At 34.2% G+C, this 72,089-nt stretch overlaps 1 long non-coding RNA gene across 2 annotated transcripts; it reads right to left on the bottom strand.

The window, feature by feature from the left end:
* Nucleotides 1-17,908: 17,908 nt before the first annotated feature.
* On the bottom strand, nucleotides 17,909-58,294 carry LOC112824057 (uncharacterized). 2 transcript variants are annotated; one of them, XR_003208209.1, is made up of 3 exons: nucleotides 58,173-58,294; nucleotides 54,190-54,309; nucleotides 17,909-18,065 (listed from the first exon to the last, which is right to left on the bottom strand). It is a non-coding gene; the product is annotated as an uncharacterized lncRNA (long non-coding RNA). The 2 variants fall into 2 exon arrangements; XR_003208210.1 differs by lacking the exon at nucleotides 17,909-18,065 and adding an exon at nucleotides 51,696-51,881.
* Nucleotides 58,295-72,089: the final 13,795 nt, after the last annotated feature.

The following is a 72,089-nucleotide window of genomic DNA, read 5'->3' as shown; positions in this document are numbered from 1 at the left end:
ACTGATCTATGCACTAGCCTGATCATATTTGATCATATTCTGTTTTTTTTTATTGTTCTGTTTTTGTTTTTACCTTTTTGTTTTTTTTCTTTCTTTTCTTTTTCTTTTATCTTTCTTTCCCTTTCTTTTCCCCTGGTTTCAGGTCTTTTCCAATTTTTATACAGTATATTTGCTGGGGACATTGTTAACCTGTTAGCATTTTGTCTCTCATTCATCTATTCTCTTCTGGACAAAATGACAAGATGAAAAAAATCACCTCAGCAAAAAGAACAAGAGATAGTACCATCAGCCAGGGACCTACTCAATATGGACATTAGTACGCTGTCGGACCTAGAGTTCAGAATCATGACTTTAAAGATTCTAGCTGGGCTTGAAAAAAGCGTGGAAGTTATAAGAGAAACGCTTTCTGGAGAAATAAAAGAACTAAAATCTAAACAAGTCGAAATCAAAAAGGCTATTAATGAGGTGCAATCAAAAATAGGGGCCTTAACTGCTAGGATAAGTGAGGCAGAAGACAGAATCAGCGATATAGAAGACCAAATGATGGAAAATAAAGAGGCTGAGAAAAAGAGAGATAATCAACTACAGGATCACGAGGGCAGAATTCGAGAGATAAGCGATACGATAAGACGAAACAACATTAGAATAATTGGGATCCCAGAAGAAGAAGAAAGAGAGAGGGGGGAAGAAGGTATTTTGGAGCGAATAATAGCAGAGAATTTCCCTAATGTGAGGAAGGAAACAGGCATCAAAATCCAGGAGGCACAGAGAACCCCTCTCAAAATCAATAAAATAGGTCAACACCCCGACATCTAATAGTAAAACTTACGAGTCTCAGAGACAAAGAGAAAATCCTGAAAGCAGCTCGGGAGAAGAGATATGTAACCTACAATTGTAGAAATATTAGATTGGCAACAGACCTATCCATAGAGACCTGGAATGCCAGAAAGGACTGGCATGATATCTTCAGAAGACTAAACAAGAAAAATACGCAGCCAAGACCAAGATATCCAGCTAGGCTGTCATTGAAAATTGAAGGAGAGATAAAAGTTTCCAGGACAAACAAAAACTAAAGGAATTTGCAAACACAAAACCAGCCCTACAAGAAATATTGAAAGGGGTCCTCTAAGCAAAGAGAGAGCCTAAAAGCAGCATAGATCAGAAAGGAACACAGACAATATACAGTCACAGTCACCTTACAGGCAATACAATGGCAATAAATACATATCTTTCAATAGTTACCCTGAAATTAAATGGGCTAAATGACCCAATCAAAAGACAAAGGCTATCAGATTGGATTAAAATACAAGACCCATCAATATGCTGTCTGCAAGAGACTCATTTTAGACCCAAAGACACCCCCAGATTGAAAGTGGGGGGTGGAAAACCATTTGCTATGCTAATGGACACCAAAAGAAAGCTGGGGTGGCAATCCTTATATTAGACAAATTAGATTTTAAAACAAAGACTGTAATAAGAGATGAGGAAGGACACTATATCCTACTTAAAGGGTATATCCAACAAGAAGATCTAACAATTGTAAATATCTATGCCCCGAACATGGGAGCAGCCAATTATAAAAGGCAATTAATAACAAAAGCAAAGAAACACATTGACAACAATACAATAATAGTGGAGGACTTTAACACCCCCCTGACTAAAATGGACAGATCATCTAAGCAAAAGATCAACAAGGAAATAAAGACTTTAAATGACACACTGGACCAAATGGACTTCACAGATATATTCAGAACATTCCATCCCAAAGCAACGGAATACACATTCTTCTCTAGTGCCCATGGAACATTCTCCAGAACTGATCACATCATAGGTACAAATCAGGTCCCAACCGGTACCAAAAGACTGGGATCATTCCCTGCATATTTTCAGACCACAATGCTTTGAAACTAGAACTCAATCACAAGAGGAAAGTCAGAAAGAACTCAAATACATGGAGGCTAAAGAGCATCTTACTAAAGAATAAATGGGTCAACTGGGAAATTAAAGAAGAATTAAAAAAATTCATGGAAACCAATGAAAATGAAAACACAACTGTTCAAATTCTTTGGGATACAGCAAAGGCAGTCCTGAGAGGAAGGTATATAGCAATACAAGCCTTTGTCAAGAAACAAGAAAGGTCTCAAATACACAACCTAACCCTACACCTAAAGGAGCCGGAGAAAGAACAGCAAATAAAGCCTAAACCCAGCAGAAGAAGAGAAATAGTAAAGATCAGAGCAGAAATCAATGAAATAGAAACCAAAGAACAGTAGAACAGATCAAAGAAACTAGGAGCTGGTTCTTTGAAAGAATTAACAAGATTGATAAACCCCTGGCCAGAGTTTTGAACAAGAAAAGAGAAATGACCCAAATCAACAAAATCATGAATGAAAGAGGAGAGATCACAACCAACACCAAAGATATGCAAACAATTATAAGAATATATTATGAGCAAATCTATGCCAGCAAATTAGATACCCTGGAAGAAATGGATGCATTCCTAGAGTTGTATCAACCACCAAAATTGAACCAGGAGGAAACAGAAAACCTGAACAGACCTATAACCACTAAGGAAATTGAAGCAGTCATCAAAAAACTCCCAACAAACAAAAGCCCAGGGCCAGATGGCTTCCCAGGGGAATTCTATCAGACATTTAAAGAAGAATTAATACCTATTTTCCTGAAAATGTTCCAATAAACAGAAATGGAAGGAAAACTTCCAAACTCATTTTATGAGGCCAGCATTACCTGATCCCCAAACCAGACAAAGACCTCATCAAAAAGGAGAACTACAGACCAATATCCTTGATGAACATGGATGCAAAAATTCTCACCAAAATACTAGCCAATAGGATCCAACAGTACATTAAAAGGATTATTCACCATGACCAAGGGGATTTATCCCTGGGCTGCAAGGCTGGTTCAATATCCTCAAATCAATCAACGTGATACAATACATCAACAAAAGAAAACAAGAATCATATGATCCTCTCAATAGATGCAGAAAAAGCATTTGACAAAGTACAGCATCCTTTCTTGATCAAAACTCTTCAGAGTATAGGGATAGAGGGTACATACCTCAATATCATAAAAACCATCTATGAAAAACCTACAGCGAATATCATTCTCAATGGGGAAAAGCTGAGAGCTTTTCCCCTAAGGTCAGGAACACGGCAGGGATGTCCACTCTCACCACTGCTATTCAACATAATATTAGAAGTCCTAGCCACAGCAATCAGACAACAAAAAGAAATCAAAGCATCCAAATCGGCAAAAAGGAAGTCAAACTCTCACTCTTTGCAGATGATATGATACTGTATGTGGAAAACCCAAAAGATTCCACCCCAAAACTGATAGAACTCATACAGGAATTCAGTAAAGTAGCAGGATATAAAATCAGTGAACAGAAATCAGTGGTATTCCTATACACCACAAACAAGACAGAAGAGAGACAAATCGAGTCGATCCCATTTACAATTTCACCCAAAACCATAAGATACCTAGGAATAAATTTAACCAAAGAGGCAAAGGATCTGTACTCAGAAAACTATAAAATACTCATGAAAGAAATTGAAGAAGACACAAAGAAATGGAAAAACGTTCCATGCTCATGGATTGGAAGAACAAACATTGTGAAGATGTCAATGCTACCTAGAGCAATCTACACATTCAATGCAATCCCCATCAAAATACCATCCATTATTTTCAAAGAAATGGAACAAATAATCCTAAAATTTGTATGGAACCAGAAGAGACCCCGAATAGCCAGAGGAATGTTGAAAAAGAAAAGCAAAGCTGGCGGCATCACAATTCCGGACTTCCAGCTCTATTACAAAGCTGTCATCATCAAGACAGTATGGTACTGGCACAAAAACAGACACATAGATCAATGGAACAGAATAGAGAGCCCAGAAATGGACCCTCAACTCTATGGTCAACTAATCTTTGACAAAGCAGGAAAGAATGTCCAATGGAAAAAAGACAGTCTCTTCAACAAATGGTGTTGGGAAAATTGGACAGCCACATGCAGAAGAATGAAACTGGACCATTTACTTATACCACACACAAAAATAGACTCCAAATGGTTGAAAGACCTAAGCATGAGACAGGAGTCCATCAAAATCCAAAAGGAGAACACAGGCAGCAACCTCTTCGACCTCAGCCAGAGCAACTTCTTCCTAGAAACATCGCCAAAGGCAAGGGAAGCAAGGGCAAAAATGAACTCTTGTGATTTCATCAAGATAAAAAGCTTTTGCCCAGCAAAAGAAACAGTCCACAAAACCAAAAGACAACCGACAGAATGGGAGAAAATATTTGCAAATGACATATCAGATAAAGGGCTAGTATCCAAAATCTATAAAGAAATTATCAAACTTAACACCTAAAAACAAATAATCCAATCAAGAAATGGGCAGAAGGCATAAACAGACATTTTTCCAAAGAAGACATCCAAATGGCCAACAGACACATGAAAAAGTGCTCAACATCGCTCGGCATCAGGGAAAGCCAAATCAAAACCTCAATGAGATACCATCTCACACCAGTCAGAATGGCTAAAATTAACAAGTCAGGAAATGACAGATGTTGGTGGGGATGCGGAGAAAGGGGAACCCTCCTACACTGTTGGTGGGAATGCAAACTGGTGCAACCCCTCTGGAAAACAGTATGGAGGTTCCTCAAACAGTTGAAAATAAAGCTGCCATACGATTCAGCAATTGCACTACCTGATATTTACCACAAAGATACAAATATAAGAATCCGAATGGGTATGTGCACCCCAATGTTTATAGCAGCAATATCCACAATAGCCAAACTGTGGAAAGAGCCAAGATGTCCACTGACAGATGAATGGATAAAGGTGTGGTATATATACACAATGGAATATTATGCAGCCATCAAAAGGAATGAGATCTTGCCATTTGCAACGACGTGGATGGAAGTGGAGGGTGTTATGCTGAGTGAAATAAGTCAATCAGAGAAAGACATGTATCATATGACCTCACTGATATGAGGAATTCTTAATCTCAGGAAACAAACTGAGGGTTGCTGGAGTGGTGGGGGGTGGAAGGGACGGGGTGGCTGGGTGATAGACATTGGGGAGGGTATGTGCTATGGTGAGCGCTGTGAATTGTGCAAGACTGTTGAATCACAGACCTGTACTTCTGAAACAAATAATGCAACATATGTTAAGAAAAAAGGAAAAGAAGAAGATAGCAGGAGAGGAAGAATGAAGGGGAGTAATTCGGAGAGGGAGACGAACCGTGAGAGATGATGGACTCTGAAAGACAAACTGAGGGTTCTATAGGGGAGGAGGCGGTGGATGGGTTAGCCTGGTGATGGGTATTAAAGAGGGCACATTCTGCGTGGAGTAATGGGTGTTATGCACAAACAATGAATCATGGAACACTAAAAAGTAAATAAAATAAATAAATAAATAAATAAATAAGAACAAGATATGTAGACAGGTCAAGAGTAAAGATGTGTTATGAACTTCAAGAGTATAATAAAATCAATTTTCTCCTAAATTAAAAATAGTAAGAAATATGAATAACAGAGTAATTAAATAGGTGAAAATAGAAATTATCTTTTAACAGTTGAAGATGATATTGGAAAGTATGTTTTAAGATTATAAATTGGGCTGCCTAATACTTCATACCCAAATAAGAGATTAATTTATTCACAGTCATTGGCAGTGCTGAGCCTGAGAATATAGGCCTATTCCTTGGGGATCTGTCCTTGTATGGGATGAAAGTGCAGCATAGAATATGTGTTCTCTGTAGGTAAGTATGTATCAAAAAGGGAAAAGAACTAGCTGATCCAAGCAGGTTATGCACCTTTGCTCAAACTCCGTCCTTAGAAATAACACTCATTCCTGTGGGAAATGTAACTGACATGGTAGAAAGAGGGCAGGTGTGATTTGCCTACAGATGCCCCTCCACAAGGAGGGAGAATTTGTCCCTCCCAGACAACTATAAATATCACCCTTACTGTCCTTCAGATCTTTTCTCTGAAAAGTGAAGCAACCATAACTCAAAATAGCTCCTGATAGTGGCCATTAGTATTCTACCAGCCTATGTTATTAAATGTTACTTCTGAATAGACTTCTCTCTATCCAAATATGAGCAAAAAAGGAAAACAAATTTACTGAAACATTGGTCCATAAAAATCTTGTGACATAAAGAAAAGGGAACTTTGTCTTGAAGACACACCTGGAAACCATCAATTTGAAAATAATTTACATAACAAACAAGACAATTTAGAGGAGAAATACTCAGAGTCATTACAATAAATTCTATTGTAAGAAATAGATATGAACAAGCTAAGATTAAAACAGAGATAAAAATAGACTGAAATAATTATAAACAATGACAACACAAAATAAACTGTCCATTTTAGGCAGCTAACTGCAAAAGATAGTAATAAAGAAAAGTAAGTGAATAATGAAAAATTCTACCAGAAGTTTATGAAAAAATTGGAAAAAAAAGGTGACACATGACAAAATATTACTATCTTTAAACATATAAAAATGCCAATCATTCATTAGAAATATTAGTTGAAAAATTAAAAAAAAAATATATAGAGGGGTGCCTGGATGGCTCAGGACATCAGTTGAATGTCCATCTCTTGGTTTTGGTTCAGGTCATGATCTCCTGGGTCTTGGGATTGAACCTGACCTTAGACTCCATGCTCAGTGGGGGTCTGCTTGAAGATTCTCTCCCTCTTCTCCTCCCCCCACCCTCATGTGTGCTTATGTGCTCTCTCTCTCTCTCAAATAAATAAATAAATCTTAAAAAAATTTTAAAAATTAACAATGAAAAATAAATAGAAGTCTCAAAATTAAAAATATTGTAAATTATGATAAAAGTGATAAAATTAATACAAAATATTTACCTTCACCAGTAAACAAAGTAAATGAAATTAATATGAAGTATAAAATTTGCCTATAAAATAAAAAAGTCTTAAAAATGATAATAAAGGAAAGTGAGAATTTGGTCCACTTGTGAGTGTCATTTTATATTAATACAATTCTTCTGAATTACAACTTGATACACTATTCTTTAAAAATTTCCATACATTGATCAGTTTATTTGTAGGGAGCCTATGATAAAATTACAATCAGTGAAAACTATATGTGTAAAAGATGTTTGCTACAGCATAATATATAACGAAGGAAATTGCAGAGCCTGGGTGGCTCAGTCAGTAAGTGTCTGCCTTCTGCTGCCTTTGATCTCAGGGTCCTGGGATCAAGCCCCACATCAGGCTCCCTGCTGAATGGGGAATCTGCTTCTCCTTCTCCCTCTACCCTACCACCCACACTTGTTTTCTCTCTCTCAAATAAATAAATCTTAAAAAATAATCTCTAGAAGTACCAATTATTCAGCAATAGCTTATCCATATGATAAATTTTTATGCACTCATTAAAAAATTATTTTCAAAGACTATAAAATAGTATGGAATTTTTCTTGATATAATGAAAATAAGGCAAAATGTATATATTCTTTTTTCAAAGGATTTTATTTATTTATTTGAGGGAGAAAGGAGAGAGAGAGAGAGAGCAAGATGGAGCAGGTGGGGAGGGACAGAGGGAGAAGCAGACTTCCCACTGAGGAGGGAGTCTGATGAGGGACTTGATCCCAGAATCCGGGATCATGACCTGAGCCGAAGGCAGAGGCTTAATTGACTGAGCCACCTAGGTGCCCCAACATGTATATGTTCTTATCTCAATCTCTTGTAGTAATTTTATAAGACATTGTAACATTATGACATTAATAGATTCATGTGCATTAAAAAAAGGGATGGATAGAAAAGTGATTCCTGCTAAGTGATGAAATCAAAGGTGATTTATATTTCATCATTATAGTTTTGCTATTCTCATATTATCTACATTGAGTTTACATTGTTTCTATTAATGAGAAAATGTTAATTGAATATAAAGACAGATTATAGAATACAGATTAGAAGAGATAATTTATTTGAACATGTTGATTTTGAGTTGCCTAAAGAAATCCAGAAAATATATTTAATTGAAGTTTAGAAATATTAGTGTGATTTATGATATCTAGAGGTATCCATTTATCAGAATCCACATCAGGGGTAGTTGAAACAGTTAAGTGTGTGTGATAATTTTGAGAGAGTTTATAGGCAACAATGGAAGTTGAATATTATGCATATTGGGGAATCCCAACAGATAATGAAAACTAAATTAGCAAATATCATTAGATTTCACTATCAAAATTTTTCTGCTTTTGTTTTTTTTCACACTGTTGCATTATACTCTTCCTCAAAATAAAGCAAAATCTGATATATCTAAATTTCTAAAGCAAGGAAATATGAAGGAAACAGATTCTCTGTATAAGAAATGGAAATGCACTAAGAAGTTGTAAAGATTTTGACAATTATGCACAGGTTTTCAGCAGCATGTAAAACTTCAACTTCTCATGCTCTGAGTTGCAGATTATATCCATTATTTCTATTGAAAACATAAACCAGAAGAATTCAAATAAAAATGTTTAATATTACCTTTTAGAATGAGCTAAAAAATAGCATTTTATGAATGCACAGTAGTGGGAGAAGAAGTTAACAATAAATATTTACCTCTATTGAAAGACACAAGGACCAGTAATACCTTTTATTCAGTTCCATTCAACAATAATTGCATTGACTACAAAAATCATCCATCCATATGGCACTTATATTTGTGTCAGCTGATTTTAGTCTCAAGCACCCAAACTTTACTACAGACATATACAAAAGTTGTTAATGAAACTCAGTGAGATTCAAGAACTTAGATTTGTACCTAAATTTATCTTTATATGAGTTTCAAACAGGTAAAATCCAATAACTGTCAATGCACAGGAACCTAAGCTGTTTATGTTTTGGGGAAAGGAAAAATCACAGTGAAGAGAAGTGACATTTATAGAATGTCTAATATGTTACAGACAAACTGAGAGGTTATTTATCATCATTATCTCATCAATTCAGAAAAGTCCTTTTTGAATTTGTTGAAGTTAGAAGACTTAAACTACCTGATTTCAGGGCTTAGTGTAAAACTACAACAATCAAGAGAGTAGGATGTTGGCATAAAAATAGACATAAGGATCAATGAAATAGAATATAAAGTTCAGAAACGGACCCACAGCCAATTGATTTTCAAAAAGGAGCAAAGTAGTTTAATCATTAAATTGGGAAATCTTTAAAATGAATATTGCTACAATCATTAGATTGCTTGCTGGAAAAACTGAACCTCAAATATTAAGTCATACCATAAGTGAAAATTACTTTGAAATGAATAATAGACTTAAACCCAAGAGGTAAAACTATAAAAGTTCTAGGGAAAAAAAAGGAAATTCTTGTGTTCTTATATTAGGCAAAAATGTCTTAAGACAGAAGTCTGAATCTCTAACAATTGTATATATATAAATTGAAATTCATCTAAATTTAAAATCTTTGTTCATCAGATGACATTATTAAAAAAATGAAAAGGCAAGTTACAGACTGGGAGAAAGCATTTTCAAAACTTGTATTTCATAGAAGATGCCTAGAATGTTAAAATGAACTCCTACTACTCTGGAGTGCCTGAGTGGCTTATTCATTTGAGCATCTGACTCTTGGTTTGGGCTCAGGTCATTATTTCATGGGTCCTGAGATCGAGTCCCGCCCTGGCTCTGCACTCATCAGGGATTCTGCTTGAAGATTTTCTCCCTCTGTCCCTTCCCCAACTTGCTTGCTCTCGCTCTCTCTCAAATAAATTAATCTAAAAAAAAAAATGAACTCTTACCACTCAAACGTAAGAATATAATCAACCATATTAAAAACTGAGCAAAAAATTTGAAGAGCTACTTCACCAAAGAATGGCAAATAAGGATACAAAAGGATGCTTGACATCGTTTGTTATAGGAAAATGAAAATAAAAACATCAATGAGATACAACTACACTAGATTGTAAAAGCTACAATTTAAAAAGATTGACAATATATGTGTTGGCAAGAAAGTGGAGCAAAGGCAAATTTTTTATATTGTTGGTTAAAATGCAAAATGGTACACCCCCTTTGGACAATGGTTTGGTGGTCCCACAAAAAAAATAAACATATTTGCTGTACCACCCCCTAAATCTCACTCCTAGGTTTATACCTAGAAAATGAAAATATATGTCCACATAAAGAATTAGACACAAATTTTTATTAACACCTTAATTCATAATAGCTAAAACTGGGAACAAATAAATTCTTATGAATTCTGAATCAATAAACAATATAGACTATATCCAGAGAATTGAATATACCACTGTTAGTGCTAAAAAAGAACAAACTAGTTATTCGTGCAAAAATGGTTGAATCTCAAAAGCATTTTGCTAAGAGAAGGAAGTCAGACATAAAGAAACATATACTTAATATATTTCCACTTATATAAAATTTTAGAAAGGCAAAAAAATTGAGACAAATCAAACCTGGATTCCTGGGACCAGGGGTGGCAGGAGGGGATTAATTGCAAGGTGGCATGCGTGGACTGTTACAAAATGTTCTATATCTCAATTAGTAAGGTTGTTACATATATATGTTGTTAAAACTCATTGACTTGTGAACTTAAAATCAATGAATTAGATTGCACATCAATTTACCACAATAATTTTGGCTTTATAAAAAATCAGATTTGGCTAACTCTGAAATCCATACTCTTTGTATGCTAATAATCTTACCATAGTTATATCATTAGTCATGTCCTAAAGTGGGCAAAAATATTTTATGTTTAATTTAGCATCCAGAGGCTTGTCTGTTGACATACTACCTATGTATTTAAGTAGAAGATGAATGGTTTTGTGTGTTTTTGCAAACAAAAATATTTCACAACTCTGGTCTACCTGGCCTATCTTTCAAATAATGCTAATACTGTGGGTTAGAACTTTTACTGATCAGCCACAGGTAATCTTTGAAGTAAGATGAGTCTTTGGATATCATAGTGAAATTTTTCCAATCTCAATTTTGTTCATGTCATATGTCTAATTATAAATTAAACTTTATGGAAAATATTATAATTGCTGGACCATGGTTTATTGCTTTGGTTGATAATTGTCATTGCTTTTGGCTACTTGACCTAAGAACTGCATCTGTTGCGACTGATGAGTGATAATCTGGATAAACATCAAATAATACATTAGTTTAAGGTTTTTACTTTTATCAATTCCTATAAGGATATTAAAGAAGAAAAGATTTTATTTATTTATTTGAGAAAGACAAAGAGATAGCAACGGAGATAGAGGGAGACATAGTGAGGAGGAGAGCATAAGCAGGGAGGAGAGGGGGAAGCAGCCTCCCCGTTGAGCAAGAAGCCCAATGTGAGGTTCAATCCCAGGACCCTGGGATCATAACCTCAGCTGAAGGCAGACACTTAACCAACTGGGCTACCCAGGCACCCCGAAAATGATGAATTTCTAAGAATATTTACAATTTAGCATTCAGTTAACAGAGCACCTAAATTTAATTAAACAGAATTCATACTTTAATAAATAGATGTGCAATATAATATCTGTAGTATTCAGAAAAAAAAAGATAGCTATGCGGTGTTTTAAATGCATATAGAAACTGACTTTGCTAGAAATAGGAAGTATAAAAAGGAATGAATATTTATTTAGTAACTACCATGTGCCAGTTGCTTTTGGTTCTGGTCATTATTTATCCATTCAGCAAGCAAATATATTTTGAGCCCATACTAATTGCTAGAGACTGTGATAGATGCTGGGGCTTACAGTGATCACCAAGATAGACATTATGCTTTCTGGTCCAAGATAGTAACTGAGCATATGCTTAATTTGTGGAAGGACTGCTGCATTAGAGCAAAATGTATGACCTCAAAATAGCAAAGTACAAGTAGGAATGTGTGTGACAGAGACTGCTAGATATCACTTAATATGATCCCTCTAAATTTTAGTGTAGACACTGTTGCACAGAATTAAGACCACATTTATCAGTTCTCTTTGTAGTCAGTGTGATTACTTGGCAAAGTTTTGTGAATGGGTCTATAAGCCAACTTCGTGGAAGTGTCTTCATAGTGTCCTCCTTTTTTTTTTTTTTTTTTTCATGGCCAGAGTAATAGAAGGGGCTCAAAGCCAGCTCCTTCATGAAGCATGGGTGTGAGAAGCTCAACCTAGATCCTGCACTGTTTTCTCCTCTGGGCATGATGTTCTCCATTGTTTCCTCAGCTCCTGTTCCTGATTATATACCCAATATCCTGTTACTGCAAAAGTTCTTGGACCCTTGCTGGCAACAGATGAGGTTCAGCACATGCTACCCGAAAATATTTCATTTTGGCATATTGAAGACTGTAAACTGAAGGAGAAAGCTCTTTGAGAAAACAGCAGAAGCAGGGTGGTCTCTCTCTGACTTTCCCCTTCTCCTTTTCCCCTGAAGCATGTCATAAAATCTTCATGTATGAGTTGCCCTCTCTATACTAGGAGGAAAGAAACATCATGATCTCCCAAGACAAAGGGACACTGAGAAGAATCCAAATGAACAGACCTTGATGTTTCCCTCAGTTTACAATACTTAGCTCATATTCTTTCCCCTATCATCTATTTCCACAACTTTTCACTCTTCATCAAACCTAGCATATAAACACAGGTTAAACCATTTTGCAGGGTCTTCATTTCCTTATAAAGATTCCTATGTCATGTAAAACTTAAATTTGTATGCTTTTCTCCTGTTAATCTGTCTTTGTCAGTTTAGTTTTCAGACCTGGCCAAGGACTCTTAAGAGGGTCAAGGAAACCTTTTCCCTCCTCCACAGTTTCCCCCTATATAACCTTCTTGTTCAGGTTCTGTCAAGGCAAACTGAAACTTCTCTGTATCTACTTGGAACTGAGGAAACATAACCAATACAGATTTAAAAAAAAAAATTGCAGACTGTGTCAATCCTGCCCATTCTCCTTGCCCTGAATTTATGACTGGAATGATTCAGGCAGACAGCAGTCTCTACGTTCATGTGTAACTCTGATTAATAAGGATACATGTCAAATTCTTTTAAGAATACTTCCACATGATTTTACTCTTCTTCTAATGATACATGAAATATCCAGGTGGAAAGTGAGAGACCAGCATCCCTTCTTTTCAGTCTTTTCAAATTCCTGTACGTTTTTCTTTTTTCCTTTTCCATCTATTCAATGGTTCCCTAGAGCCAGCTTGTATTGACTACAAAGAGCAGATTCAGCATATCTCTTCCCAACAACACATTCTGTGATATTAAATTGGTAGCCCAAAAATCTGCCACATTGTAAGTATTTATACCACATAAATTTGCAAATACTCAAAAAGGCTTTTATTTATTTATTTATTTGTTTGTTTGTTTGTTTATTTATCATATTGGGAAACAGTTTTATTGATACACCACTGAGTCCACATATTCAGGAAATAGACCCTAGATCTCCACAATAGTATGATTAAACTTCTATACATTTCTTTATTTCTGTAAATACTAGTATTCTGATTATAAAGACTAGTTGGAAAAGATGATAAGTTAACGGTGTCAGGAAAAAAAATGTAGTCAACTTTTAGATGCCCTGTACATCTGTCAGCTCTTTTAGTATAAAAGGAAAAGGCCCATTTTATACATTGCTATAAATTTTAGACTTAATTATGAATATGAGAGTATATAGGTTATCCATTTTTAAAATTTAAAAGAAGAGTTATCAGAATATTGGAGGTAGAATGGAGGAGAATAAGAGAAAGGCGTGGTCATGTAACAAATTGAGGAGTCAAATATTGGTCTATTGATCCTGGACCACAAAAGTAAGAAAACAAATCATGAAGTAAATACCTACATATATTATTACAGGTTGCAAAACTAGGGGCTCCTGGGTGGCTCAGTTAAACATCTGACTCTTGATTTCGGCTCAGGTCATGATCTCAGGGTCTTGAGATCAAGCCCTGTTTTGGGCTCTGTGCTCAGCAGGGAGTCTGCTTGAGATTCTTTGTCTCCATCTCCATCTGCCCCTCTCCCTACTCGCATGCTCTCTCTCTCTCTCATCTGTCTCTCAAATAAATAAATCTAAAAAATTACAAAGATATTATAAATGTAATTTTAAAATATTGGTGTAAATTAAGAGAGGAGAAGTTGGGTTAGGTCAAGTCAAATTTTGATCTGTTATAATTGCTTCTTGGCCTGTTGGCTAAGATCAAGTGCAAATTTTGATCTGTTATTGTAAAAAGACAACTGTTAATGTCTTAATAGAAATCACAAGAAACAATGACATAAGCATATTATATGCGGTTGTGAGATCATCTCCTAGAAAATACTAACAGTGGAAATAGTTCAATGTAATTTACTTTGAGAAGTAAGATTGGATATTGGTTATTTTGGGGCAGAACCATATCATAAGCACCTTTGCATCCTTAGGTATTTTAAGCATTTTCATAAATTACTTTGGAAAAAAATTGTTTTTATTTTAAGAGAGATATTTATTCCTCCTATGTTGTTATCAATATATTGAGAAATAAGTGTAATTAAATCAGAAATTGAAACACTGCAAGAAAAGAGATATAATGAGCAAAGAATAACATGGAGGGAATACTAACCTGAATAAAGAATGACTACATAAAGGAAGTGATGTTTAAGTTCAACCTCAAGAATAAATATAACTTAGTTAAGTAAAATAGAGCAAGAGAGAAGGAAAATATTAAAGTCATTTTGAAGATTATGAGAAAAATTTATGCTTTGATTGGAATGGACAAGTCATGGAGGCTGAAGAGTCAAAGTTTAGCCAATCTGTAGAATAAGAGAGGGAGAACTATGGATGAACACAATAACTGGCAAACAAGGGGAGAAACATTACTTTATAGTTGCAGAATTTGGAGTAACTCTGAGATTTTCTCTAGTGGTGCTAAACTGGCACAAAATTATGACAAGAGTCCTGAGAATACTGTTAATGGAGCATTGGCTATAATGAATCATGGTGACCTGCAGAGGAAAGGGAGTAAAAGTTTGTGGAAAGAAGTGAAGATGTACAGGAGAAAAGGGCCTGTAAATCTCTGGATAATCAAGGAAACATATTGATGAATAGGAAGGGGAGATTAAGGAATAAGAGTTTCAGGTTATTATGTTAAAGGAAAAAACAGTTTCGGGTATTGATAAGAACCAAGTAGATGAACTTACAGAAAAGATGATGATCTCAGAAGGTGAAGAGGCCAAGCATTTGAAATGTGAAGACATTGAATGGATACTAAAGATACGTAGGAGTGGTGAGATTAGGGATGGAGAAGAAAGAAACAAATTGAGAGAATGCAATCAAAAGTGGTCCTAAGGACAATAGATACTAGAAATGAGAAGAGATGGAGAATGATAAAGGCAGATGACAGGAACACAGGTTTTATGGAGAGGTAAGGATCAATGAATGAAAGCATTCCTGGAAGTAAGGAAGATAATTAGCCTGCCTACCAACACTTTTCAATTAATTTATCCATTTTTGTTGACTTTTTAGTTCTTCACCCATTCATTCATTCATCCATTTTTACATTTATTTTGTCCATTAAGAAATAAATGTTCATTCATCACTTACTATGTACCATTTCTGAGAAAATCCTTAAATAGTCTCTGCTCTTGAGTTCACTCAATATTCTCTGCTCTTGACTTCACTCAATCTAGTTGAATAGAAATACGTTTAAAAAGAGAATGACACATCAGCATAATGCTATGACAAAAGTCTTTGTAAGTGCTCTAGGGAAACAGGGAAATTATATAGGTATCAAAAGGGCTCAATCAGTCATAAGAAGTCTGTGGAGGATATGGAGGAGTTGCATTTTAATTGAATATTTACTTTTTTTTAAAGATTTTATTTATTTATTTGACAGAGAGAGAGAGCACACAAGCAGGCAGAATGGCAGGCAGAGGGAAAGGAAGAAGCAGGCTCCCTGCTGAGCAGAGAGACTGACATGGGGCTTGATCCCAGGACCCTGGGACCATGACCCGAGCCAAAGGCAGACATTTAACTGACTGAGCCACCCAGACATGCTGAATATTTACTTCTGAGTAAGATTTCACCAGGTGAAGTAGAAAAGGATATAAGGACACAGAAGGACAAATGGAGAATTCATTTAGAAAGGCCTTCAGTAAATTTGGAAAGAGCAGTGGCCATGAGGCAGTATCCACAGCATAAAATATTATATTATTTTCTTGAGTAAGTAGTCCTTGATTTCAGTAGAATACCATTACTAGCAATTACTGAAGTATAATAAAGTAGTGCCTCTTGCCAGGTGCCTTGAATTTAGCACCTATATTAATGCTTATGTGGAGCCAAGAGATCTGCAGATTATTTACCTAACAAGATTTTTTTTTAACTTTCTGTGTACTTAAGTGTCTAATTTATCTTTGAGCCAAGATGGATATTAACACATTCTGATCTAATCATCCTTGTGCTTGATGTTCTTTCTCCTTAATGTCTAATTAAATTCATTCCTCTTCTTCCATTGTTAAAGTTTTCCAAGGAACATTGCTTTGATAAGGTATCTACCTGTATACTGATGCTGCATTAAGTCATTTCTTTTTGCTGTATATGAGAAGAGTTTTACATTTTGTGAAACATTTTCATTCATCCACAAGAGAAAATGTACTGGGCACTTTGTTACTTGACAGAATTAGTTGTTCTAAGTCTAATGTGCCAGTTAAACTATGAATGCATATTTCCCACAGTCTATTTTTTCAAGTCTAGGATTAGCAATTTTAATTTGAACTGTTACATTCATAGACCTTCAACTGGCAGAAGACAAGCTGTAGAATAGATGACAGAAGTTAGTACATCTTTGAAGATATATTTTAAAGACATTTAACAACTGAATAAAATATTTTTATGAATAAGGAGAATATGTTTCTTGTAGCTATTTTTTCTGAATTAAAGATCAGTTTACTCTTTATGAATTTCTAAAATAAAATAATAAAAAGAGTAAAGAAATTTCTCTCTTTTGTCCTTATACTCTCAGTTGTTAGAGCTGTGATATAACCCAGACAAAACCATTGTACTTTCAGGGCATAAATTATCATCGTCATTCAATTATGTATTTAACAAATAATGTCTTGGTGCTGGAGCTACTGTGCTCAGTTAATTAAGACTGATTGGATAACATACCTTTATTACATCTTTAACATTTTTAAAATTTTTTTCTGGTAAATATGGAGAACTTTGCGCTTCCTAAGTCTTAATGTATGAGAAAAACAATTATACCTGTTCATTTTTCATCTCCATTGATTTACTTTAATCTAAAACTATTTATAAACTACAATCCTGAGCCAGGAAAACTGTTTTCAGAAATGAAACCAACGTAACTATTATCTGTCTTGTTGAAGCTACTGTTTCAAGTTTTCCTTTGAGCCACCACATATGACCACTCACTAGGTGCTTCATTCTTATCATGTTCCTCAAATTTTGCATGAAATATGTTTCTACCTCATTACCTTGACTTGTTTTCTTTTTTTCCTGCAAAACACAATACTCTCTTCTCTTCCACTCATTAGATACCTTTCTCCACCTGGAAAATACCTAATTATTCTTTCTTCAGTGTCACTTCCTTTGTAAAGCTTTTCTTGATCCCCACTCACCACCCTCACTATTAGGCAATGTTTCCTTAGCCATCATTTATATACGTAAAATAGACTCTATAACATATACATATAACTTTAAATAGAGAGTCATTTTCTACCCTTAAATTTATGCAGTTATGACTTAAAGCTGACACATAGAAATTATTAAAACACAAAATAATTAATATAATTATTAATAGTCTATTAATAGACTTAACACATTTAATTTTACTATATTCATGATGACTTGATGGATTATTAACTGGGAGAACTTGAAAAATTTAGCCAGTCTCTCTGGGCTGTAATTCTCTCTTCTGTTGGAAAGGAAATTAAGGTTATTAGTAGTTCTTAACAAGTTGCTGTACTCATCAAAAAACTCACAGTAGTGTTCTTATAATAAAGAGTCCAGATGTTTTTGTTGTTGCTCTTGTGGTAGTGTTGTTCTTATTGTTGTCACCCCTAGTGGTAGCTGTAGTAGTCGTTGTACTTAAAGTAGTAGTTTTACATCTGTGGTGGAGAGAACAGAGTCTGATTCAGTGTTATTTTTTTCTTAAAGATTTTATTTTTTACAATAATCTCTACACACAACGTGGGGCTCAAATTTACAATCCCTGAGATCAAGAGTCTTAGGCTTTACCGACTGAGGCAGCCAGGTGCCCCCAGGTTGTTTTTTTGTTTTGTTTTGTTTTAATAATTTAAGTCTAATTAGCATACAGTATTTATACAGTATTATATTAGTTTCAGGTGATTCAACAATTCTATACATTACTCAGTGCTCTCATGATTTGTTTACTTTTAGTCCCCTTCACTTATTTCACCCATTTCCCCTCACCCCCATCTGCCTCCTCCCTGGTAATCAGCAGTTTGTTCTCTCTAGTTAAGAGTCTGTTTCTTGGTTTGTCTATTTTTTCTTTGTTCTTTCTTTGTTTCTTAAATTCCACATATGAGTGAAATCATATGGTATTTGTCTTTCTCTGACTGATGTATTTCTTTTTTTTTAAGATTTTATTTATTTATTTGAGAGAGAGAATGAGATAGAGAGAGAGCATGAGAGGGGGGAGGGTCAGAGGGAGAAGCAGACTCCCTGCTGAGCAGGGAGCCTGATGCAGGACTCGATCCCTGGACTCTAGGATCATGACCTGAGCTGAAGGCAGTCATTTATAACCAACTGAGCCACCCAGGCGCCCTCTGACTGACGTATTTCACTTAGCATACTTTCTAGATCCATCCATGTTGTTGCAAATGACAAGATTTCATTCCCTTTTATGGCTGAGTTATATCCTATTATGTATATATCCATTATATATATATATATATTTGACACACACACACACACACACACACACACACACACACATAAAAATATATCTCACATCTTCTTTATCCATTCATCTGTTGATGGGCATTCAGGCAACTTCTATAATTTAGCTATTGTAAATAATGCTGCAATAAACATAGGGGTGCATATATATTTTTGAATTAGTGTTTTGGTGTTCTTTGAGTAAGTACCCAGTAGTGGAATTACCAGATCATATGGTAATTTTACTTTTTTAAAAGATTTACTTATTTATTTATTTGAGAGACAGGGAGAGAGAGAGAGTTGGGGGCAGGGCAGATGGAGAGACTCCTCAAGCAGACTCCCCACTCAGCACAGCCCAACATGGGGCTCAATCCCACGACCCATGAGATCATGACCTGAGATGAAACTGAGTTGGAACTTAAATGACTGAGCCACCTAGGTGCCCCAGTAATTCTATTTTTAACTTTTTCCAGTACCTAGTTCAATTCCTAGAACATGGTAGATAATTATTTTTCTCTTTAATGAACCAGGGAATTCATGATTAAACTTCAAAAGCTTATGTTGGGTGACTTTCTCAAGGTTATGTTCTACCTCAAGTTTATACAGTTATGACTGAAAACTGACACATATAGACAAATTATTAAAACACAAAATAATAAAAACAATAGAGTTAGTACAAAGTTCAACGTGAGTACCAGCAGGAAATGCCCCAAAATTTTGCCTTGGGAGGAAGGGGAAGAGTTGAAGAAGTGACATTACTTTTTAATCTCACTAAGAAGTGACATTACTTTTTAATCTCACTGAATCAACATCACTAGGAATGAAGTGTAAGGATGATATCCATTTCTTCTTTATTGGGGTTTAATTGACATATAACATATTAGCTTCAGATGTACAACATGATCATCACAATAAATCTAGTTACCATTTGCTACCATACAGTTATAAAAATGTTTTTCTTTCTTTTTTCTGGTTATGAGAACTCTTAAGATTTACTCTCTTAATGACTTTCGAATATACAATAGAGTATTATTAATATAGTGAATATGTTGTACATTATCTTCTCATGAATTATCTACTTTATAACTTGAAGTTTGTATCTTTTGGCCTCCTTCACCCATTTTGTTCACTCCTCACAACATTTCCCCTTTGGCAACCACCAATCTGTTCTCTGTATCTATGAGCTTGTTTTCAATTGTTTTGTTTTTTCGATTGTCTTTCTCTGTCTGATTTATTTCACTTAGCATAAGCCCATAGGTTCATCCATGTTGTCACAAATGACAAGATTTTATTCTTTCTTATGACTGAACAGTTTCCATTGTGTGTATATATGGTGTGTGTGCGTGTGTGTGTGTGTGCATGTGTGTGTGTATAATCTTTATCCATTCATCCATCGATGCACACTTAGATTGTTTCCATATCTTGGTTATTATAAATAATGCTGCAATGAGTACAGCAGTGCTGGTTATCTACATTTTTAAGCAAACTATCCAGTAAATCTTATGCAACTAACATTTGGGAACCATGACTATAGAGGCCATGGGAACTTATTTAAAACTTGGAGTGGAAGAAATTTTATTGAGGTAAATGTTAAAAATTATTAGAGTATAAGACAAAAAGTTATGAATATCTACTGTATTGGAATCAAATGAGCACCTTAAAAAGCACGTCACGATTCTCACAATTTTGTGTGAAATTGAGATTCCTTAATAGTAGATCATGTAATATTAATTGTTGTTTTCACATATTTTAAGCATGGTTTCAATTCATTTATGTTTTTAATATCTCAATTACAAAAATCAGGAAAAATAGCTGACCTATTGAAAAATAATTTATAAAATACAAGACTGCTAAATCCCTAATGAATACAGAGAATATAAAAAAGATGATTCATTAGTAATTTCTCTGTTATTTTCAAAATTAGTGAGGTACAGTTGAGATAGGGGTGGGAAGTTTCTATAGGCTTTAGGGGCTATCTTGATAAAACATTTTGAATAGGATTAATGTCATAGATGTCATATAGAGAGGCCCATAATTAACTGGAAACAGACATGGGTTTAAGATCAATGGTGGTAGACTTTGAAATACTTAAATATTAATGTTAGGGAGAAAACAGACATGTCATGCTTATATCAGAAAATAGATAAGTCTATTCTAAAAAATACAAAATAAATATTTGTTCAACACAATTACATCTGTTTCCTAAATGATCATGTATCTGTTACCTTAAGAGTTAATTCAGTTGTCCTTATTACCATGTTTTAGCCCTATGTCCTTAACCTGACAGCCAGCCGTGGGAACCCCTGTGGTGACAATGGTCTTGGTGTCTTATAGCCATGGATTGAAAAATCCACATCTACCACTAAATTGTTATTTTTCTTTGAACATGTTAATTGACATCATTAAGATATTTCATCTTGCTTCTCTCACTATATTTTGATTATTTCTTCGCCTTTGTACCCTAGACTGTAAGTATATAAGGGTAGTTAAATGTTTGGTTACTTTTGTCTGACCATGGATTAGCTCTGTGTATGGCACAAAGTGGGATGATATGCTTATAGAATAGAAATGAGATATGGTGAACAGGAAATGGAAAGGGAATAAATGAAAGAAATAAGGAGGACATTTTTTCTTTGTATGAAAAATACTATTACAAGTCATGTTCTCCTAATAGAATAAATATCTTTAAAACATGGATTTTCTTCCCCAAAAACTTTGATGCACATGTCTTTCTTAAAGTAATTTTTATGTATTTAAGTTTCAGTACGTTATTTTAAAAACTAGATTTTTTGATATTTTATCATTCTTGCCAAATTATTAGGTAATAATTATTAGTCAAACAAATCAGCTTTCACATTCAAACTTTATTGCAAAAATTATGAAAAGGAATTTCTTAAGGAAGCATTTTTTTGTTTCACTGTTTCTTCTACCGATGATCAACTGAAAAATATAAATGCAATTCTTTTAATATTTTATATAATACAAGAAGTGACATGGTTTCAGTAGTTGTCAGATGCATGTCTTGTGTTCATTTTTATTGTAATATTTTTATTCATTTCAACGGGTTGGGCTATTTGGGGGAGTTTGGAGAAATCATATTACTATATTCTCCATGTAGACATTATGGTTAAAGTTTATTAGAGAAAATAATAATTTACATTTAAGTATGCAATTTATTTAAGGTTATTTTCTGTAACTAATGCTTTGAAAGGCTGTTGTCTGAGCCATAGATCAAAAATCTTTATCTGGGTTTTTAAATAATTTTACGGAGTCATTTTAATATGTTACGTTACTTTGTTCATCTGACCCCTTATTTCTCTTAACTCTCATTCATCATGAATTTCAGTGAATACAAAGAGACTTCTTGATCTGTCCCAGCTCCACATCTAAGCAATGTGCTTATCACTTAAATTGTCTGAGGAGATTTCATACTTTCAGTCAGCACAGCAGATTTACCTGATTCAGGACTTCTTCAGAAAATGTCCCAAACAGAAAAATAATTCCAATAATCATTCCCATATATTTGGTAGTTTTATTAAAATAATTAAAGATCATACCAATTGGAGGATGAGAAGCAGTGAATAGGATAAAGATAGCAGACCAAACTTTTGCAACCTACCTTTCCTCCCTCAAGTCACTAAAAATGATAAAGAAGTTCAGTGTGTGCAGTGTATGCACACACACACACACACACGCGTGTGCGTGCACACACACACATCTTTTCTTGTCTTAGAAGCTGAACTGAAATGTCAAACCTAAGGAGAGTGGATGATAAATGCCATAACTAAAGTAATTCTAAAGTAAGGTGACTAATTGGGTCCTTTGAAAATCCTTTCTGGTCTCTTATTTGAAGCCTATATACATACAGTAGAAGGACCTGTGCTATGGGACCAACATGACGTGGTGACAATGATTTTGGGAGAGCTTGTACATTTCCTCTCAGGAGTTTTGAGAAATATAAAAGCTATAAGTTGAGAGGAAAAACCCATAAAGTTCACAGAGAGAATGCCCTGCAGATCCAGAGTGTAGTACATTAGAGTTGAGTATGTTTTCCTGAAGGCCATGTTGATAACACAGGGAAAAAAATGTAGTATAAACTGTCTTGATATATTCCAGACCCAAGGAAGGTACCAAGCGGAATAAAAGGACATCATCTCCAAAGCAGGCATTAAAGATATGTCACAAAAAGACCCTAGCCTTGTCAAAGAATATGCAGTCCCTATAGCCAATGGAGGACAGTATATCAAGAATTTACAGGAGTGTTCCTTAGGAGAAAGCAAACATTTGGATATTTTTTATTACAAAAGATGTTCAGCAAAAAAATGAATCACTAGCTATGTAAAGAAACCCTTGCTCTGTTGTCATTTTGCCTCTCATCCTTCCTCTACCCACAACCATTATCCCCAGGACATGGAGGAGTGAGAAGTATAACATAATAAAGGGAAGTGAAGAAACAGAATACATTCCCATTATCTCCAATCCTGGACAGTGAGCATCTTTAGACTGAGGGTTCCGGCATGGGGGAACAATAAATGGAAGATACCATAAATGGAATGATAAATTGTCTGTTTTAAAATAAATGCATAAATTTATAGCTCATATACAATAAACTGGGCATACTTAAACAATTTGGTGAGTACATGCACAAGAAATTATCACCATAATCAAGATATTAAACTTTCCATCATCTCTGAGTGCTTTTGTTTTCTGTAATACTTCCATCCTTCTGTTTATCATTCACAGGCAACTGATTTGCTTTCTGTCAAAAATTGGTTTATGTTTTCTAGAATTTTATATAAATAGAATTGCAGTTTGCACTTCTTTGGCTGGCTTCTTCCACTCAGCATAATTTTGAAATGCATTCATATGATTGCATGGATAAATAGTTTTTTCATTTTCCCTGACTTATTGAGGCATAATTGATATATAACATTATTTAGGTTTCAGGTATATAATGTGATGATTTGATACATGTATATATGGCAAAATGATTACTACAGTGGGTTAGTTAACATATCTATCAACTCATATAATTATCATTTGTATATGTGTCTATATGTGTGTGGGGTAAGAACATTTAATATCAACTCTCTTATCACCTTTTAAGTATCTAATATAGTATTGTTAACTAAAATACCATGCTATATATCAGAGCCCTAGAACTTATTTTTCTTATAACTAAAAGTTTATACTCACTGACAAAAATCTTCTCATTTCCCCTACTCCCTCTTCCCTGGCAACTACCATTCAACTCTCTGTTCCTATAACCTCCTACTGATTTCCATAGAGGCTATACTAATTTACATCCCCACCAACAGTGTGTAAGAGTTCCTCTTTTCTCCACATGCTCACCAACACTTAACTCGTCTTTTTGAGGTTTTTTTTTTGGCATATATTTTAATTATTTATTTTTTATTTATTTTATTTTATTTTATTTTGTTTTACTTTATTTTATTTTATTTTTTTATGTTATGTTAGTCACCATACAATACATCATTGGTTTTTGATGTAGTAATCCACGATTCATTGTTTTCATATAACACCCAGTGCTCCATGCAGTATGTGCCCGCTTAGTACCCATCACCACACTAACCCATCCCCCCACCCTCTTCCCCTCTAAAACCCTCAGTTTGTTTCTCAGAGTCCATAGTCTCTCATGGTTTATCTCTCCCTCTGATTACCCCCTTTCATTTTCCCCTTCTTCTAATGTCCTCCATGCTATTTCTTATGTTCCATAAATAAGTGAAACCATATGATAATTGACTTTCTCTGCTTGACTTATTTCACTTAGCACAATCTCCTCCAGTCCCATCCATGTTGACGTGAAAGTTGGGTATTCATCCTTTCTGATGGCTGAGTAATATTCCACTGTATATATGGACCACATCTTTATCCATTCATCTTTTGAAGGGTATCTCGGCTCTTTCCACAATTTGGCTATTGTGGACACTGCTGCTATGAACATTGGGATGCATATGGCCCTTCTTTTCACTACATCTGTGTCTTTGGGGTAAATACCCAGGAGTGCAATTGCTGGGTCATAGAGTAGCTCTATTTTTATATTTTGAGGCACCTCCGCACTGTTTTCCAAAGTGGCTGTCCCAACTTGCATTCCCACCAACAGTGTAAGAGGGTTTCCCTTTCTCCACAACCTCTCCAACATTTGTTTTTCTTGCCCTGTCAATTTTTGCCATTCTAACTGATGTAAGGTGGTATCTCAATTTGGTTTTGATTTGAATTTCCCTGATGGCTGATGATGATGAACATTTTTTCATGTGTCTGTTAGCCATTCATATGTCTTCTTTGGAGAAGTGTCTATTCATGTCTTCTGCCCATTTTTTTGACTTGATTATTTGTTTTTTGGGTGTTGAGTTTGAGAAGTTCTTTATAGATCTTGGATACCAGCCCTTTATCTGTAGTGTCATTTGCAAATATCTCCTCTCATTCTGTGGGTTGCCTCTTTGTTTTGTTGACTGTTTCCTTTGCTGTACAGAGCTTTTTATCTTGATGAAGTCCCAAAAGTTCATTTTTGCTTTTGTTTCACTAGCCTTTGGAGATGTATCTTGAAAGAAGTTGGTGTGGCCAATGTCAAAGAAGTTACTACCTATGTTCTCCTCTAGGATTCTGATGGATCTCTGTCTCACACTGAGGTCTTTCATCCATTTTGAGTTTATCTTTGTGTGTGGTGTTAGAGAATGTTCGAGTTTCTTCTTCTGCATGTGGCTGTCCAATTTTCCCAGCACCATTTATTGAAGAGATTGTCTTTTTTCCATCGCATATTTTTTCCTGCTTTGTCGAAGATTATTTGACCATAGAGCAAGGGTCCATATCTGGGCTCTCTATTCTGTTCTATTGGTCTATATGTCTGTTTTTGGGCCAGTTTCATGCTGTCTTGGTGATCACTTATTTGTAATATAGCTTGATATCAGGAAACATGAGGCCCCCAGCTTTGTTTTCCTTTTTCAACATTTCCTTGGCAATTTGGGGTCTTTTCTGATTCCATACAAATTTTAGGATTGTTTGTTCGAGCACTTTGAAAAATGTCATTGGAATTTTGATCGGGATGGCATTGAAGGTATAGATTGCTCTGGGTAGCATAGACATTTTAACAAGGTTTATTCTTCCAATCCATGAGCATAGAATGCTTTTCAATCTTTTTGGGTCTTCAACTTCTTTCATGAGTGTTCTGTAGTTCCTATAGTATAGATCCTTTACCTCTTTGGTTAGGTTTATTCTGAGGTATCCTATTGTTTTTGGTGCTATTGTAAATGGAATCGTTTCTCTAATTTCTCTTTCTACAGTTGCATTGTTAGTGTATAAAAAACAACTGATTTCTGTGCATTGGTTTTGTATCCTGCCACATTACTGAATTGCTCTATGGGTTCTAGTAATTTGGGCGTGGTCTTTTGGGTTTCCACATAAAGTATCATGTCATCTGTGAAGAGAGAGAGTTTGACTTCTTCTTTGACAATTTGAATACATTTTATTTATTTTTGTTGTCTGATTGTTGTGGCACGGACTTCTAGTACTATGTTGAACAATAGTGGTGAGAGTGGGCATCCTTGTTGTGTTCCTGATCTTAAGGGAAGGGCTCTCAGATTTTCCCCACTGAGGATGATATTGACTGTGGGTTTTTCATAGATGGATTTTATGAACTTGAGGAATGTTCCCTCTATCCCTATACTCTGAAGAGTTTTAATCAGGAAAGGATGCTGTATTTTGTCAAATGCTTTTTCTGCATCAATCGAGAGGACCGTATGGTTCTTCTCTCTCCTCTTATTAATGTGTTCTATCACATTGATTGATTTAAGAATGTTGAACCACCCTTGCATCCCAGGGATAAATCCCACTTGGTCATGGTGGATGATCCTTTTAATGTATTGTTGGATCCTATTAGTTAGGATTTTGTTGAGAATTTTAGAATCCATATTCATCAGGGATATCAGTCTGGAATTCTCCTTTTTGATGGGGTCTTTGTCTGGTTTGGAGATTAAGGTAATGCTGGCTTCATGGAATGTGTCTGGAACCTTTCCTTCTGTTTCTATTTTTTGCAATAGGTATAAGGTGATATCTCATTGTGGTTTTAATTTGCATTTTCCTGATGGTTAATGATATTGAGTATCTTTTCAAGTACCTGTTGGTGCTTTGAATGTCTTCTTTAGAAAAATGTCCATGTAGTTTTTCTCTTCTTTAAATCAGACTTTTTTTTTTTTTTTTGCCATACAGTTATATGAGTTTCTTATATATTTTGGATATTAACTCTATTGGGTATATTTTTTATTTTCATTTTGTTCATTGTTACTTTTTTGTGCATAGTCTTTTTATTTTAATGTAGTTCTACTTATTTATTTATGCTTTTGCACTTCGTGCTTTTGGTGTCATATCCAATAACCAATGCTAAGACCAATATCAAGGAGATTTTCCCCTATATTTACTCCTGGAAGTTTCACAAGTATTACTTTAAACAAATATTTATTTATTTATTTGACAAAGAGAGAGAGCACATGCATATGTAAGTAGTAGTAGGGGCAGAGGGAGAGAATTTCAAGCAGACTCCCTGTTGAGAATGGAGCCTGATACAGGGCTCAGTCATGGCCATGAGATCATGACCTGTACTTAAACCAAGAGTTGGACACTTAACTGACTAAGCCACCCAGAAGCCCCTCAACTGTTACTTTTAAATCTTTAATCCATTTCAAGTTAATTTTGTGAGTTATGTACAATAGTGGTTCAATTTCATTCTTCTGCATGTGGTTATCCAATTTTCCCAATACCAATTATTGAAGAGAGTGTCCTTTTCTCATTGTTTTTAACTCCCCTGTCCAATATTAAGTGACCATATATGCAGGGTCTTTTTTTCTGGGTTCTCAATTCTGTTCCATTGATTTGTGCATGTTTGTTTATACCTGTACCACATTGTTTTGATTACTATGGCTTTGTAATATAGTTTGGAGTCAGGAATTCTAATACCTTCAGTGCTGTTCTTTCTTCCAATTGCTTTAGCTATTCAGTGTTTTTTGTGGTTCCATACAATATTTAGGATTGCTTTTCTATTTCTGTCAAAAATGCTACTGGAATTTGATAGGGATTGCATTGGATCTATAGATGGCTTTGGGTAGTATGGAAATTTCAGTCATATTAATTTTTCTGATCCATGGTATATCATTTCATTTATCTGTCTTCTTCAATTTTTTTTTCACCAAAGTCTTGACATTTTTTGAGAACAGATCTTTTTGTTTTGCTTTGTTTTTTTAATATTTATTTATTTATTAGAGAGAGCAGGAGCAGAGAGACAGAACAAGAGGGAGAGAGAAAGAGAGAGAGAGAGAAAATCTCCAGCAGACTCCGCACTGAGCATGAAGCCTGCTGCAGGGCTTGTTCTCACTACCCATGAGATCTTGACCCATGAGATCTTGACCCAAGCTGAAATCAAGAGTCAGATGCTTAACCAGCTTAGCCACCTAGGCACCCCTAGAGAATAGATCTTCTATCTCCATGGTTAAACTCATCCAGGGTATTTTATGTTTTTTGATGCTATTGTAAATGGGATTACTTTTAAATTTCTTTTTCCTCTTTGTTTTATTTTTTAATTTTTTTAAAGATTTTATTTATTAGAGAGAGAGAATGAGACAAAGAAAGCATGAGAGGGAAGAGGGTCAGAGGGAGAAGCAGACTCCCTGCTGAGCAGGAAGCCCGATGCGGGACTCAATCCCGAGACTCCAGGATCATGACCTGAGCCGAAGGCAGTCGCTTAACCAACTGAGTCACCCAGGCGCCCCCTCTTTGTTTTAAAGATTTTACTTATTTGAGAGAGAGACAGAGCAGAAGCAGGGGGAGGAGCAGAGGAAGAGGGAGAAGGACAAGCCGACTCCTTGCTGAGCACAGAGCCCAACACGGAGCTCAATCCCAGGACCCTGATATCATGACCTGAGCCAAAATCAAGAGTCAGATGCTCAACAAACCAAGCCACTCAGGCACCCCTAAATTTGTTTTTTAGATACATTGTTAATGTATAGAAATGAAACTGATTTATATATGTTGATTTTGTATCCTACAACTTTATTGAATTAGTTGACTAGATCTAACAGGTTTTTGGTGAAGTCTTTAGGGGTTTCTCTATAAAATATCATGCTATCTGCAAAGCCAGGCCAGGTTTTGGCAACTTCCCTTTTGTTCTCCCTAGAATGGTGTTGTATGCTCAAGTCTTGTATGCATCCAGTCTTGGATTGTTTTGCTCCAAGAGTGTGCTGGAACTTCTCCACTAAACACCTGGAATTTCAAAGGCTATTTTTTTTAAGATTTTATTTATTTATTTGACAGACAGAGACATAGTGAGAGCAGGAACACAAGCAGGGGGAGTGGGAGAGGGAGAAGCAGGCTTCCCGCAGAGCAGGGAGCCTGATGTGGGACTTGATCCCAGGATCCTGGGATCATGACTTGAGCCGAAGGCAGACGCTTAATGACTGAGCCACCCAGGCGCCCTCAAAGGCTATCTTGTCTGTGGATGATTATCTAGGTCCGTGTTCTTCAGGGCTTTCTGCACTGCCACCAAAAAGTGCTTGAGTTGTTTCACAAGGCTATTTCAGGGTCCACATTTGAGACTGAGGTCTGTATGCCTATTATCTAATGCATAGGTGGGCAAGACTTCTGATGGACAAAACCAAAGCCAAAATGGGACTATAGCGTGAGTCCTCAAGAATATGGAGCTATTTCTAGGTCTATAGCCAGGACCAGCCAGATACTTGTCTGCTCAAAATGCCTCTCCTGATTCTAAGTCTGCACTGGAGTTTTACAGTGTCCTACGAGGATCCCACAGCTCCCACCAAGGCACTTATGTCCATAGATGGATGCTAAATTATTGTTGAAAGAGGTATATGAGCGAGGGACATTTTGTCTGGCCATCTTAGTGACATCACTCTCTCATTCATATTTTAATGTAGGCTAGTATTCCATTGCATGGCTATACTAAAATTTATAGATACACTTGGCAAAGGACATTTGAGTTGTATTTTACAATTGAAACTGGTAAACTCTCATATACATATACTTTTATGGACTTTTTTTGGCAAATACAGAGAAGTGGAATGACTGGTGAGTATGTACATGTTTTACTCCTTAAGAAACTACAAAACTGTTTTTTCAAATAGCTAAAATATTTGACATTCCCAGAAACGATATTTGAGAGTTTCTTCCCCATCCTTGCCAGCAGTCTATCATGTTTGTCTTTTTAATTTTAACCATTCTTTTTCATTGTGATTTTAGTTTGTATTTCTCTTGTGAATAATGATTTTGGCTATTTTTATATGTTTATTGGCCACTCTTTTGTCTTCACTTAGGAAGACATTTTAATTTTTCATTTTTTTTAGTTTTTCCCCCATTTTTTATTGTGCAGTTTGTCCCCCTATATTGAGGTTTAAGAATTATTTATATTTTCTCTCTATAAGTCTTTTTCTAATACATGTTTTATAACTATTTCCCAATCTAAAGCTTGCCTTCTCATTTTTCTGATCATGTCTTTCGAATAATTAATTTTTAATATCTCTGTGGTCAATTTTATCACATTTTTTCTTTATGAACCAAGGTTACAAAACTTCTTTCCCTAATGTTTATTTCTAGACGTTTATAGGCTAGCATTTTATCTTGAGTTGCATGATCCACTTTGAGATTGTTTTTGTGGAAGGTATAAGTCAAAGTTTAAGGTTAACTTAAAAAAAAGAATATCTAGTTCATCCTGCCTTTTTTTATGAAAATACTTTCCATATTGAATTTTTTGGTGTCTTTGTTGAAAATCAATTGACCTTATATGTGTAAGTATATTTGCGGATTTTATTGTGTTCAATTTATATTTATGTGTATCTTCATAATACCAAGCTGTCTTAGCTCTATCTTAATATAGCTTTATATTAAAGAGTGAAAACTGATAGAGAAATTTATCCATCTTTGCTTTTTAAAATAATACTTAAGTAATTCTGGTTTACATTTCTGTATAAAATTTTAAATTCTCAAAATGTCAATTTCTATAAAAATACCATCTGGGATTATGACTGTGATTGCACTGAATCTGTAGATTGATTTGGGAAAACTCCTTTACTAACAAAATTGAATCTTCTCTATTTATTTAAGTCTTATTTAAATTCTTTCAGCAAAGTTATATAGCTTTTAGTATAAAGATCTTAAACTTCTTTTGTTAGATTTATTTACATGTTATAATTTCTGGTATTATCATAAATAAATTGTGTAATTTTATTTTCTAATTGCTGCTATTATATTAAAACACAATTGATCTTTATATATTGACATTACAAACAACAATTTTCCAAAATTAATTTCTAAATTTTAGTAGTTCTTTTATATATTTCTTCAAATTATCTGTTTACAATTATGTCATCTGCATATTAAGACAGTTTTGCTTCTTTCTTTCCAACCTATGTTAATTTTCTTATTTTTTTATTTTATTTCAAGGTTAAAATTTCTGATACAATAATAAATATAAGGGAGAAAGAATGCAGGTATCCTTAATGAATTTCTGACATTAGTTGGGAATAATTCAGTATTTAATTATAAGGTATGTTACCTGGATATTTTTTTGTAAATGCTCCTTATCAGTTTCAGGAAGTTCCCAACTATTTCTAGTTTTCAGAGAGTTATTATGACTGTAGATGCTTAACTACATCTTTTAAAGCAATCATATGTTTTTTCTTTTTATTCTGTTAATATATTGAAATATATTGATTGGATTTTAATTATTAAGCATATCATCCGTTTTATGTATTGTAGTTTTAAATTAGTTAATATTTTGCACCTGCAATTCTAGATCTGTAATCTTTTCTTTACTTTTCCTCTCTTTGGTTTCTTTCTTTTTTTGTGGTGTCTTGGTCAGATATTGATACTATGGTTTAGCTGGCCTCATAAAATAAGTTGAGCAGTGTTCCCTCTTCATTTATTTACGGAAAAGAAAATATGAATTTTCCTTTAACGTTTCATAAATTTACTAGTAAAACTATCTGGGCACAGACTTTTCTTTGAAGGAAGTATTTTGATGATGATTTTTTTTGTAATTATAGGGTTATTCAGATTTTTTAAAAAAAAATTATTGTTATGTTAATCACCATATATTACATCATTTGTTTTTGATGTAGTGTTCCATGATTCATTGTTTGTTCATAACACCCAGTGCTCCATGCAGAATGTGCCCTCTTTAATACCCATCACCAGGCTAACCCATCCCCCTACCCTCCTCCCCTCTAGAACCCTCAGTTTGTTTTTCAGAGTCCATCATCTCTCATGGTTCACCTCCCCCTCTGACTTACTCCCCTTCATTCTTCCTCTCCTGCTATCTTCTTCTTTTTCTTTTTTCTTAAAATATGTTGCGTTATTTAAGTTTTTTTTTTTAAGATTATTTATTTATTTATTCATGAGAGACAGAGACAGAGACAGAGAGAGAGAGAGAGAGAGAGGCAGAGGGAGAAGCAGGCTCCCAAGGAGCAGGGAGCCCGATGCGGGGCTCGATCCCAGGACCCTGGGATCATGACCTGAGCCGAAGGCAGACGCCCAAACATCTGAGCCACCCAGGCGCCCAAGTTTTTTTTTCAAATATCAGTATTCATAAGCTGTATTTTTCAAAAAAATTGCCTAATATTTGAAGTTATTAATATCTGTGCATAAAAGTTTTAATAGTACTATCTCATATGTAAGTATTTGCATGCTAATCCTCTTTAAACCCTGATATTGGTGATTTCTATTTTTTCTATTTCTTATATGTTCAGTCTGGCTAAAAGTTCATCAATTTTGGTGATGCTTTTTAAAGTACTACCTTCAAGTTTTGTTTTCTTGTTTTTTTTTAATTAGATTCTGCTCTTCTCTTTACTGCTTCTCTCCTTCTACTTAGTTGTATGTTCTTTGCTTCCTTTTACTCAAGCCTTCTGGTGCAACTATAAGCCATTAATATTGGATATAGACATAAACACTGACACAGATCATTCTTCTTTCCAAAATAACATTTTAAATTCTAGGTCTCTCTCTGAACACTGCTTTAAAAAACAGTTCAGAAATGTATATACATTGTTCTTTCATTGTTTATAAATTTCAAATAGTTTCTACTACTTATAATTAAATTTTTGACCTGTGATTTTTTTTATGTGTGCTATTTGTCAAATGTGGTTTTCCACATTGAACTCTAATATGATTCTATTGTATTCAGAGAAAAAAACTGTATGATTTTACTGATATTTGTTTTATGGTATAGCATATAGTGTATCTTAGTAATTGTACCATGCATGCTTGTGACAAGAGTCTTGTTTTCTGTCTTTGTATGAAGTGATCTATAGTCAATGAGATCAAAGTGATTGACAACACAGCGAAGATCATCTATGTATGTAGTAATTTTTAATGTAGATGTTCTAACAATTTCTGAAAGTGGTTTATGTTATTGTCTCTTTCTCTTTTTATTTCTCTCAATCTTCGCCTCATGTATTTTGAAGTTCTGTTATCAAGTAATACATGTTTAAATTTATGTCCCCCTGATGAATTGTTTTTTTCCTCATCACTTTTAAACAGCCCATTTAATTGGAAGCACTCTTTATCCTGAGGTCTCTTTTTATCTACTGTAAAGATAGCTATTCCACTCCAGCTTTTTTTTTTTTTTTTTTTTGCTATTTGTTTGGTATATACAAATTTCATACTCTTATTTTCAAACTGTGTTTTTTTATTAGAATATTTAGGGCAATTACTTTTAATGCAATTAATGATATGTTTGGACTTATGTTCATCATTATGTAATTTGTTTTCTCTTTGTTCCTTCTTTTTGGTCTCATTTCCTAACTTCTTTTGATGGTTTGTGTTAGTCGTTTATGTTTAATATATTTAAAATGTTTTGTGGGGCTTTTTAAAAAATTGAGGTGAGGTTTGCATAATATACAATTTACCATTTTAAAGTGTATAATTCAGTTCATCACAATACTCTGAAATCACCACTACTCTAGTGTCCAAAACTTTTTTTCCAACTCAGAACATCCCAATACCAATTAAATACTTATCCATTCCCCATTTCCCCCATACCCTCTATTTAAATGCATGGACATGTGCACTTAATATTTGTACATATTACCCACAATTAGTTTCCATAACACTTTAGTAAATTAAAAAAAGGTACAATATAACTAATTCAACACAAAGCTGAACTATTTTGATATATATCAAAACTGCAGGCACAGTTCCTAGGCCTGTCTACTACATGGAGCCCAGTCAGTTGCAATAAATGAGGATGATGTTAATGTAAGCCATTCCTCTCAGGCAAGCTGTCTCCTCCATCCCTCACCTATCTTTTGGAATGTGCTTGTCATGTTAAACAATTTTGATGAGCAGATACAATCTGTTTGTTACAGCATTGACAAGTTCACATTCCATATTTATCTAGATTTAATCATTTCTGAGAACTGAGAAACAAGAAGAAAATCTAGGGATAAATTTGAGTATTTCTTGGTCATTTAAGAGTCAGATCAGCTGCTATTTAACTAAATTATGGTGTGTCTTTTCAGTGTGTGTGTGTGTGTGTGTGTGTGTGTGTGTGTGTGTGTGTGGTATGTGTATGAAGAATGAAGAGAGAGAGAGAGAAAGAGGGAGTTTTGTTTTTGTTTCCTGGGAGTTAGATTTCTTGAAGATTTATCTGTTCACATTCTTAAGGCTTGGGTTGAAGGTAAGCCCACCCCGAGAGATTTAATGGTGCTTCTGCTGGTTTCTTGGAAGTACTTTAAAATGGTATTACTTTTAAACTAAATTCTCAGTCTAAAATTTTTCAAACCATCCAAGTGGTGTGAATTTAGCCTGCCAACACATTAAAGGGCCCAACAAGTATTCACAGCCTACCTTCTCTATATTTGAAAGAAAGGAAATACAAACCTTCCTAGAAATGTTTTAGTCAATTTTTAATAGGTTGATATGATTATATTACCTATTTCTAAGTTCATGAGAGTGTGAAAAAGGGTGAAAATAAGTGTTTTTCATAGTGCATACATTCAGCAGTAGGAAGCCTTATTCTTCAGAAGTTTAATGTCTAGCTAGTGTAAACAATAAGAACCCATTTGTTTGCATTTATGTCTTGTCAAACTGACAAACACTAAAATAGGCATATATACTCTCCAGCATATAATTTATTTATATACACACACCCCTGTCTTGAAACAGTTCAGGGTGGGCGCCTGGGTGGCTCAGTTGGTTAAGCGACTGCCTTCGACTCAGGTCATGATCCTAAAGTCCCGGGATCGAGTCCCACATCGGGCTCCCTGCTCGGCGGGGAGTCTGCTTTTCCCTCTGACCCTCTTCCCTCTCGTGCTCTCTATCTCTCATTCTCTTTCTCTCAAATAAATAAATTAAATCTTTAAAAAAAAAAAAGGTTCAGGGTACCTGTAGGAAACAGAGTGCCACAACGACCATTGGTGCATGTTCGCTCAGACTCTGAGATCTCAGAAAACTAGAGATTGCTGGGTTAAAAATAACCCAAAAGGATCAGAGTGAAATGCCCTTGGAACGTGTGTGGTCAGTTCTAAAGTACCAGCAGATGATGTTTTGTAGATAGGAAGCCAGCTGTAAACAGCACACTGTGCACTCCCCGCTTTGTTCCCTTGTCCTATAAACAGCCCACTGGGCACTCCCCTCTGTTCCTCTATTCTATTTTAAAGATTCTTACGTGCTTGACTAATCCTGTACACGTGGAGGAATGTGCTTCACTACGCCCCTGCTGTAGAAGGTATATGAGTATGGAAAATACACCTCAGCATCTTGGGCTGTTCGCTCGGGGTCCCCTGTGCCTCGCTCTCTTGTTGTCCTTTTTTCAGTTCCTTTGCCGCCCCAGGTCCCCGACTCTAATGTTAATATAAATGTATATTAGTATAATACTTCTAGAAGGTAATTTGGTTTTATGTATCTAAAGTCTTTAAAAGGTACACACACACTTTGATCACAATTTCATACTTGGGAATTTAGCCTAAGGAAATAGTTAAGGTTTTGCATAATAGCTAGAAGAATGGTCACTGTAGAATTATATATACATGGAAGAAAAATAATAAAGAAAAAACAGGAAAGAAAACTGAAAGCAACTTAAAAATCAAACTAAAGAGGTCATGAGCATGCATTATGTTGTATCATTATAATGTAATACTATAGATTTTATTTAAGCTAAGATTTACGATATAAGGAAATTGAAGAATAGAATAAGATGTTTGCTTACTGACAGATTTTAAGTGGTGGAGCTGGGATGGAAACTCGGTCAGTATGTCTCTGGAGTCCATTTGCCTGAGTCTATGACTCTATGCTTTTTCCATTATATTATTATTCTTTTACATTTATAAATTTAATATCTATGTTATTCAAGAATAGTTAACCTTAAACATTATTCATATTATTAGATAAAAATCAAAACAAGTATAGAGAGCATGATTGCAATATAATTGTATGTTCACGTGATTAAAAAAAGCTAGAAGGTTGGCCGCCTGGGTGGCTCAGTTGATTAAGCGACTGCCTTCTGCTCAGGTCATGATCCTGGAGTCCCAGGATCGAGTCCCATATCGGGCTCCCTGCTCGGCGGGGAGTCTGCTTCTCCCTCTGACGCTCTTCCCTCTCGTGCTATCTCTCATTCTCTCTCTCTCAAATAAATAAATAAAATCTTAAAAAAAAAAGCTAGAAGGTTACACCAAGTTTTTATCTTTGAGTGATGCAATTATAGACTTCTGAGGTGTTTTGTGCTTTGCTCACTCCAATTTTCTACTGTGAAAATGCATAGCAATATTTCTTTTAAAGAATAATTCTACATAAATAAGTGGTCCATGAATTATAACTTGCATTTGAGTAAGAAAATACAATAAAATAAATTACAGTAGAATCTTAATTAATTAACTGAATTTCAAAGCCTATCAGCTGTTGTGTTGTTTTCAAGTTTGGCTTAGTACTTCTGCAAACGAGTTTTTCGGAAGATAACAATTGTTCAGGAATTTCCTAAACTGGATTGACTACTAATATGGTTACTCCATTCAACTCAGTCTGTTGTGTATGCATCTATATTATTACACCTTTATCAAATGAATTAAATATTTTGTGCCTTGACAATAGTCACTAAGAATAGTTGACTAGAAGAACAAGAGTAACAGAAGAGTAGACTCTGGGTAAAACCTCAGAAACAAATGAAGGGAACTGAATTTCTCTCCTCATTGACAAGATGGCTGATAGCTATTTGATCCAGCTTATGGCAGTTGATGGTATCGCTTAGATTATACGCTTCTGGTAGCTGTCAATTTATTGCTTTGCTTCCTGCTAGAATGGATTTTTTTTCTTCGGTGGCCTATAGCCGTCATAATCGCTGTCACACTGAGCAATTGTGTGCCTTGAGCCTTGGGAAAGGTCTCTTCTTCTGGACACTATCTTGCTTCATTTACTCCTATTACATTCCCATTGACACATCATTTGTACCAGGCATAGTGCTGAAGACCATCTTGGGGCTGACTTTGATGGAGTTGTAGCTCCTCAATTCTTTGCTCTGTCAGCACATTTAGTCACAACTTGCTTTGAATAAATGCAACATCCATTCCTATCAAAGAGGTATTTGGGCCTGATCATTGTGTAATGCTTAATAAAATGTAAAAGTAGATTGGTATTAAAAGCAGTGCAGTATTATGAATATTCATTTCTACCTCGACCACTAACAAAAATTTTTACCTTAAATATGTGATTTAGTATCTCTGAGTCTCAAATTCTTTATCTATAAAATAAAGGTAAAACAGTCTTTCCCGGATAAAAACAAGTGACTAGATTATTATTATTTCTTTAAATTCCTAACACAGTCTAATGGCCATTTAGAATGTGTTTATGTTCTGACATAAGTTTCATAGTGTTGCCAGGAAGACATTCGGTGATTTAGTGCCTTTACTGAAGTCCCAAAGAAGTGATCTTCAAGTACATGGTTTAGAAAGACATTTGCAGAAAAGAAGAGTGAGAAATTTATCCCTGGTATGCTCTTCATCTTCACTTTACTGACAAGAACTGCATAATGTCTAAAAGTAAAAGAAATTGTAGAATTTGCTAACATAGAAATTGTCACTGCTAAGAGATTAGAATGTATTCCTGTACAGTGGCTCTTCTATTTACTGTTAAACTGAGAGTAACATCAATATGAAAAGATCTTGACATTAAGATTTGATATATCAGGGTTTGTATTTGAACTTCCACTGTGTCCTAAGCTTCTGGTTTGTGCTTCCAAACTATAGAAAGTCTGAAAAATGCAATTGCTCTAGAGAACTCTGAAGCTACACTATTTCACAGGGCTGGAAGTTAATTGTGTGAGTCATGGTTTGCACTGTGGTTAAAGTACAACTCTTAGATAATACATCATAATACATGATCATGTCACCTCAGAAAGTTATAAAGTTGCCAGGAATTTCATCTCTGAAATAAATATTCATGATGTACAACTCAGTAATTTGTGATATATAAAACATAATTACCCAAACAGAAATCAGTCATGTGGAGATGAAATCACTGGATCAATTTTATTTTTAGTGATGGCTTTGTTGTATCTGAACATAAACCCTATATTATTACTTTTAAGCCTCAGGCAGGATTCCACTCAGTAATGTTGTTTGAGAGAAGGGTGTTCCTATGATACTATATAAATAATATTTCACCCTGGGCTGCTAATCTTCTTTCTTGTAACACAAAGCAGTGATGTGTTCAAAAAGCATTCTGAATAATAGGATGTGGATCCCTGTTCTTGTTACTCTACCATGCTGTGGATAGACCTTACTTGGAATCAGGTTTATAAAAGTGAAATAAGGAAATTTATAAATTTGAAATCAAAAAATGAATTTTTTGAAGCCAAAAGTTGTAATGGAAACAAAAGCTATATCAGATAAATTAAGGACAAAATGTCTGTACTTTTCACAATGACTTGTCTCAGAACATCATAGCCACAGCAGAAATTTTCCTCCAGAATCTGATGACCAACCCTAGAAATTTTCCAGACATTTTTGTTAATACAACCAATCTCAATAAAATTAAGAATGACATAACAAGGCTTTCTTACTCTGGACTCCAGTTTATACCTAGAAAACTACATTATGATGTTACCATGGTTTTGCCTCCACTTTAAAGCCAGGCTCTGAGGTTTGAAGATTTTACCTGAAAGACATGACACCACAATCCCGATATTTTGTAACAGAAAAATGGCGCATTTCTTTTAGCTTCTGAAGTAAAATTTAATATTTTAAATATTTCAGATTTTAGTGAAGTAAAATATTCTTACATATATGATAGCATTTGTTTAATATCTATACTTCTTTTAATTATTGATGAAGCTAATATATATAATTTAAAATTATTTTATCTCACATCATCTAAAGACAAGAATTATATTTATAACTTATATATGTTTTAAAATGTTACCATTGAGCAGGAGAAAAAATTTCTTGCCTCTCAGCTTTAAATGATAAATCAGGATCATGATTTCATAAATCAAATATACATTTAAATTCTGTATCTAAAGTAAAGTCCTAAATATCTCATCATTAAATAATTTCATAAAGACATTTATTTCCTCAATACTCATTACACTATCAACTTAAATTTCTCTATACCCTCAAATTAATCAGACAGAGATTATCCTCTATAAAAGCTATTTTCCATAACTTACAAACGTCATGAAAAGATGTGGAAACTTTATAAAGCATGCAAAAACCTTCTATGTTACAGGAGGTAACAGTTTTAGAAGGTATAGGAAATACACTGAAATATTACCAGCATTATACTTCAATAATGTGCATATTTCTCTTTCTATTTTTCAAATTTTGTGTAGAATTTTCATTATAATAATAGTTAATAGTAATTTAGCACTCCTATATACACATATGTTGAACATATCTTATTTGATTTAAACATTACAAGACTCTACAAAGTTATTTTACCCCATTTCAGAGATTAAAAACTTAAGGCTTACTGAGGTTAACTAATTTTTCCAATGCCACACTAAGTGGCACAACCAAAAATGCATATTTTTCTACTTAGAGAAGAATGTAAACAAGTTTAACAACCCACATACATGCAAACACAGTCCTTCTCAGGCTCTTCCAAAAAAATAGAAGAGGAGGTAATTCTTCCCATATTACTATAAAGTACTTCCCATATTATCCTTCATTCCATGAGACCAGTGTTTCCCTGATACCAAATCTAAACAAAGATATCACAATAAAAAAATACTGCAGGCCAATATCCCTTATGAGTATAGAAGCAAAAGTACTCAAAAATGCTAATGAATGTAATCAAGAAACATATGAAAATAATTATATAACGTAACGAAATGGAATTTATCCTAGGAATGCAAAATCAATTAAACATTCAAAAATCAACAAATGTGATGCATTATATTAAAAACACATAATTGGGGCACCTGGGTGTTAAGGTCAGTTGGTTAAGTGTATGAATCTTGATTTCAGCTCAGGTCATGATCTCAGGATCCTAAGATCAAGCCCCAAGTTGGGCTCTGTGCTCAGCATAGAGTCTGCTTGACTCTCCCTCTGCCCCTCCTGCCCCTGCTTGAATTCTCTCAAATAAATAAATTAATTAAATCTTTTAAAAAATGCATAATCATCTCGATATAGAAAAAGCATTGGACAAAATTCAACAGTGTTTCATGATAAAAGCACTCAACAAAAAAGAATAGAAAGGAACTTTCTTGGGGGTCCGGGTGGCTCAGTGAGTTAAGCATCTACCTTTGACTCAGGTCATGATCCTGGAGTCCTGGGATCCAGCCTGATCTCAGGCTCCCTGTTCAGGTTGGGGTCTGCTTCTCCCTCTCCTTCTGCCCCTCCCCTCCTGCTCACATTTTCTCTCTCTCTCAAGTAAATAAATAAAATCTTAAAAAAAAGGAATTTCTTCAATATGACAAAATGTATCTAAAAAATAATCCACAATTAACACCATACATACTGGCAAAAAATTGAATGCTTTCCCTATAACATCAGAAAGAAGAAAGGTTGTTCACACTCACTGCATCTATTCAACATTGTATTGCATGTTCTAGCCAAGGCAATTAGACAAAAATAAATAAATAAATAAATAAATAATAATAAAATCAAATTAAAAAATAAAAGGCATCTAAATTGGAAAGGAAGAAGTAAAATTACTTGTATTTCCAGATGGAATGATTTTGTATATAGAAAATTCCAAGAACCATTCCTCCCAAAAGCAATTAACACTAACAAAAAGTTCAAGTTTATAGGATACAAGATCAATATACAAAATCCAACTGTATTTCTATACACTAGCAATGAACAGCATGAAAATGAAATTAAGGAGATAATCCCATTTATTATAGTATAAAAAAGCATAAATTTAGGAAAAATTTAACCAAAAAAAAAGCAAGACTTGCACACTGAAAACTACAAAACATCATTGAAAGAAATTAGAGAAAACCTACATAAATGGAATATAGCCATTATAGCCCATATTCATGGGCTATAATGCTAAGATGACAATGCTCTCTAATTGATCTAAAGGGTCAATGCAATTCCTATCAAAATGCCATTTGTCTTTTTTGAAATTTTAAAAAGACATTTTAAAATTCATATGAAAAAAGAGATCCAGACTTTAAAAAAAACAAAAACAAAATAAGAACAGATCAAAGTTCGAAGATTCACACTAGCCTATTATGAAAGTGATTGTAAAAGAATAATAACCAAGGGGCGCCTGGGTGGCTCAGTTGGTTAAGCATTCCACTCTTGATTTCAGCTCAGGTCCTGGTCTCAGGGTCATGAGATCAAGCCCCACTTCAGGCTTTCTGTGTGGACTCTGCTTGAGATTCTTTTCCTTGCCCTCTCCCTCTGCCCCACCACCTGTTTGCAGTCTCTCCCTCTCTCTAAAATAAATAAATAAATCTTAAAAAAAACCTTTAATAACCAAGAATGTGACATGCATAAAGACAGGTTAGTAGATCAATGGAAGACAAATAAGAGTTCAGAAATAAAGCCATATATTTATGAGGAATTGCTTTTTGACAAATGTGCCAAGATAATTAATTGGGAAATAATAGTCTTCAACAAATGGTATTGGGAAAAGTGGATATCCATGTGGTAAAAATGGAATTTGACCCCAATTCACACCATATATAAAATTTAACTGAAAAAAATCAATAACCTAAATATGACCTTAAACTATAAAACTCTTAGAAGAAAACATAGTAAATTCTCATTATCTTGGATTAGGCAATGGTTTGTTAGATAAGATACCAAAAGTTTAAGTGAGAAAATGGGAATTAGATAAATTAGACTTCAAAATTAAGTAATACCATCAAGAAAGCAAAAAGACAATGCACAGAATGGGAGAAAATATTTACAAATAAAATATCTGATGGAGCCTAGTTTGCCAAATATATAAAGAAGTCTTACAACTTATCGATGCAAAGATTAAAAAAAAATGGGTAAAGGATTTGAACGCATATTTATCCGAAGAAGATATGCATGTGGCCAATAGCATATAAAGAAAAACTTAACATCATTATTCATTAGGGAAATGCAAGTCAAACACAATATGTTACTAGTTCCTATCTATTAGAATGGCCCTAATAAAAAAAAGATGCATATCAGCAAGTGTTGGCAAAGATTTGGAAAAATCGGAATTCTCATACATTCCTGGTGAGGATGGAGAGCAGTAAAAGTGCCTTGAAAAACCATTTTGCAGTTCTTCAAAATATTAATGTTCTTCAAAATGTTCCACTCCTAGATATATGCAAAAGATAGTTGAAAACACACCTACACAAAAATTATCATATTAATGTCCTTAGCAACATTATTAATAATAGCCCCAAAATGGAAAACACAATATCCATCAATTGATGAATGGATAAAGAAAATATATCTGTGAAATGGAATAATATTCAGCAATAGAAGGGAATGAAATACAGATGTATGTTACAACATGGATGAAAGTTGAAAACATGAATGTTAAGTGAATGAAAACAGACAAAAAAATATTTTATTATTACATTTATATGAAATGTCCAGAATGGTGTAGTTGTTGCCAGGAGCTGGGTAAAGAGGGTAACAGTGACTGCTAATGGGTATGCAGTTTCTTTTTTGGATAGTGAAGATATTCTCTATCTAGAGAGTCATGATGGCTTATAGCTATGTGACTATATTAAAAGTCAGTGACTTGGGGCGCCTGGGTGGCTCAGTTGGTTAAGCAACTGCCTTCGGCTCAGGTCATGATCCTGGAGTCCCGGGATCGAGTCCCGTATCGGCCTCCCTGCTCAGCGGGGAGTCTGCTTCTCCCTCTGACCCTCTTCCTCTCATGCTCTCTATCTCTCATTCTCTCTCTCTCTCTCTCTCTCAAATAAATAAATAAAATCTTAGGAAAAAAAAAAAGTCAGTGACTTGTACACTTTAAAAATGTATTTTAAGTCCAGTGAATTATATATATGTACTAATATCAGGTTTGAGATTCAAACATCTAGAATTTTGTTTTGTTTAGACCAGTCAGCTTTCTTATAAAACTGAGAAATATCTGCATATTATGCAGAGAGAAGTACAATAGCTCAAGAAGAGCTTTGAAATTACTGTGTAATACAAAATTAAGCATAGTTTATTATCTCAGATAAGGGCAGCAAGTAGGTATAGTCTCTCTAATTAATTGCAGTTATCTACCTACAGTGGTGTTAGATTTCTGATTCAAATACCTGGGAGTGTGAGAGGCTTTGAGTAAGTGAGTGATGTTTACCATTATCAAGGAAATAAGAATTTAAAGTGAACTCCTTGCATTTGCTTTCCTGATCTAGAAATTTAGCTCTAAATGAAATTGATACCTAGGATAAGAACAGCATGATTTATTTAATTCTTCCTACGTATCAAATATATTTCAGTCAACACTCACAGCAAATCTATAAAGTTTATACTTTTATGCTTTCATTTTATAGATGAGGAAACTGTCATTTTGCAACTTACAAATTTGCTTAAGATTATTTTAGAAAAATCATTTAGCATTTCAGAGACATAAGTGATTTTGCTCGTGATTCTTTACTTCTAACCATTACACAGCAGTGCCTCCAGCTGCCCAATGGCTCAGAAACATCAAAACATTATTTCCCTGGCATTGGGCTGGCATGATCTATATAGCCAGGAGAGTCTGGAGGACAGCACAGGTTTAGCTTCGGATATCAGTCAGAGAGTCTTACATATTCAAAGATCCTTGGAATGGAGGAATAAGGCTGAAACATCATGATCCTTAGTAGATTATAGAAACAGTGAACCTAGTTTAAGAGAAATAGTATAGTCATCAAGAGACTAGTTCATAATATTTCAGGATTTCAAATTTACAAAATTTGTCCTTAATATTGAGTTAACATTTGTTCCAGACAAACATTTATTCTTTTGTTCACTCTTTACGGCCAGCTATGCAATTGGCTTGAATATTTGTTATATTTAAGATTACCAGACAAGTACAACATAAGTGTGTCAGGTAGAAGGTAGTGATAGAGAAAAATCATATAAAAGGCAAATTTAAAAGAGGAAGACATCACAAAGCTGGAATCAGCAAACCTAGAAAATGACTTACAGTTTTGCTTTAAGTATTTAAATCCTAGGTCTTTTTTCTGGCATCAGAAGATACAGAAACAAGCTATGCCTAAAAAATACTTTTTTTTTAAGATTTAATTTTTAGAACAGTTTTATGTTCCAGCATATTTAAAAGGAAGGTGTAAAGATTTCCTATATACCCTCTGCCTGCACACATGCATAGCCTTCCCCTTTATCAACATCCTCCACCAGAGAGGTATGTTTGTTAAAATTAATGAACCTACAGTGATACATCATAATCACCCAAAGTCCATAGTTTACCTTAGATTTTACTCTTGTACATAGTCTAAGGGTTTGAACAAATATATAATGATATGTATACTCTATTATAGTATCATACAGAGGATTTCCACTGCCCTGTAAAAGCTCTGTGCTTCACTTATTCACACCTCTACCCTTCAGTCACTGGCAACCACCAATCTATTTTACTGTATCCATAGTTTTGGCTTTTCCAAAATGTTATATAGTTGGAATCATACAGTATGTAGCCCTTCAGATTGACTTCTTTCACTTTGTAATGTGCATTTAAGATTTCTCCATGCTTTTTCATGGCTTGATATTTGTAAAACATTAATAAGATGAAAAAGTAGTTCCTAAAGTGGTATTTAATTTAAATAAAAATGATAGATAAAGCTAGATTTTTCATTTCTTTTTAATGCTGAATAATATTTCATTGCCTGGATATATCACAATTTATTTTTCGATGTTTTGGCAATTATGAATAAAGCTGCTATAAGCATTCATGTACAGACCCTTCTGTGGACATGTTTTCAACTCCTTTGTGTAAATATCAAGAAGCACAATTACCTGATTGTATGATAAGAGTATGTTTAGTTTCATAAGGAACCACCAAATTGTCCACCAAAGTGTCTGTACTGTTTTGCATTCCTACCTGTCATGAATGAGAGTTCCTGTTGCTCCAGATCCTCACCAGCATTTGATTTTGTCGTATTCTGGATTTTAGCCATTCTAATAGGTGCATAGTGGTATCTCGTTGTTTTAATTTGCATTTCCCGGGTGACATAGGGTGTAGAACATCTTTTCATATGCTTGTTTTTCATTTGTATATCTTGTTTGGTGAGGTGTCTGTTAAGATTGTTGGATCATTTTTTAATTGGGTTGTTTGTTGTCTAATTATTGAGTTTTAAAAGTTCTTCATATATTTTGATTAGGAGTTCTTTATCAGATGTACATTTTGCAAATATTTTCTCCCATTATATGACTTATTGTCTCATTCTTTTGTCATTGTCTTTTGCAGAATGAGGCATTTAATTTTGATGAAATCCACCTTATCAATTATTTCTTTCATGAATTGTGCCTTTGATGTTTTATGTAAAAAGTCATTGCCATACCAAGTTCATCTGGGCTTTTTCTTACGTTACCTCTAGATTTCTGTAGTTTGTGTTTTACACTTTGACCCATTTTGAATTAATTTTTGTGAAAGGTATAAGGTTTGTGGTTAGATATGTGCATGTCTTGTTGTTCTAGCACCATTTGTTGACAGAAAACAAACAAACATACTTCTTTGCCTCATTGTATTGTTTTTCCTCCTTGGTCAAAGAATAGTTGACTGCATTTATATGAGTCTGTTTCTGGGCTCTCTAAACTGACCCACTGAACTTTTATCTATTCTTTACCCAGTACCACACTCTCTTGACTATTGTAGCTTAATTGAGATATAATTTACATCATGACATTGTGTAACATATTAAGGTGTACAATGTGATGATTGCATACATGTATATATTTTGAAATGTTTAACAAAATAAGTTTAGTTAAAATATCCATTACCTCTCATATTTCCCTTTTATTGTGGTGAGAACATTTAAGATTTACTCTTTTAACAACTTTCAATTATATAGTACACTATTGTTAACAAAAGTCATAAGGCTGTACATTAGGTCCCCAGAACTTCTTTTTCTTAAAACTGTGACTTTTTACCTTTTGACCAACATCCCATTTTCCCTATGCCTCAGTCCCTGGCAACCACCATTCTACTCTCTATGTGAGTTTGGCTTTTTTTATATTCTACATATAAGTGAGACCATACAAAAATCTTCTTTCTTTATCTGACTTATTTTGCTTAGAGTAATGCTCTTCACAAATGGCAGGATTTTCTTCTTTTTATGGCCAAATTATATATATAATGTAATATATATTTATATAACATGTATAATCTATATGTATAAATATATATTTATATGTAATTTATATAATATATAATACATATTCTATTCTATACATTATATATTAACTAATATATATATATATATATATCACATCTCCTTTATCCATTCATTCACTGATGAACACCTGGTTGTTTCATGTTTGGTTATTATGAATAGTGCTGCAATGAACATGGGGGTGAATATATCTGTTTTAGGTAATAGTTTCATTTTCTTTGGATGTATACCCAGAAATGGTATTGCTAGATCATATGGTAGTTGTATTTTAAATTTTTGGGGAACTTCCATATTGTTTTCCATAGTGGCTATGACAATTTACATTTCCACTGACAGTGAATGAGGGTTCCCTTTTCTCCACAACCTCACTAATACTTGTCTCTTGTCTTTTTGATGATAGCCATTGTAACAGATGTGAGGTGTGATGTCTTATTGTGGTTTTGATTTGCATTTCCCTGATGATTAATGTTGAGGAGCATTTCATGTATTTATTGGTCATTTATATTTTATTTAGGAAAATATTTCCTCTGCCCATTTTTAATTAGATTACCTATGTTTTCCCTATTGAGTTTCAGAGTTTGTTATATTTTTTTGAATGTTAACCTATTTTCTACTATATAGCATGTAAATACATTCTCCCATTCTGTATGTTGCTTTTCATTTTGTTAATTGTGTCTTCAGCTGTGCAGAAGATTTATAGTTTGATGTAATCCCACATGTTGAGTTTTATTTATGTGGCTTGGGCTTTTGGTGTCAGAACTAAACTTTGCAAGACTTTGTTCTTGAGATATTTTCCCTAATTTAATCTTTGTAGATTTTTGTCCATTTAAATTTTCTATTTCCTCATGATCAGTTTTGGTGGGTTGTATATTTCTAGGAATATATCAAATTCTCCTAGGTTATCCAATTTGTTGACATGTAATTTTTGATAGTAGCTTCTTATCATCCTTTGTATTTCTATGGCATCGTTTGTAGGGTCTCTTCTTTCATTTCTAATTTTATCTGAGTCTTCCCTCTTTTTTTTCTTGGTTTGTCTAGTTAAATGTTTTTCAGATTTGGTTATCATTTCCAAAACCAGCTCTTAGTTTTATTAATTTTTATATTATTTATCTGGTCTCTGTTTCATGTATTTTAGTTCATGTAATAGGGTAATAACAGTCCTGCAACTTTGTTCATCAATATTGAGTTGCCTAATATGTTTATTTTGGCTGTCTATATAAATTTTAGAAGCAGTTTTTCAATATCCATGAATTAACTTGCTGGAATTTTTATTGGGATTGCTTTTCATCTGTGAATTCAAGTTGGGAAGAATGGACATCTTTATAATGTTGAGTTTTTCTATTCAAGAGCAGGAAATCACTCTCCATTTATTTAGTTCTTATATCAGAGTTTTGTAGTTTTTTCTCATATAGATCTTGTCAATATTTAGATTTATACCAAAATATTTCTTTCTTGGAAGGGGTACCAATGTAAATGATATTGTGTCTTTAATTTAATAATCCACTTATTAATTATTGATATATAGAAAATCAATTAATTTTTATATATTAACCCTATATCCTGCACCCTTACTATAATTGCTTGTTAGTCCAGTTTTTTTAAATTATTATTTTTCTTATTTTAGATTTTTTACATAGGTGATCATGTCATCTGCAAACAAGACCGTCTTGGGCACCTGGGTGGCTCAGTCGTTAAGCATCTACCTTCCCCTCAGGTCATGATCCCAGAGTCCTGGGATCGAGTCCCGCATCGGTCTCCCTCCTTGGGGGGAAGCCTGTTTCTCCCTCTCCCACTCCCCGCCCTTCTGTTCCTGCTCTCGCTATCTCTCTCTGTCAAATAAATAAATAAAATCTTAAAAAAAAGACAGTCTTATCACATCCTTTCCAATCTATATACGTTTTTCTCTTTCCTTTCCTTTCCTCTCCTCTCCTTTTTCTTTTTCTTTCTTTTTCTTTCTTTCTTTCTTTCTTTTCTTTCTTTCTTTCTTTCTTGCTTGCTTGCTTGCTTTTCTTTCTTCCTCTTTCTTTCCTTCCTTCCTCCTTTTTTTTTTTTTGTCTTATTTCAATTACCTTTCTAAAGTCTGATTATCAGTCACTATAGCAATGATTGGTTCACATGCTACAGAAATCATAACAATATGGCTTGCATTATAGTTATATTATTCTTCAGTTTCAGTTCCAAAACCCAATTTTGATATTAGGTATATAATTTTGCAACTCTCCTGGATTCATTTCTGATAAAATTTTTGGAAATTTATATTATGAAGAAGGAGATTATTGCTCCCCAAATCCTCTCACCTTTCTTTATTAATTTTTTTTAGATTTTTTAAATTTATTTACTTGACAGAGAGGCACAGCAAGAGGGGGAACACAGGCAGGGGGAGTGGGAGACGGAGAGGCAGCTTTCCCGCGGAGCAGGGGGCCTGATGCGGGGCTCGATCCCAGGATCCTGGGATCGTAACCTGAGCAGAAGGCCAACGCTTAACTGACTGAACCACCCAGGCGCACCCCCCTCACCTTTTTGATGGCCATAACTTTACACTGTACAAATCCATTTGGTTACCTGGTTTTCAAAATTGACTTGGCCACAATTATCTAAGAATAAAGTAACACTAGCACTTCTAATTGACCTTCTGTCATTGTCTTGAAAGGAAGTGTATACGTTTCCCCCATAATGTAACTCATTCAATATAGAGCTTCTTTTGTGAAGAGCCATAATTCCAATGAGATGAGATTCCACCAGTCAGTTTCATAGGCTTTCTACCATTTTGCTCATGAGGTAAGCATGCCTGATGCAAATAAAACATATGTTGCTTTGCCTAGACCTACTACAGTTCCTGGGTTGATGAAAATTCTCACCAAGAAATGTTGTTTTGCTAATTGTATGAATTTGCTTTTGATAACTAAAGGTATGCAGGATTTATGAAAAGTCAACTAAAATTTTATATTCCCCAGCACTCAAAGAGTTGTATTAACCACAGTCAGTAAATTTTAAATCTAACTATGGGACCTGTATTGTTTTATTATGGTTTTTCATCCATAATTATAGTCTAGTTAATTTTTATCCATATTTTCAGATCAATTCTTATGGCAAGGCACCATTCATTAGGATGTGCACATGACATGGGTATAGGCAATTTAATTATTGGTTTTTAAATTTGGAAATAATAAAATTATATCCATGTGCTTTTATGAGTGTAGCAGTTTGAGTAAAGAAATCATTATTATGTTATGGTTAACAACTCTTATCCTTTAAATAAACTATCTCATTTAATATCACTTAATGAGCCACTAAATATATTCAAGGGTTCATTAGAATCACTTAAATGCTCTAGAAATCATAAATGTGAAGTATACCCATCTGAAGATGGTTCAACACAGTTCATAAGGCATAACATATGTCATGAGCTGCTACTCAACTGCATATTTTACTCACTAGACAAATCAAGACTTATCTCCTTCTTTCCATTGAGCTCTAAAGGTTGCAACAAATTTTCCTTGAAAGGTCCTTAAAGGAAAAATTTCTATACTCACCATTTATGGTATAGAATAAAGTTGAATCCACTAGCTGTGAAAAATGCTAGAGAAAGCTTTCCTACTCAGTTATTTTCCCTAAATTTCTTTTCCTTGGGTCATATAATAATAATTTTAAGTGTGAATAAATTTTTTATGATTTTCTCTAAGAAAAAAAACCTCAGATACATCACTGTGGCCTGAGTTAATACATTCCCCTGGAAGTATAACATCAGATTGTATGTGAAATCTTTGCTTTCTTGACTGAGATCAGCCAGGGATAGTCATTTTCTCAATTTGAGCCTGGAGGTATTTCTAACAAAGAGATACATGTTTGTGGTTCTCTAGAAGAAGAGGGAATGAATTTGCTTTAAGAGGAGACTATTATTGTTGTCAATTTAGAAAGCTCAAAATGTATGTGCCAAAAAAACCTATAAAATGCCATGTGTTCACCCCTAAAATTATGATAATAAAATTGCTAATAATGTGTCTATTCTACATAATTCAAATGCCTCAATTTCCCTGTATGCAAGAAATGAGTGGGCAAATTTATGTCATCTCTTGGCCAGGGGCATTGTGAGGAATTAATTTTACACTTATTTTTTCCTCTTTAGATAGAAGTTGCTAGGACTATAGTAATAAAAATTGTTATAAGACCGTCTTTATATTTCAGACAGGCTGCATTTTGGAAATTTGTACTCCTTGAGTTTCAAAATGATTATTTATGTCAAAACTTTGTTCCAGTTGTCTTTGATAAGCATCATAAGTACAATGAATTACTTGTGCTTTCTTTTTAAAACTGACTTTGAATCTTTTAATACAAGTTTCTTAGTCACAATAGACTTGTTTCTACTTGCAGGGCATATAGTAATCTTGACTGCAGCTTCCTGCAGGGTCTAGGATATCCTGCCGAGCTTCACATGACCAACATTATAACAGTACTGCTTGCAACCCACTGCTTGTTTACTTCATATTCTCAACTCAAGATTATTCATCTCTTTTCCCCCAGATGTTAGTTGTCATTTAGCTCCTGTGACTTCTTAAAATCTAAACAAGGTCATTTTAGATTTTTTTTGGTCAAGATAGTAGCCAGCCAGTGCTTTCCCCAGACTTCCATTGAAAACACAGAAAGACAAGGTTATTAGCAGCAACGGCAACTCAGAAAATTGATTAAAAATTTATCAGAACTTAAGAGGATTTCTAATAACCAAAAAAAAATCTGGTATGGAATATTGGGACAATGCAAGAAATCAGTAAATCAGATTTTACACTCAATGTGTTTCTCTGTGTCAGAGGTATGGATGATTTGCTGACCTGGAGGAAAATAGCCATGCCTCATACTACATCGGATCTGCTTTATGAGGCAGGCAGACAATAAGAACTTCATTTTCCTATTCTCCCCATTGGTATTTCTTTTTGTCTGCATCACTTATCAAATAAATTTCTCAGCAGTGTTACTGGAAGGAGGAGTGGGAAAGCAGTAGAGCGCTACATCCTGGGATGTGGAATCCTGATAGAGAATGGGTAGAACAGAGCCCTCTGGGGGTGCAATTTTATTGAATTGTTTTCAGGCAAGAAAAGAATTACAGACTGTTTCAAATTGTCTGGAAAAAATGCCCTCCTCACAAACTGAAGTTCAGGAATGGTGAACAGGCAATCTCTCCTCCATCCAGCAGAGCCATGCTACATGAATGACTGATAGATACTGTAAATGTGGCTTGGATCTACAGCAACAAACAAACAAACAAACAAAATATTAGTGATATAAGCAATACTTTTAACAGCCACTAGGCTGATGCTTCTCAGCATGTGCTCCAGGTACCACCTTCACTAGCCTAACTTTGGAAGCTTGTTAAATGTATAAATTCCCCAGCCTCCTTTTTTTCCTCCACATTTCTCAGCTTTGTTGTGATAACACCCCACAACTTTAGTGACTGACAGTAACAAACATCTGTTTAGTGCTCAGTATTGCTGGAGTTTGATCTACATGTTTTCTTGTTCTTGGATATTGCCTGAAGGAACAGCCCCTCCATGGCACATGTTGTTCTCCTCACAGAGGTCAGCATCAAGAGATGCACAGAACTGTATTTGAGGGCACCTGGGTGGCTCAGTTGGATAAGCAACTGCCTTCAGCTCAGGTCATGATCCTGGAGTCCCAGGATCGAGTCCCACATTGGGCTCCCTGCTCAGCAGGGAGTCTGCTTCTCCCTCTGACCCTCTCCCCTCTCATGCTCTCTCTCTATCTCATTCTCTCTCTCAAATAAATAAATAAATAATCTTTAAAAAAAAAAGAATTGTATTTGAAATGCACTTTTGGATGTTGCATGTGTTACACAGACTTACATTCTATTCTCCAAAGCAAGATACCATTAGGAATATACTACAAACCATATAGTATATGTATATTTCTTTTCAAGGAAGGGAGAATCAGTTGTGAAGAATACTACAGTCTTTCATAACCTCAGAAAATATATTTTTCAGTAGGGTAAGTGGGGCCCATTAATTACATTTTAAGAGTCTGTCCCTATTATATATATATATAGAGAGAGAGAGGGAGAGAGAGAGAGAGAGGGAGAGAATATATATATATATATATATATATATATATATATATATATATACATACTTAAGATTATTTATTTATTTGACAGAGAGAAAGAGAAATCACAAGTAGGCAAAGAGGAAGGCAGAGGGAGAGAGAGAAGTAGGCTCCCTGCTCAGCAAGGAGCCCAATGTGGGGCTTGATCCCAGGACCCCAAGTTCATGACTTGAGCTGAAGGCAGATGCTTAACCAACTGAGCCACCCAGGAGCCCCTATACCGATATACATTTAACTTGAGAATCACCAAGCCATGTGAATAATTATAAATTTTGTGTTCTTTCTTATATGGTAAAGTGGGGATTATGAAAAATATCATAGGAAAGCATAATTTGGCAAAAATTATTGAAGGTACATTTTTAGAAACACCTCCTTTGTGTTTTGATAACTCTTAAACAAATTGGATAATTGGTGAAATAAAGAGACAACATTCTGGAATTAGTAGAGATCAGATTATGAAATAAGTAGAGGTAAAATGAGACTTGAAGAGATATATCCAATATCAAACATTTAATCTGAATTAGAAACATTAATGACCATAATTGGCAATGCATAGTATTAAATCCGCAAAATGGAGAACAATCCTTCAGACTTAAATATAGAAGGACGTATAAACATAACATAATAAAATTTAAAAAATAACATTGATGCAGCAGAAGTTGATAAATATGTAAAATAGATAATACAAACTTAATATTCAGATTATTGATGTTACAGTAATCGTAAGAAAAAGAGAACAAAACATTCTGTGTAGAAAAAATATGAGTTTGCACATTGAAAGAGCACAGGTAATATCAAAATTTTTAAATGTATATATGCATAAATTATTATGCATTTCTATAAGATTTACATATTATATATAGAATATATAAAACTTTTGAATTTTAAGAAAACATTGTTCAAATGTCCAGGAAAGAAAAAGAGATGACTTTAAACATTTCTCTGTGTGACATCAGACGTCTGCTGAACAACACTGAGCCAATGAAGCATCATCTGCAGATATTTGAAGGAAAATGTTATAAACTCAAATTTCTATATCTAGACAATTCATCTTACTCATCTAAAGCCAATAAAATAACAATCCCATATTTTCAAAGTTTCAGAAAGTGCACCATCTATATTTTTCTCCTGATGTATCCCAAATATGAGAGTTTTCTAAATATGCCAGAAATAACTCCTTTAAAAGTTATATAATGAAAATAGTTATCTAGATCTAAAAATAACAAAATATAGTAATACAAATATTATATACATACCTATGATAAATTTTAATCTATAAATTAGGCATATTAACAGATTAATAGCAATAAATGATGATAAAATAGAATAATTATGATAATATGCTATAATAGAAGTTATGTGAATATGGGCTCTTTCTCTAAATATCTTTTGTACTATGCTCATTCCTCTTATGATGTGAGATGATAAAATACCTATGTGATGACAGGACTTGAGGGGAATGACCAAATCATTGTGATGTAGTCTTCTTGGCCTTATGGTGGTAAGTCAGAGGGAGGATCATCTGCTTCTGGACTGCTGTTGACCACAGATAACTGAAAGCATGGGAAGCAAACTCATGGATAAGGCAGGACTACTGTATTAACTTTAGTTAAGAATATATCTAGAATATAGCAATTCTTCAATTTCAAAAACTTGTGGTTTCACCAACCTATACAAATAGACATCTGGTAAAGAAGAGAATAATTTTGATATCCTTTAAAAATTATGGGGTTAACTATCAATGGGTAAATATTCTAGCCCTCATTAGAAAAATTATTTAGTTGTATTTAAAAATTCCTTTACCCTCTCAACAGATGAAGTTGCTCTTGAATGGTAGCACTAGGATTAGTTTAACTGTGAGAGTTTGCTATCTCTAGAAAACTCTGATTTTGTGTTTAAGCCAGTGACATTCATTTAGGCCTTCTACTAATAATGCTATTTGAATTGCACCAGTCTTTTGATAATTAAGGTGATATTAGGTCCTGACTTGAATGGTGGTCCAGGTTTAATTCTGTTATCTGAGAATAAGTCCTGATCGTACCCCTTCTAATATGCCAAAGGGTCTAACTTTGGTAAATTAAATGACTAACTTATTGTATTGATAAAGAAATATTGTATAAAATATAAGTTCCCTCAGAAATACTATAACTGAATCATTATTTAATACCATTCCCTTTACTTTACCACAGGTGGACAAAGTCATTGAATATGAGTAGATTCTTAGCAGTTTTGAAAAATAAAAAAGCTATTGTATTTACCACCTACTTGAAATTTCTGTATTTTATTTACAAAGATTTTTCAATATATTCTTCCTAGAGCTCAGAGATAAGAAAAAAATAATGCCTCCCTTTGTAAATTAAAATATTATGTTTGGGGCACCTGGGTGGCTCAGTCGGTTAAGTGTCTGCCTTCAGCTCAGGTCATAGCCCCAGGGTCCTGGGATCGAGTCCCACATCGGGCTCCCTGCTCCGCGGGGCTCTGCTTCTCCCTCTGCCTCTGCCTTTCTCTCTCTCTGACTCTCATGAATAAATAAAAAAAATAAAAATCTTTTAAAAAATTTAAATACTCTGTTTGATTTATAATTTAGTGTCTGCCATTCATTCTGTTTCTTTTAGCCTTCACTTCCAAGAAATATTGAACGAGGTTTTGCTCTGAAATATAAGACCTTCCTTCAGCCTAGATTTTCTAGGAAAATTATTTGTTTCCTACCATTTGTTGTTTTGTGATTTGTTTATATTTTTACATATTTATATTTTTACATTTAAATATAAACCTACCTTAATTTCTTGGAAATAGGCAGAATTTGTGTGTATGTAAAATGAACAATAGTATTTTAAGTAATTTAAGGAATTTTACTATTAAGCTGTAGTAAGTCATAACTTTTGTATTGAAATTGCCCACATTATTGTTTAGTGACTTCATAATGCTTTCTGTTTTGTATTATTTTCATTGTTTTTATTTTTTCTTTTAAACACTGCAAATATAACTCCTATTTTGGAACAGCTCTTCCATATGTTCATATACTGAGCCACAGTAATGCCCCCCTATAAAATAAGCTATATTTCTCAGCAACTGAAAGAAGTATTATTGAAGAAGAAATTAAGTAAATGATTTTTAAAGGGAATAATCTATTTTTAATCAAATATTCTCTCCCTAAAATTTCAAAGCCATAAAATAGTTGAATAATAAAATTATAATTGTTGGTTAAAAACGAAGGGGAGTAAGTCAGAGGGGGAGATGAACCATGAGAGATGATGGACTCTGAAAAACAAACTGAGGGTTCTAGAGGGGAGGAGGGTAGGGGGATGGGTTAGCCTGGTGATGGGTATTAAAGAGGGCACATTCTGCATGGAGCACTGGGTGTTATGAACAAACAATGAATCATGGAACACTACATCAAAAACAAATAATGTAATATATGGTGATTAACATAACAATAAAAAAATTAAATCATAAAAAAAAAGCAATAGTTCTTTTTAAAAAGAAATGGCAGGGACACCTGGGTGGCTCAGTTGTTAAGCATCTGCCTTCGGCTCAGGTCATGGTCCCAGGGTCTTGGGATCGAGCCCCGCATGGGGCTCCCTGCTCCTTGGGATGCCTACTTCTCCCTCTCCCACTCCCCCTGCTTGTGTTCCCTCTCTCGCTGTGTCTCTCACTGTCAAACAAGTAAATAAAATCTTAAAAAAAAAAAAAGAAATGGCAATCATTATATTAAGTGATTGTGGGAATCATTAAATCATCTTTTTCTGATTTTGTGTGACTTTTTTCACTATTTCAACATTTGCCTTTTTTTTTAATTTTACTTATTTATTTGAGAAAGAGAGAGAACACAAGAGCAGGGTGAGGGGCAGAGGGAGAAGCAGACTCCTGGCTGAGCAGAGAGCCTGATGTGGGGCTAGATCCCAGGACTCTGGGATCATGACTTGAGCCAAAGGCAGACACTTAACTGACTGAGCCAGGCACCCCTTAACATTTCCTTTTTAATGAAATGACTCAAGAAAGGTTTCCAAATTCAGGTAGTATCAGACATATTTTTACTCTTAAATGCTCATGGTGGCTTACTCTCAGGATGCCCACCTTTTGTTGCTACCACATATCCCATTGAAGCAGTGGGTATTCAACCATATTCCATGGCTCAGTCATCTAGCTACATTGTTGTTTTTTCCTTGGGTTTGGACAATTTGACCCTGTATTTGCCATGGTAAAATAATCACATGAATTTTTCAAACAAACAAATTTCCAACTGAAAATGTCCACAAAATACAAATGGGTTTTTGTACTGTTTATACAAAATTTTCAAGGAAATTCAAAGATGCAGGTGCAGATTAATTCACTATGGGTTCAGAAATTCCGTATAAAGAAAGTTCTGCATTCTAAGAGAGATGATCTACATAAGAAACATAGTTTAAATTGCCAAGGTACATTTACATTTAATGTTTTGGTAGACATATATGGTAAAGACAACATAAAATAACTCAAAAATAATAAAGCTAATTTTTATTGATTACCACTCAATCAACCAATTAATCAAAATGAAAGGTATTTCAAAAATTTATGTGGTGATTTCAGAAGTATTTCAGGTATACTATTTTGTCATCTACTAATCCACTCGAAATTATCACCCTTAACCCAATATCCTCAATCATCTTTCCTTGTTCCTTTGCCTCTCTCTTCATCTATTAAATATTGTCGTGCCTAGCCTAGATTTGTTTTCTTTTCTGTATGTATAACATATTTGAGTAAATGAACCCAGTTTTATATCTTTAATTACCTTCCACATCCCAGTAATCTCCAAAAACACTTCCAACCTTAATCTATTCCTTAAATTCTAGGCAGATATTTAACTGCCTTCTTGATTTTATCTCTATCTATCTATCATTGATCTATCATATATCTATCTTTCAATCATTGATCTATATATTTACATCATTTAACAGATATTTTAAAATTAATGCTGAATTCTCAATTTCCTCACTCTACCCAAAGTTATTCTTCCCCACAGGCTTCCATCCATATCAATAAATTACCCACTTGTTTAAGCAAAAAACAAAACAAAAAACCTCTAAGTAATCATTGATTTCTCTTTAATTCAGCCATCATATCTAATCCATTGGCTAATTCATTATATCTAACTCCAAAACTTATCTTAATTGATCAATTTCTTTCCATTTCCACATCTATTGCATGATTATAAGTCATTATTCTCTCTTACATAGACCTCTATAATACTCACTTACCTAATCATGCTGTGTCTAGTTTTGCCAACCCCAAATCCAATCTCTATCAACAACCAGACTTATTTTAATGAAAATAAATCACAAAATTTCCTCTTTATCCCTGCTTATAAGATATGCCCCCTGTCACTTATATCATGGTCTTTATCTTGTACCATTTCCCAGACAATTACACTTTATACCTGTTGCCTAACTTTTAGATCCTTCATCACTACAAATTCATCTAGATGTTGAATTGTTACTCTGAATGCTTTCTGTTATGTTGATATTGTTCACAACCTTGTGTTATTCAGTCGTCTCTATTCTCAAATACTACCTCAGTAAAACTTTCACACACCACCAAGTCTGAAGTATCTACATAGTTATGTGCTATTATTACATCACCTAGCTTTATGATTTTCTAGCACATGCCACTGTTTTTATTTTCTTATTGTCTGTATTCCTGTACTAAAATATAATTTCCATAAGAGCAAGTTTTTTTTCTTATTACTAAACCCTCAATGTCTAGAAGAATCCCTAGAACATAGTAGATATTTGATAATTATGGATTGAAAGAATTGGTGAATAAAAGAGTGGGTAGGAGCTATTTGGCTACTTCTGTGCTTTGATTTTTTCACTTACTTCTCTTGGGATGAATATTGTCCCTCTAATTCCTGTCCCTTCATATAATCAATCGTCCTCTTTCCTCCTCCAATTTGGATATTTCAAAGACTATTGTAATTATTTCATAATATGAACAATATTCTTTGAAAACTTGGAGACACTCTACATATATATAAATTATTTTATTTAATTATTATTACATTGTGAACTCAAAGCACCAGGCATAACTCAAATACCCAAAGGGAGTAATTCTTTACATCTCTTTAATTGTCTTTATATGGCATGTGGTACTAAGGTCATAAGATATATAGTAAATACTTTATAATCATATTCCTAATTTTTTTAGGCTTGTGAGATTAAAATGTTTTAAATGTTTTTTCTACTTTCATTGCGTTTTTTAAGAAATATGACAAATATTTTCAAAATTATTAGTTTTTCTAAAGAATAACTTTGAAGATCTTGAATATTTTAGTGAAAGAATAAAATTAACCTTGGTTTGTAGTGTCCATGGGGTTTGAAAGATGAGTCAACCTCAAAAATAAAAATAACTAGTTATTTTGCCAGCAAAAACTGAGTTTATACAGGAATAATGAAAGAATTGCAATTCAGGAAATACAAACTATGGCAAACTATAGGCAAGGTCAGAGAACAAAGCAGAGGAACATTCTTTTATTAAAAAAAAGAGAGAGTAGATTTGGGAGCAGTTATTTTGAACAAAAGTTCAGTCCAGTACAGGAAGCTGGGAGTTTAAGTTTAGCAATTCCTTATTAACTGGTAGGTTGCAGCTTCTCATTACCTGGGCTGTTGCTGGGTAAGGAAAAATCTTTCTCCTGCTGGGGTAATGAAGTAGACCACTTCCCACCAGAAATGTAAAATAAGTTACAACAAGTGGTACATGCACTCCTCCTTCAGGGCTTCCTGACTCCATCTTAAAGGAAGTTTCATTTTATTAATTTTCATAGGTGCTATTCACCTTCCTCCTTTTTTTGGATTATTGCCAATTGGAGACAAAGACCAAAGATCCAATTTTATTACTTTATTTACCTTTGTAACAATTTCTTCATTTGACAAATGAAAAGATCGGCAAAGGCCATATGTTGGGAAGATTATGAACTAATCCAATTTACTGGTATTGGTTATTTATCAGAGAGAGAATATCCTTTAATAAAGTATGTGGTTTCTATAACCAGATTTCTTGGGTTTAAATCTGGTTCAACCACTTTCTAACTCTGATTTCAGGAAAATCAACTTCTATAAGGGATCAGTTTCCCTATAAGTAAAATGGAAACACTATCAATTGCCTCTTGAGATTGTTATGAGAATTAAATGACTTAGTTCATGCATATCACTTAGAGACTGGCGAGATAAAGAAAAACAAACATCACCCCTGCTCTTAGTTTAGTGGTATAAATGGATATTGATTTTTTTAAAGGGGATTTGAGATGGTCATTAAAAATTCACCAGGTACGGAAGTTATATTAAAGAAGCAGTGATTAATGTTGTCTAAGCAACCAAGAAAGTAACTTTTCCAAATTATAATATAGCAAAACTAAAAACTATCTCTTTCGAAATTTAAAATAGATAATTATATATATATTATTAATATATTGGGATAATAAACATCTCAAAGTAGTTAACCAATTGTGTAATACCCTAAATATATTACTACATCAATAAATATTGAAATAAATAGGTAACTGATGTACCTTAACTGAATAATTTAGATATACGTCTTCCCCTATCTTAGACTGAGACAGTTGTCTGAAGAAACACTCTTGCTTAAGACCACCTCTCCACCTCTGCCTTGTTCATAACATAGCATAACAGTGTACTGTGGTATTGACTTTAGATATGATCCAGCATAGCAAAAATTCATTCCTATGACCTATCCTTTCAGTTTCCCTATTTCTCACAGTGCTCGCACTCTCTCACTCCTGCTCTATTCTTGTTCATTATCTTGTTTTGTCAAATTCAGCATTACAGAGGGTGGACAAAGGCAAAGTTGGAGGCTCTCCAGGTTAGTATCAGGCATCTAAAGCTGAGACATACTTAGTTGTTCTTCAAAGAGAAAGCCACAGAGAGTAGATATTTACATGGAGACCTTAGTACTCTTTCCAGGGGTTCACCAAATGCTACAATACCAATAACTTTAGAGTAAGAGGAGAGAGAGAGAGAGATTGAGAGAAATATATATAATGCAAAAGAGATTTCAACAGCTTCTTGTAGAATACCCATGTTGAAGGGAGACAGACATTTTTCATCTCAGCAGTATTTTAAAATCTCCTATGGAACTTGTAACAAATACACATTCAAAGCTCTGCTTGATTATTATAATTCAGTATATCTGGAAAGGAGCTTGGGCTTCTGTATTTTTAGAAAATTCAATAAGTTTAGAGAATCCCTGATTTAAGAAGCAGGACTATGAAAATTCAGCTAGGAAAGAGATTTGAAAAAATCAAAATGATTCTGAGAAAACTTTAAATAACACAAAAGCAGAGAGATAAAGAAGAATGAAGATCTTTGAGAGAGGTCTTTGGATTAGAATATTAGAGGAGCAATATATACTTTGCAAAACATTATTTACATTAAAAAAGGAAATTCAGTAACTTAGAGATTTATACTCACACAAGAAAAATGCAAAAGATATATTTTCTAGGACAAAGTTTATGCTGTCATAGAATGAACAGGTTAATATTTTATGATGTCATATTAAACCAAATATTTAAGCAGCATGACAGAATGTTAGCATTATGTCTCTTAGTATTTATCAAAGAAAGACAAAATTCATATGATATAAAAAAAAAAGCCAGAAACCTGAGTTCAAACACTGCCTTTGCTTCTAACATCCTGTATGAGATTACAAATGAGTCACTTTTAAAAAAATAATGATCAGTCACTTCACTTTGACTTGAGTTCCTTGGTACCACTTATTCAGGAAGGCTTTCTCTATACCCCAATCATGCCAGGTATCCAGATACCATTGTAATCAGCTTACCTACCGGTCTCATCAACAAATCTGTAAAATTATGGATGACAATCATGGCAAGCAAAACATTTGGTATCAGGAGAGAAACATTAGATGTAGATACACAGCTTTAATAGAACATTAAATGAGAGAGGGAGGATAGCACATCACATGTTACTGGGCACAGAGAAAGGAATAACTACCTCCTACAAGGGTCATGATGAACATTTAATGAATACTTCCTAAAGAAGGTGGTACTTGAGCCAGACATTGGGGTTACTAGAGAATATAGCTAAGATATTCTTGGAATTGTCAAATATATTAAGTAGAAGAATTTGGGGCCATTTTGATGTGTATTATTATATTTATCTGGGAGCTTTCTGTGTGAAATAAAATGGTAGAAATTAAGATCAAATAATCATAATTTTGGAGTGGTACCTCTTTTGAATTTATATTTAAAGTAATAGGAAGTTACTGATAATCTTTAAGCAGTCAAGTACTATGAATATATACCTGTATTGTGGAAATTAGAGAGGTGGATATGAAGTAGGATATACTGGTGATGGAGATCCAACCAGAGAAGTTACAAACTGTGGCTGTGGTGGTATTAAGAATGAGTCCTAACAATAGAATTACCCTGTTTTCCATTTTTACTCTCTCTTAATAAATATTAGGAGACTGAACTGTCTCCATTCTTAATGATTTATGATTCCAGGTAATAAGCATAATTATCTTTCTAATTTGGTTAAACCTATAATAGCTATAATGGATATAGTCTCTGGCTCTCAAACCCATATGCCTAGAAAATCTTAAGACCATAAACTTGACTTATATTTCAGAGGTGTCGAACTCCAGAGCAATAAAATAAAAGATGTAAAGGAAGCTCTCTGTAGATCAAAAACATTTTATTCAGTGGTTCCTAAGTACTCCAGTATCTCAGTAATGTGATGAAAATGATTACTTAGGAAGTTGAAAAGAATAATCTCATGTAAAATAGAACATTGAGTAAAGAGTTATTAAATGAATAAATTGTTATAAATGAAGTAACTGAATTCAAAATGTTAGGACTTTGGGAATATATTTAATTCTATTTACTCAGTATTAGAACTTGGAAAGTTCATGTAGGTTGCTGTACATAAATGGTTTAAGACAGTGCCAAAAACATAGATATCTCTCATTAAAAGTAAACATTCTGATGATGGTGATAGGAATTATAAACTATGAGCAAGATGAGAATGCCCTGCTAAATTTTACTATGCCAAAGCTTCTTTGATTCTCACAGAGATTTTTATTTGATTATGTTTAAAAATATATAAATTGTCATTGCATTATATTGGGTGATAACGCCAATTTTTATTTCTTCCAATTCCTATGTGTCTTTTGGCACATAACTTTTTAGTAACCTCGCACAGAGGGAAAGATAAAATTTGTAGCAACATGGCTTGCTCTAAAAATAGAATGTTAAAGGTATGATTCAAGGTGTACCTTAAAAACAGTTGCATAATTTACTTCATTTGCTATTAACTCTACCATTGTCATTAAAAAGACACACTGGGTTAGCCCTCTTGTCCCAGGAAGAGGCTGAGAGATATGGAGCCATACCTAGTTGACCCAGGACACACAATGAATCAAACTGAGTTCCTGAGAAAGTTCAGCTGAACTGGATCTGATAAGCCAAGAGTTAGTCAGTATACAGACTCATGAGGAATGATTTTTAAGTCACTCAATTTTAAGTCACTCCACTTTTTAAGCAGCAATCCCTAATACAATGTTCTAAAACTCTTATCAAAAGTAACAAAAATACCCTGCTCAGTGCTGGAACAACCACACAAAACTTAAGAAACTCTTCAAACAATATCCATGATCTTGTGAAAAATTTAACCCACACATGATGGGCAGAAATGAAATTAAGGAATAAACATTTCTAAAAGCCTATTGTTCTGGAACAGTGAGAATTCAATGAATACTGGCAGCTTATAACTTTATGGTTTTTTTGACCCAGGTGAGAGGACGAAGAAGATTTCTATTTAGCGACCTAGGAAACAATTTAAACATATAAGCTTGATTTCTACCTCAGAATGAGAAAAAAGGCATCATTTGAACATGTTCAAGTTTTTTTCTCTCTCTCCATTTGCTTTACCATCAGCTTTATATTATATATATTTCAAGGCAAAATATCTGTGTTGTTGTTTCCATCTCTACCCAGTTTCTCCCGTGTTTGTTTTTGTTAAGCAACCCCTCCCTCCTGTTTTTTTTTTTTTTTCATTTCTTCAGCTCTAATTGTGAAAAACATAGAGCTGCAGTTTAGCATATTGGTTTCCTTAGAGATAGTGCTATAAACTCAAGCAACTTTTAACACATATGATATAAATTTACAAAGCAACACCATTCTTGGACTAGTAGATAAATACCTGGTTATGTAGCCCCACCCTCCCAAGGAGGCTAAGGTAGAAGCAAAATCATCACATGTTCTGAATTACTAAGAGGTAGAAAATATCCAGAAACAGTCCTATTTAAGTTCCTCTTCCTCGATTATTTCAGACTTGGGATTAATAATCATAAATCCCCAAATAGGAACTATGGTAGACATTAGTGCTATTTAACAAACATTTTTGGTTTCCTATTATCTAAACACACTTCCTATACCTTCTGTTTGGGTGACGCTATATGACCAGTTTTGGCAATGAATTGTGAATGCAAATGACTTGTCTAATATTTGGCCAGAGCATTTAAATGTTGGTATGATACCTTCCAAAGATCTCTTTTGCTCTGTTACTTTGATTGGCAATATTTCTGATAGTGGCAACTTCAGTCATCTGAGTCCTAAAGTAAAATCAAATTATAGCAGAGCACCTAGTCTCTCTGTAACAAATAACTTGCCCGAGTGTATACATTAAGTGGTAAATAAAGTAAATGTAAAAGATCTTAGAAGAAAATTTACCATGCCATATCATTAGTAATTTTTGGGTTGTAAAATTATAGGTTTTTTTCTCTTGCTTTTGCTGTTCTTAATTTTTCAAAATATATTTTTTGGTAACAACATTATTTTTATTAGAAAATATAAGTTTGTTTTATTTATTTATTTATTTATTTTTATAAGTTTGTTTTAAATATATACATATTCTCTTAGAGTGCTTAGAGCTGCAGCAGTTTGATTAAATAAGAATTATGTAGTGGACATCTATTATATATTGTGTGATCTTTTCCATATTATTTTAGAAACTGTCCCTTATCTACTTTAAACAATTTGTGGGACCTTTGGTCTCTTCTACCACCATAGGTAGTTTAGTCAGCATCTCAAAAGAAACAGAACCATTAGGAGGTGTGGTGAGAGAGAGAGAGAGAGAGAGACTGAGAGAGGGAAATTTATTTTAAGGAATTGACTCACATGCTAGCAGAGTCTGAAGACCTAGGGAAGAGCCAATGTTGCAGTCTACTGCAGTGAAGGCTGTCCACTGGCAGAATTTGTTCTTGATCAGGGGAGGTCTGTCTTTGTTCTGCTTTATTCACAGTCCACTGATTTATGTGTTAATTTCAATTAAGGAAAAAAAAAAAACACCCTCACAGTTAATTTGACCAAATATCTGGGCATTGCAGCCCAGATGTGGCATGATGGCTAAAATTAGCCATCAATGGTATTAACTTTGGCTACCAAATTATACCTACTTTATACCCTGGTAATTGGACCAGGAATACATGTAATGAGCAGGGTCAAGGAGAATTCTATCTTAGGAACTGGTATGAATACAGAATCTTTCAGTATCTCTCATTTTGAGTTTATAAGCTGTAAAAACTTGCAAAATCTGGGGTCCATCTTTCCCTCCCTCCTCAGAATGAGGTCAGTCCAGCCTGGTTTATAGACACATAAAGAAGGAGATTCCTGACAATATTATTTAAGCAGATAGGTCCAGATATAACTTAAGCCATGAAATATTGAAGCTGTTTGTGACTATAGGCCATTCTAACAAATATTTTATTAACTAGTTCCTCCTTTTTTGCATACACTTGTTAGAGTTGGGTTTCTGTCACTTGTCATCATCAAAGAGGCTTAGATACAGCAGTAACTTATTATCTCGCTATTTCTGCCTTAATAAAATCATGGTAGAGCTATCTGTCAGAACCCAGGGTAATATTTAGTATCATAGGATAAAATCTCAGACATGGTTGATAGTGCCTGCCCCACCTCTACATTAATTAGTAAGATATTGTCATTGAATCCCTGCACTATTTGTGGTATTAAGACCATGGGATCTTCCATTTGAATCCGTTTGTACATGAAAAATACCAGAGAATCTCCATTTGGAAAACAATGGCTTATTAATTCTCTTTACTACATAAGATAGTAGTCTTTCTATCAATGATTTTCTTTCAAATTATTTGTATTTAAAATATCTACCTATTATTCCTAGGGAGCACTCACACATTCTGTGTCCTCATGAATTGAATAGCATTGAGGAAACTGTTGATTATGTTATGGCTAGTCTATAGAAACTAAAAGTGTAACAGAACAGCAACTGTTGCTACCTGCAGAGTTTGTGAATTAAAACATAATGCACTGGCTGTGTCTCATTATTTAGAAAACAATAGGTCAGCATTTGCCAGTCATTAAAAAATAAGACTGTAAAGCACAACACTATTCCAGAACCACCATGTAAAGTATTATTACACACAAATTGAGAAAGGCAAGTTAGAGACTACTGATAATTATAATGGCAATAACTTCAATAACAATAATAAAACACCTTTCGATTACTCATTATTCTAATATTTATTATCACATTTGACTCTCACAATAACCGTATTTCATATGTAAAATAACTTTCTTGCCGTAAGACCCTCTTTTCCTACATATGAATCCACATTACTCATATCTACACTGGAAATAGTCTGTCTTTAGCAGTTGGGGTTTAAGGAACTCTAATTCACAAACAATGCCGCACAGTATCACGTCAACCCTGTGGTAACTCCTGCTCTCTCTAACTCTGTAGAGGGACATCTATGTTGTCCTTATTATCAAGTTACAGTTCAACTTCCTGGCTTCTTTCATGCCTAGGAATGCAATATGGAAACCTGCCTAACATTACGGGGTAGCCTTTTTCTTGCCTTACTTCTTAACAGACTAAACTCCAGCCTTTCATGCAGGGTTCTGCTGCCTTTAGCCAAATCATGATGCCCAGGGCATATTGGTATGAAGCGTAGTATTTGGAATGAGAATGAAGGAGACTTGACATTAAACATTTAAATACTTTATCAGTTTTCTTATCTGTAAAATAAGAGTAACTAGGTTGTACCTCACAATTTTTTGCAGACGATACTCCTATTGTGCTTACTGCAATGCCCTATATGATAACTCACAGGATAATAGCAGTTTCCTATTTCTATTCTTTATGCACTGTTTCTGCTGTTCAGTGTTTCTTATGCCAACCATTGGCCTGTTATCTTTTACATGTGACCATATGGTAGTGGACTATATATGTTTGTTCATATTTTGTCTTATGAATTATCTTGAGTTTATATCATCTAGCTCCACATTAACCCAACTCAGTAAGTATACTATACTTCAAATTCTAGCTTCTCTCAAATTGAAGGTTTGTGGACAGTATAAATAAGAACACAGAAAAGTGTTTTATATATATATATATACACACACATATATACACACACACACATATATGTGTGTATATATATATATATATATATATATATATATATAAACTCATGTGTACTTAAATTGAATACAAATGGATCCTTAGTTTATCAGAATGTTACCGGCAGAGAATTATTTTCTCTATATTTTTTAATGGACTGGAACCTGCATACTTCTTAAAATGCAAATCACAAGAAGTTAAAAATTAGCCTTAATGAAAGTAGATATTATACTGGAAGCAAATAAAATAAAATGTGCAAGTTGTTAAATATAAGAAGTTCCTCAGAAATAATTTAGTCTCTTTAAAAACAATACAATTATTAATCCATATTCACATCTGACCATCAAATTCAAATCACTGGTTAGTTTAGTTCATTTATATAGACTACTTAGTTGAGTGAACAGAGTGTAAATAGAATGCATATTTTGTAGACATTTTCTACATGCATTTAAAATGTGTTGAAGAAAAATCCTTACAGTATGTTGTAAACCTTTTAAGAATGCTTTAGGAAAGCTTTCCTATAGTGCCCTGGGGTTCATTCCATGGGAGTTTATTATAATTCCACATTTATAAAGTATTGTCAGGGAATAAGTTGATCCCTATAAACATCTCATTAAAAGCAGTATTTTAATGTAATTAAGCCAAAGTTCTAAAAGATGTTTTTTTTTGTATTTTGTCAATTTTTGTGGAAATCTTTCTAATATATGCTCAAGTTCCTGTTCTCAAAAGAAATATATATCAAAGTTATCATAACCTTCCATGTAATTCTCTAGTGCTATTTATCTCAAGGTAGGAAGACTCTAAGCCATTTTGGCCTTATTTATTTGTAGAAAATGCATCCAGGGTATGCTATACCTCCTGAAGTAGATTAGAGAATGATTATTCCATCAGTGTAGCTTTCTTGTTGCCACGTAATTAGGTTCAGAAACACATCTCTGTGTGTGATGCATCATACACGAATGTGTATGGAAAATTGAAATTGTGGTTGGATAACTCAGAGATGAGGGACCCTGGTTATTGGTGACCCTTTAACTTCTGAAATACATAAGACAATAAAATTCCCCTTTCCTCATTTTCCCAGCTGGTATATTTCTTATATTGGTCCTTGGCTGTATAGAACATACTCTGTGATTTCTGCCATGGAGTCCACAACTCTACCCTTTACTGTCCAATTTCCATGTTTGGTGGCATTCATATCAGGAGGATGGTGATGTGAAGCCATAGTGGGAATACAGTGCTCATTATTAATGACAAGTGAATTTTGCTGCAGTAAGTTAGTTGGGCCAGTGATATTCTCATTATTATGTATAATAATAAAAGTTTTCACTAATTGTTCATTTGATACCTGCCATTTACCCACCATTAAGGAAGAGTATAAAGAAGTATAATTGGTTTCTCTAAAGCAACACTCTTTAAAATGTGAAGACAAACTAAGGACCATGATTGAAAATCAGGTAACTTGGATGCAACAGTCCATATTGACAATGCAGATGGCAGTACCTACTTGTTTAAACAGAAGTCTAAATATAATAGAAAGCAAATGACCTTTGTAATGGTATAATCATTACTAGGATTTTTTTATTACTAAGATATTTTTGTCTCAACCTAAAATATATTTTTAGAGATAAAAAAAAGATTGATGCAGTTCTGGTTGTGTTCAGAGTAAAAACAAACAAACACAACAAACAATAAAAAAGGTAGTTTCCCTTGAGCAGCCTAGTATTGATTTTGACACAGGTGTCATAGGATTTTCTTTGAAGCTGGATCTCTAAAATTCTTGATGGCTAAATTCAATATTTGGAATAGATTAGGGTAGCAACATGGCATACTCAAAGCTCTTGAGTATATCACAATTCATAAATACACCTGTCATCACTATGAGAAGACTGTCTTTCAGAATGTCTTCTGGTGCTCTGAAGAACTCACTGATACTACTGGGCAGTTACCTGATGCTATCATGTGGTAGGCTGGGCCATAAGATCCTGAAATTTTCATGTCAGATAACCTCTAGGGAACTATATCTACTACACATCTGTGATGGCTGATTTTTTTTACAGCTTTATTGTAGTGTAATTGATATACAAAAAAGTGTATGTATTTAATGTATACAATTTGATGAGTTTGGACATATGCAAACATGAATGATACCATCACTACAATCAAGGTAAAGGCAATTACAACTCCTCTTAAAGTTTCCTTGTGATCGTGTGTGTGTGTGTGTGTGTATGTGTGTGTGTGTTGGTAAGAACAATTAACATAAAATCTGTCCTCTACAAATTTTGAAGTGCACAATACCATACTGTTAACTATCCATGCTGTGTTGTACAGCAGATCTTTAGAACTCAAATTCAGATATAACTCAAAGTTTATACTCATTGAGCAACAACTCTTCCTTTCCTTCACCCCCCAGCCTCTGGCAACCACTATTGTACTCTCTGTGTTTTTGAGTTGGACTATTGTAGATATATAAGTAGAATCATGAAGTATTTGTACTTCTGTGACTGGTTTATTTCTCTTAGCATAATGTCTTTCAGATTCATTCATGTTGTCACAAATGACAATATCTTCTTCTTATTTAAGGCTGCATATTTTATCATATGTATATACCATAGTATCTTTATGCATTTATCTGTTGATGGATATTTACATTGTTTCCATATATTGGCTATTGTGAATAATGCTTCAGTGAACATGGGAGGCAGCAAAAGCAGTACAATGAGGGAAGTTTAGGGGCGCGTGGATAGCTCAGTTGCTAAGCGTCTGCCTTCGGCTCAGGTTGTGATCCCAGAGTCCTGGGATTGAGCCCCGCATCAGGCTCCCTATTTGGCAGGAAGCCTGCTTCTCCCTCTCCCACTCCCCTGCTTGTGTTCCCTCTCTCGCTGTGTCTCTCTCTCTCTCTCAAACAAATAAAATCTTAAAAAAAAATGAGGGAAGTTTATAGCAATAAACACCTACATATAAAAAGAGAAAAACAATCTCAGATAAACAACCTAACTTTACACTTCAAGGAAATAAAATTAAAAAATAAATTGAAAGTTAGCAGAAGAAATCAAGATTAGAGCAGAAATAAATGAAATAGAGACTAGAAGGAAACCAGAAGTTGTTTTTTTTTGAAAGATAAACATAACTGACAAGCCTTCAGCTAGACTAAGAAGAAAAGTAAAATTAACAAAATCAAAAATGAAAGAGAAGACATTATAACTGATGCCACAGAAATAAAAAGGATCATAAAAGACTATTTTGAACAATGAATGACAACAGACTCTATAAAGCATTCCTAGAAATATACAAACTACCAAGTGTGAATCATAATAGAAAGTCTAAACAGACCAGTAATGAATAAGGTGATTGAAATCATTAACTAAAACCTCCCAACAAAGAAACACCCAGGACCCGATGGCCTCACTAGTGAATTATCCAAATATTTAAAGAACAATCGATGCCAGGTGTTCTGAAAATTTTCCAAAAAATTTCAGAGGAAAGAACACTTCCAAACTGTGGTGATTAATTTTATGAGTCAACCAGGCTAGGCCATAGTACCCACAGTACACAGTTTTTGGTCAAGGGCCAGTCTAGATATTGCTGTGAATGTATTTTTAAAATGTGATTAACATTTAAGTAAGTAGGCTTTGAGTAAAGCAGATTGCTCTCCATAAACTGAGTGGGTCTCATCCAATAAATTTAAGGCCTTAGATAAAAGGACTTAGTTCCCCCAAGAAGAAGGAATTCTGCCTCTAGACTGCCTTTAGACTGTTAGAATATCAGTTTCTGCCTCATCCTCCAGCCTTCTAACTGCTCTGCAGAATTTTCACTTGCCAGCTCCTACAGATACCTGAGTCAATGAACCAACTTCTTAAAATCCACTATATGGATATATATGGATCCACCATGTGTGTGTGTGTGTGTGTGTGTGTGTGTGTGTGTGTGTGTGAATTCTTTCTATTTCTCTGGAAAACTCTGACTAATACATCCCATTCTCAGGGAAGATTTAGAAAAGTTAGCATGTATGATGTGAAAAATTCAAGGAATGAGGAGGGGATAGTCTGATGGATCTAGTGCAATAGAGTGTGACCTTGAATTAGTGATTTCATGTTTCTAAAGAAGTAATGATCGTAAGTCATCCCTATTCTAATTAAGGCAGATCGAAGAAGCACTCACCACATAGGGATCAGTTTTCCTGAGATAGTATCCTCCTGGCACAGGCTGATATTAAATATTGCACTAAAAGAATAAATTGTAAGTGTGTACTATCCTGGCATGCTCCAAGTAAGCTAGACCTTAGCAAGAAAAACAAAACAAAACAAAAAAAAAAACTTTCTCTTTCATAATATTTCAGGCTTTTGTGATGTTCATGTAAACAAATTACCTTTTATGCAAAAGTTGTTTATTAGGGTGGTCAGAGCAGAAAACTAGAAATGAAAATTCTAGGAGTATCTGACAAATCCTCAAACTTCTGATGTATTTAGTTGATACCGGTTGAGAAAACAGACTCTGGTTAGGAATTTCACATTGGGGCTCTCAGATACATATTTTTTTAATTATGTTATGTTAATCACCATACATTACATCATTAGTTTTTGATGTAGTGTTCCATGATTCATTATTTGCATATAACACCCAGTGCTCAATTCAGTATGTGCCCTCTTTAATACCTAATACCAGGCTAACCCATCCCTCCACCCCCTCCCCTCTAGAACTCTCAGTTTGTTTCTCAGAGTCTATAGTCTCTCATGGTTTGTCTCCCCCTCTGATTCCCCCCCTTCATTTTTCCCTCCCTGCTATCTTCTTCTTCTTCTTCTTTTTTAACATATAATGTATTATTTGTTTCAGAGGTACAGGTCTGTAATTCAACAGTCTTACACAATTCACAGATGCCCTCCCCA

This window comes from Callorhinus ursinus, unplaced genomic scaffold (assembly GCF_003265705.2).
Source record: "Callorhinus ursinus isolate GAN/ISIS: 27379988/994484 unplaced genomic scaffold, GSC_fseal_2.0 scaffold9, whole genome shotgun sequence".
In the NCBI taxonomy this organism is placed as follows: Eukaryota; Metazoa; Chordata; class Mammalia; order Carnivora; family Otariidae; genus Callorhinus; species Callorhinus ursinus.
Note: the sequence above shows the minus strand (reverse complement) of the source record. Positions and strands in the feature narration are given on the sequence as shown.